This window comes from Oncorhynchus kisutch, linkage group LG24 (genome assembly GCF_002021735.2).
Source record: "Oncorhynchus kisutch isolate 150728-3 linkage group LG24, Okis_V2, whole genome shotgun sequence".
Classification (NCBI taxonomy): Eukaryota; Metazoa; Chordata; class Actinopteri; order Salmoniformes; family Salmonidae; genus Oncorhynchus; species Oncorhynchus kisutch.
Window position 1 is genome coordinate 671,124 of NC_034197.2, and position 60,948 is coordinate 732,071.

Here is a 60,948-nt window from a genome sequence, read left to right on the forward strand (position 1 = left end):
GTTTATTATCTCACTTCTTTTTGCCAATAATTATACTTTTTTTAAACTGGAGAAAATAATTGAAATTGCATGCATTGTTTTCGAAATTGCATTGGTATTCACTGCAACGTTGTAGTTCCCAAGGTATATCAATCCTGATTAGCCAATGGGCTTTCATGATTTTGCAGGAGTTTCATATTATTAGTTCAGCGCAAGACAACCCCCACCTCGCCTCTCCCGCCAAATTCAAAACCAAGGCAGCACTGAAGATGAGAGATTCATTTTCACATGGCTAACAGCTAGTAAGCCTTCTTTTGTTATTTAAAAAAGTTCAGATAGCAAAATGTCATCGGCAAAGAAAAATAAGGCAGGTGTCTGCTCATTTATTGCCTCTTGGACAAAGGAATATGGGTTTGTTTTGCTGAAGGACTGGTCTGTTTGCGCTCTGTACAACTCTGTTGTACAACTGTTGTTTGTCGGACATGAAATGACAGCATTATTTTGAAACGAGACATGAGAAAAACTTCAAGGATGAGGACAAGGGTGAAGGAATCAATAAGGCAGTGTCCAGGTATGATAAAAGCTGCAGAGGTTTTTATTTAAATTTATTTTATTTAACCTTTTTTTAACTAGGCAAGTGAGTTAAGAACAAATTCTTATTTACAATGACAGCCTACCCCGGACAAACCCTAACAACGCTGGGCCAATTGTGCGCCGCCCTATGGGACTCCCAATCACGGCCGATTGTGATACAGCTTGGAATTGAACCAGGGTCTGTAGTGACGCCTCTAGTACTGAGATGCAGTGCCGTAAACTGCTGCACCACTCAGGAGCCCACCCCTATAGGTGAGCTACAAAGTTGCACAGTGCATTGCTAAACATGGAAAACCATTTGCTGATGGTGTCACGCCTTGGTCATTGTATTTTGTGTTTTTGTTATATATTTGGTCAGGCCAGGGTGTGACAGGGGTTTATGTTATTGTATTTCGTATTGGGTTGTAGTATTTGGGATCGCGGCTGATTAGGGGTGTTGTATAGGCTTGGCTGCCTGAGGCGGTTCTCAATCAGCAGTCAGGTGATTCTCGTTGCCTCTGATTGGGAACCGTATTTAGGTAGCCTGAGTTTCGCTTTGTCTTTCGTGGGTGATTGTTCCTGTCTCTGTGTAGTTTCACCAGATAGGCTGTAATTAGGTTTCACGTTCCGTTTGTTGTTTTTGTATTTATTAGTTATTTCATGTATTGTCACCATTTCCTCATTAAAGATCATGATTAACCACCACGCTGCATTTCAGTCCGACAAACGAAGAACGCCGTTACAGATGGGGAATATATCAAGGGGGCTTTCCTCAGTAGTTTGCAGGCCTTATTAGATGGATGGCCTAACAGACACAATCATCTCAAAGATAAAAGACATGCCTGTGTCTGCCAGAACTGTTGAAAGGTGCGTTACCGAGATGGTTGAGAATGTGAAGGAGCAGCAAACTGTAGTCAATACACAGCAGCAGACAATGACCGCACTGAAGTCTAACAAAACAGCCCCCACAATCTTTTTATCATCAATTTCTCTCAGCCAATCATCAGTCATTTGTGTAAGTGCTGTGCTTGTTGAATGTCCTTCCCTATAAGCATGCTGAAAGTTTGTCAATTTGTTTACTGTAAAATAGCATTGTATCTGGTCAAACACAATTTTTTCCAAAACGTAACTACGGGTTGGTAAAAGGCTGATTGGTCGGCTATTTGAGACAGTGAAGGGGACAGTACTATTCTTAGGTAGTGGAATTACTTTTGCCTCCAGGCCTGAGGGCACACACTTTCTAGTAGCCTTAAATATATGTTATGACATATAGGAGTGGCAATATCGTCCGCTATTATCCTCAGTAATTTTCCATCCAAGTTGTCAGACCCAGGTGGCTTGTCATTGTTGATAGACAATGATTTCAAAATGACAATGCTTGTCTTTCATAATTTGGTCAGATATACTTGGATGTGTAGTGTCAGCATTTGTTGCTGGCATGCCTAAGTTTGCTAATCATGCCAATGAACAAAATAATTAAAGTAGCTGGCAATATCAGTTTGCCCATATATCAATTTAAATTTGCCCATATGTAAGTTCAAATTGGTTTGTATCCTTTTCAAAAAATTCACTAGAAATTTGCATTTAAAAGCTGTTTTTCAACAACATTAATCTGGATCCCTGTAGCAAAATGTCAGTCGCTCCTACACCCCTGACTGGAACTAAAGGGGACTTGGTACTAGGGTTGTAACCATATACCAGTATCGTGATACTCAGAAGTATCATATCAGGCAAACAAAACGCGAGGCAGACTTAATTTATTGAGAACAGTAGGCTAATGTTAAAAACAAACAGCCTTATGCTGTCAGCCTTATGGAGTCACATTTGTTTATTTTCCAAGCTGTACCACATTTGTTTATTTTCCAAGCTGTACCACATTTGTTTATTTTCCAAGCTGTACCACATTTGTTTATTTTCCAAGCTGTACCACATTTGTTTATTTTCCAAGCTGTACCACATTTGTTTATTTTCCAAGCTGTACCACATTTGTTTATTTTCCAAGCTGTACCACATTTGTTTATTTTCCAAGCTGTACCACATTTGACATAAAGCAGGTTTTCAAAGAGCCATGGAAAATTGAGTATGGTGACAACCATACAGTTAGTACTACTTAAAGGGGCAGTGCAATTAAAAGTAATTTTCTTATTAATTATTTTATTTGTTTTACACTATGAGGTCGAAATAACACTGAAATTGTGGAAATGATGGTAATGCCCTTTTTGTGTAAGAGCTGTTTTTTTAAATGCCTGGAATTTCAGCCTGTTAAAGTGGGATGGAACTTTTGGCCCACATCATGATTTTACAATATGATCTGATTAAAATAGACCAATAAATGACCATCTGGGTAAGAAGTTGTGCTCTAGACCATCCTATCAGCCAATCAGGGCTTTGTATGTAAATCTCCAGCATTTCAATGGCCAAAGTAGGCTCAGGGAAATAAATGATACAGAATATATTTTGGAGTTATTTTCATCATTTATTAGACATTGATGATTTTGAAAATGAAATGACAAACACTGCATGGGGGCTTTAGTTATTCAAGGGAACCCACGTGTATTCATTAAAAACTTCAAATGTAGGGTTCCCTAAATAGGGGACCTTGATATACATTTTTTTATTCATTGTCGCCAAAGTGAGAACAGTAGCCCCTATCCGTGAATACAGGGTGTTTCCTGAAAGCTGGGGATCTTAGATTTCTAGATAAACCATACAATCTTTTTTTATTTTTTATATTTTTTACCTTTATTTAACCAGGCAAGTCAGTTAAGAACAACATTCTTATTTTCAATGACGGCCTGGGAACAGTGGGTTAACTGCCTGTTCAGGGGCAGAACGACAGATTTGTACCTTTGGTGCGACTTAGTACCATATATGGGCATACAACCATAAAAGGGCAAGCCACACTCACGAGCGCATTTCAAGATGGCTGAGACTGATGGTCTGTTGGTGTGGAGAAGCTAAAACTATACAGCTAAAATTATACAAATCTTGAACAACGTTGGTATGTGGTGAAAGTGTAGACTCCACAGATGATAAGGATATGTTATCTGTTGGCCTGTGACTTATCATTATCGATTCACGGCCCACATTTTACAAGGTAAGTTTCAATTTGGTCTGTGTTTAAACTAGAGATACAAGAACACGAACAAAAGTAGCCTATTGTCAATGTTCTCCAATGATGTATGGCTGAATTAGAACATCATATGTCCACTCAGTGACTACATCTTTGCACATCAACAGTGTGTTGTTTTGTCATTTTTTTAAACCAGGTATACTGAGAAAGAGGCTTTGAAGGAAATTATTAGTGAGTCAGACACAGATGGCCTCTCGAGTGGCGCAGTGGTCTAAAACGCTGCATCTCAGTGCAAGAGGCGTCACCACAGTACCTGGTTAGAATCCAGGCTGCATCACATCCGGCTGTGATTGGGAGTCCCATAGTGTGGCGCACAATTGGCCCAGCGTCGTCCGGGTTTGGCCGGGGTAAACAGGCTACCTGTGGGCAATACCAAAATAAACGGTCTATTAATTCTGTATCCTCACAACAAAATCTGCAGAGCTTCAATGATTTTATGCCCCAAATATTCAACATTTTGTTGGTGGCAAGAATTCTATATAATCATTTTAGCTGAAAAGCACAAAGTCTTGAATCTTGCATTGTTTTATATATCAACTCATATATATATCAACTCATACACACTGTACCATGGAATCGGTACATCAAAAATCCAAAATATCATCCCAACTATTTTGCAATCTGTATGGCACAGTTGTCAACATCCTGGTCCTCAAATGAAACTGGTATACTTTCCTATTTATGCTATTTTTATTCCTCCGCCAGTTTTGATCCTTTATATTGGGCAGACAGACCAGTTCCCTACCTCCTCCTGCTGCCACCAGCCTTCACCATTTTTGGGGCAATGCTGTAATCAATTGGTTGTACTCTTGGAATGAGCAGACAATTCTGATAACTCAATGACGGACATAACTACCATTCCAATTTACAATATCATTGAAGAACAAAATACCCTTTTCAAACATCTTTCCCATAAATACAGGTATTTTATCAACCAGCGCATTTGAGTTCAGCCATAATATTTGTTGTAATATTTGTTCTATCTTTTCAGGGGGATGAAATTGAAATTGTAGCCAGCTCTGCAATGCTTGTTTGAAAAAGAGAGATACTTTGAAAAAATAATCATTTTCAATTAATCGAAAATGAGACATGACAATCTGCAAAAAGGCAAAAAGGCCATTTTTAAACAATGGATGAGCTTTTCTTATTAATCTACTTGAGAATCATTTAGGGTTCAAATAAAACTTTTGAATGAGTGAAGCTTTCAGAGAGAGGTTAGTGCTTTTATATTTAATCATCTCAACCCACCTAATTCATATTCATTATATAGATAGGCACATTTTATTTTGTCTGGTTTAGCGTCCCAGATAAAGCAAAATAGTTTTTGCTCATAAGGTTTGAAAAACAAATCATCAAGAGTAGGCAGTGCCATAAGTAAGTGTGTTATCTGCGATATGACTAAGGAGTTAATCAGGGCAATTTTTCCACAAATAGACAGGTATTTACCTCTCCATGGTTGCAAGATCTTGTCTATTTTTATAAGTTTTCTATTGAAATTCATTGTGGAGAGCTTATTTATATCTTTTGTGATATGAATACCGAGTATGTCTACTTCACCCTCAGCCCATTTTATAGGTAAACTGCAGGGTAATGTAAAAGTTGTATTTTTTAAGGATCCAATAGGATCCAATATGTATCATAATTAGGTTTTAGTCCAGAGAGTACAGAAAAGTTATCTAGCTCTTCAATGAGACATTGCAGGGATCTAGCTTGCAGACTTAATATAAAACTTGAGTCATCGGCATACATTTTTAGCCTTGGATTTCTAATCCTCTAATGTTGTTATTGGATCTGATTTTAATAGCTATCATTTTGATGGCCATAACGAATAGATATGGTGACAGTGGACACCCTTGTTTAACTCCTCTTGACAATTCAAAACTATGAGAAGTAGCTGTTATTTACAATTTTACACCTGGATGCTATACATTATTTTTACCCATTTAATAAGATAATTACCGAAATTGAAAAGAATACAGGCATTTATAAATAAAATCCAGTCTTACTTTATCAAATGCCTTTTCAAAATCTGTGATAAATACCATTCCTGGCTTCTTATATGTTTCATTATGTTCTATTATTTCTAGTAGTTGTTGTATATTATCTCCAATGTATTGTCCATGTAAAAAAAACTATCTGATCAGGATGAAAAATACCTGGTAAAAACCCTTTTAATTCTGAGTGCTATGCTAGTATTTTTGCATCACAACATTGAAGTGTAAGGGGCCTCCAGTTTTTTAGATAGACTGGGTCTTTATATTTGCCATCTGGGTCTTGTTTTAATAATAGAGAAATCAGACCTTCCTGCTGAGTACCTGACAGACGACCATTTCTATAGGAATAGTTAAAACAATCTAACAATTGAGCTTTTAGTATATCAAAAAATAATTGATATACCTCTACTGGTATGCCATCAAGCCGTGGGGTTTTTCCAGACTGAAAGGATTTAGTAGCCTCAAAAAGTTATTCCTCTGTAATTTGGCCTTCGCACGGATCTTTCTGTATATTTGTTAATTTTCCATGTTTTATATTATTTGGAAAGAATTCCTTACCATGATCTTCATTCAGTGGGAAAGGATGAGACGGAAAAGAGAACATCTGCCTAAAATAATTAGCTTCCTCTTTTAAAATATCATTCGGAGAATCATAGATGACTCCGTCTTCAGTAGCGAGTTTCTGCAAATGATTTTTGTTAGCGTTCCTGTGTTGGAGACTCAGGAAGAATGTGGTGCATTTTTCTCCATATTCCATCCAGTTTGTTTTGTTTTTTGTAATAGATTACATTAGATTGTTCTTGAATAAGTTCAAGTTCTTTTTGTTTTTCCTCTATCTTATTTTGTTTCTCTGTAGTATCGTTTTTATTGCTGTCTACCTGTACTATTAGTTCATGGATTTTCCTTGTTAGTCTTCTCTCTTTAGCCAGAAACTGCTTTTAAAAAATTTACTATTGATGACTATTGAATTGAATGACCCCTGAAGGTACATTTAAATGTATCCCAAACAATAAGGGGATTTGCTGAACCTATGTTATACTGGAAACCCTAACCCTAAACTATTTTGTCTTAGTTAAAAATAAGTTGTCCTCCAGTAAACTTTGATTAAATTTCCAATATCCCCGTCCAGGGGGAAATTCTAAGAGATATGTGAATGCCAATTAGATGATGATCCAATCCCATTCTGTCTCCTATTAAAACTTTTTAAACCTTTGATGCAAGAGAGAAAGAGGCAAGAAAGAGGTCACGGCAACTAGTTGATCCTAGGGCTGAATACTGCCCCCTTTGGAGGAAGTGCGTGCCCATAGTAAACTGAATTTTTTTTTTTACAAAATTGCTAATATATGCATATAATAATAATTATTGAATAGAAAACACTCTAAAGTTTCTAAAACCGTTTAAATTATGTCTGTATGTAAAGCAGAACTCCCAGGGCAGCCTTTCTTCCAAACACCCTCTTCTCAACAGAAAAGTTGGGACAACTTTGACGTCATCGCCCCCACCCTTCCCAACCAGCTACGGATCCAGGAACAGTTTCTATGTGTTCAGCGCGATGTCTGCTTTCAAATGACGCGTTCTTTGTTAGAATCTAGCGCGCCCCCGTCCTTTGGCGGGCGAAAACATTCGGGTCACGCGAAAATACAGGCACTCTATTGCGCTCGTCTGACACTTTTTCCATGAAGCACCAATTGACTTCGGTTTGTCTGTTAGCGCTGATCTTTGTTTTACACGATTAAATCATCCTAATAGTTGATTCTGCACTTAGTTTGACCAGTTTAGTCGACATATAATATGTAATTTTGAAGTTTTGATGCGCAAGAGTGCGGGACCAGAAGTCATTTTGGGTGCATTTCAGCTGAAGCTGTTAGCATATGCTAATACAGAGACACACAACTTGAAACCAAACGATGTATTGGGTAAGTATAACTCCTTCCACGTCTTCTGATCGAAGAACATCAAAGGTAAGGGAATATTTATGTGGTTCATTTTGGGTTTCTGTGCTCTCCAAACGTAGAGGAGACATACAGCTAATATCTGAGCGCCGCCTCATATTATAGCCTAGTGAACGAATTCTGTAACGTTAAAAATAAATGTAACTCAGCGGTTGCATTAAGAAGAAGTGTATCTTTGTAACTATATGTAGAACATGTATATTTAGTCATGTGTATTGCTTGTTATCTGACGTTATCTGTCGGAGCTATCATAATTTCTCCGGACATTTGAGTAGCATTTTTCAAAAATCTTGTCATTGTAAACAGAGATTTATGGATATAAATAGCATATTATTGATTTTTTTTATTTTATTGTATAACATGTCCTATTACTGTCATCTGATGAAGATTTTCAAAAGGTTAGTGAATGATTTATTTTTTAATCCTGCTTTTATAATTTAATATTTTCTGGGACAAAATGGCCGCCTCAGGTCTTTTGTTTCGGTGGTGGTCTAATATAAATGTGTGGTGTGTTTTCGCCGTAAAACATTTTAGAATTCTGACTTGCTGGGTAGATGAACAAGGTGTTTATCTTTCATTTGAGCTATTGGACTTGTATAGGTGTGGAGGTTAAATATTTCTAAGAATATTTTTTCGCATTTTGCGTTATGGAGCTGAGCCTGTAGTCACGCTCCCGGATCCGGTATCGGTATCCTCCACGTATATCTCACTAGGTCAAGGTTTTTTAGTCTCCAAATATCCACTATTTCTAATGTGTCCATAATATTTGTGATTTCCTTAAGGGCACGGTGATGATAGTTTGTAGAGTGATTACCTTTACGGTCCATTGAGGTACTTAACACTGTGTTATAGTCTCCTACCATAATGATTAGATCATTTGTTGCCTGTAAGTTCAAGAAATTGGTATAAATGTTTTCGAAGAAGTGTGGACCTCCTGATTTGGACCATATAGATTAATGAGCAAAATGTATTTTTCGTCCACTTTCATATTCAAAAGGATCCGGTGATACGATATGGATTACAATTATCATCATGAATATTAAGGCTATACGCACTACATGTTACACACATACACTCAACCATGCAAATTGGCATTTATTATTTATTTGGACATCTCACATTATAGCCTTACTCTTATAGCACTCTTATAGTATGTATAACAATAAGAGATTATCTACCTAAACATGTCATTCTTTCTTAGTGTAAAATCACGCCTTCAGGGCAACATTTAGTATGGCATAATGTTGTAGAATGTCAGATAGAAATATATTGTGTAGAAGAGACATGCCTCATGTCTATTCCAGAGGCAGTTGGTGCCATTTAGGGTGATTATGTTTTTTTATGAGCATGGCCTTATTTCTATTACAGCATATCGGATCACTGTCTTTTATATTCCATTCACCCAGTTCAATGTAACAGCGATAGGTTAAGCTACTGTAACAGTATAACTTTAGACCGTCCCCTCACCCATACCCGGGCGTGAACCAGGGACCCTCTGCACACATCATCAACAGTCACCCAAGAAGCATCGTTACCCATCGCTCCACAAAAGCCACGGCCCTTGCAGAGCAAGGGGAACCACTACTTCAAGGTCTCAGAGCAAGTGACGTCACCGATTGAAACTCTATTTAGCGCGCACCACCGCTAACTAGCTAGCTATTTCACATCCGTTACACTACTACATGATACTCAAATTTCCCTATATCCATCATGAGGTTGCTACAACCTAGGTTATGAATGAAAATGTACAACTTAGGCGCACACAAGTCGAGAGAACATTAAGGTGACAGACAGTGACACATGGACAGACAATGACTAGCTGATCTAGGGTGTAATCATTTGTCCAACAGTTGCAAACTAGAGTTTCTATTGGACAAATTCAGGTATGTTGATCCCCGTTTCGTTCAGTGGACTTCAATGCACAACACATCAGCTGTCTGTGACCAGGAAAAAAAAACTTTCCAAGCCAAACCATATCATAACCACTACACACAGCCTACATCGTTGTCACCATATTAGCTAAAGTAGCATTAGTCAACATAGATAATGGAAACAGCACATTTGTAAACCCGCAACAATCATGCAGTAACGTTACAGTGTACAGTCAGTAGGGAGTTTAGCACTTACGCCGGCGGGCCCCAGTGGCAATACATTTGTAAAACCAAAAGATTACCTTGACTTGGAAGAGATCCAGTGTTGGATAGTCATAGTCAGCTAGCTAACATAGCATCACTCTGTTTGAGCAGGGTGTTTGAATAGGCTAAACTAGCTAGCTGCATTTGCTAACTAAGTAAGTGAAACTGAAAGTTTAAAAAAATGACACTCTCCTCTCTCGAGCTTCCCCTTCATTTTGAAGTTCAAAACTGTTCAACTATTGTCTTTGAGTCAACTACTCACCTCGTTATGCACTGCAGTGCTACATATAGGCATCTGTAGCTTTAGCCTTATGTAGCTTATGCCTCACTACTCCATTTATTGTCTGATCCTTTGATTGGTTGGACAACATGTCAGTTCATGCTGCAAGAGCTCTGATAACTTCCGGAGGACATCCATCCGAACTATCATAATTACTGTGTAAGTCTATGGAAGGGCTGAGAACCATGAGCCTCCTATGTTTTGTATTGAAGTCAAGGTACGCAGAGGAAGCTAGCTGTCCTCCAGCTAAAACATGGTGCTACCCTACAGAGTTCTGTTGAGGCTACTGTAGACTTTCATTGTAAAAATGTGCAAAACAGTGCATTATAATCAACATATTTTAATCAATTATTTGGTGACGTGAATATATTTAGTATAGTTCTATCTAAAAAGGATAACTTTTTATGAAATTCACTGAGGAGGATGATCCTCCCCTTCCTCCTCTGAGTAGCTTCCACTGGTCTACTCTGACACTTCTATCTGCAATGTTTAGTACTTGTGATTGCGCCCTCCTGAACACAACACAGATGAAATAAGTGATTATCAAAGATTTGGTAGAGGCGATCTTGCCCCTCCAATTAATAATAATTCCCTTTTGTCTTTTTTTCTTCTTTGCATTTCTCTGCTTTCACAAATAACTGGTTCTCCAGGAGGCGCTGAAGGACTTGTTGAACATCGAGAACGTGTTCTTGGGCAGAACGGGGAAAAAACAGCATGTTATTGAGGTAGACAATGTCCCGGAGCACATCGTTTCCCAGGGCCTGGAAAACCGCGGGGGCGGTGGTGAGTCCAAACAGCATGACCAGGTACTCATAATGTCCACTGGCAGTGTTGAAGGCTGTCTTCCACTCATCCCCTTCCTGTATCCGAACCAGGTGGTTGTCATTCTGAAGGTCCAGCTTGGAGATGATGGCAGCCCCATGGAGAGGTTTGAAAGCTAAGGAGAGGAGTGGTAGGGGGTAACGAGTCTTGGTCATTATGTCATTTAGGCCCTGGTAGTCAATGCATGGATGCAGGGTCTCGTCCTTTTCCACAAAGAAAAACCCTGCGCCGGCAGGGGATGCAGAAGGACGGATGCCTCCAGCAGCCAGAGAGTCCTCAATGTACTCTTCCATGGCCTTGGTCTCTGGGCCGGATAGCGAATATAGCCAACCACGAGGCGGCGTGGTGCCTGGGAGAAGGTCAATGGCACAATCGTAGGGACGATGCGGGGGAAGAGAAGTAGACCGCGCCTTGCTGAAGACCTCCAGGAGGTCATGGTACTCTGTGGGGATGGCAGAGAAATCCAAGGCTTGACTTAAGCCCTAAGGAGGCCGTCTCGGGGAAGGCTGCGCTGCTTTGGGGCAATGGGAATGGCAGAACAGACTCCAACCCGGGAATGAACTCGTGGTCCAGTCAATAACGGGGTTGGGCTTTTGGAGCTAAGAAAAAACAGGAACATGGGGAAATTCAATGAGGAGAAGCTGTATAGTCTGTATAGCCTCACTGATTTCCTGAAACCTGCAGATTAACAGGAGCAGTGCTGTGGGTAACTCAACCAATAGAGCGGGCCGTCCAGTGCTCTAGCGTCCATGGGAACAGAGAGGAATTGCGATGGGATACCTAATTAAGAAACTAGGGTAGCGTCCGTAAAACTCTCATCCTCTCCAGAGTCAATGGGCACCCGGAGAGATTTAGACTGGTCTCCCCACAGCAGTATCATGAAAAAAGGGAGTGCGGTTGATGGGAATTAGAGGAATCCCAGTCTGGCTCACCAGAGTGCTTGTACCTACTAAAGAAAGAGGTCTCTTAACCAGGCAGGTGGCTATATAATGTCCCACAGCCCCACAGTACAGACAACTGTTGGAACGTAGCCTATGTGAATGTTCCCTAGGCGATAATCTAGCTCTGTCCAATGACATAGGTTCCGGTGTATCTGACTCACCATTCACTGATGATGGTGTCGTCGGGTCTTCTCGGAAATACAGCATTCAGGGACATCTGGATCATCGGAGATGAACGAGCAGCAGCGGATGAACGAGTGTGCCCAAGACCAGACCTCCTCTCACTCCTGCGTTCTCGTAGACGCTCATCAATCTTAAGAGTAAGGGCAAATAGGGAATCGATGTACAACGGTAACTCCTGGGCTGCTAGCTCGTATTTTATCTCATCTGGTGTTCTTAGGGTGATGAGGGGTGTTGAGTTTGTGCCAGACATAGTGTTTTCCTTGATGGCCCAAAAGCTCCATTTTAGTCTCATCTGACCAGAGTACCTTCTTCCATATGTTTGGGGAGTCTCCTACATGCCTTTTGGCAAACACCAAAAGTGTTTGCTTATTTTTTTCTTTAAGCAATGGTAATGGCAATGGCTGGCCAATGGCTGGAGTGTATCGCTTAAAGTGGTCCTATGGACAGATACTACAATCTCCGCTGTGGAGCTTTGCAGCTCCTTCAGGGTTATCTTTGGTCTCTTTGTTGCCTCTGATTAATGCCCTCCTTGCCTGGTATGTGAGTTTTGGTGAGTGGCCCTCTCTTGGCAGGTTTGTTATGGTGCCATATTCTTTCCATTTTTTAAATAATGGATTTAACTTCCGGCGCCGACAGAGATGGCCGCCTCGCTTCGCGATCCTAGGAAACTATGCAGTATTTTTTTTAATGTTTTATTTCTTTCCTTGGTACCCCAGGTAATCTTAGGTTTCATTACATACAGTCGGGAGGAACTACTGAATATAAGAGCAACGTCAACTCACCATCATTACGACCAGGAATATGACTTTCCCGAAGCGGATCCTGTGTTCTGCCTTCCACCCAGCCAGCATCGACTACAGCTCAGCATTTAACACCATAGTACCCTCCAAACTCATCACCAAGCTCGAGACCCTGGGTCTCGACCCCACTCTGTGCAACTGGGTCCTGGACTTCCTGACGGGCCGCCCCCAGGTGGTGAGGGTAGGTAACAACATCTCCACCCCGCTGATCCTCAACACTGGGGCCCCACAAGGGTGCGTTCTGAGCCCTCCCCTGTACTCCCTGTTCACCCACTACTGCGTGGCCATGTACACCTCCAACTCAATCATCAAGTTTGTGGACGACACTACAGTGGTAGGCTTGATTACAAACAACGATGAGACAGCCTACAGGGAGGAGGTAAGGGCACTCCGAGTGTGGTGTCAGGAAAATAACCTCACACTCAACGTCAACAAAACAAAGCAGATGATTGTGGACTTCAGGAAACAGCAGAGGGAGCACCCCCATATCCACATCGACGGGACAGTAGTGGATATGTTCTATGCCAGGCGAACTCGCGCCTCATTAGCTCATTGTTATGGATGTATCCAAATAATTGTCACTTGAAAACAGCTTAAACAAATGCAGCTGCTTTGGTGTTATTCTGGCTGCACTTTTTGACTTGACTCTAAGTTAGCCGTAGTTGGCTATCTAGCTAGCAAGGGATAAGAAGGTTGCCAGACAGTATGGCAACGGAACGTTTAGAAAGAACGACTGGGTTGCGTCCATAGATACAGAACGACTGGGTCGCGTCTCTTGCAACTGGACCGATAGAAGGAACGACCAGCCAGCTTGGCAACCCTAGATTTGGGTCGGGACTATATCTTGTGGAAGAATGAAATAGTATTAATAAATTCATCAAAATAAAATGTATAAAAATATGTCAATCATTATTTGAATATGTTGATAACCCGTTGTATAAAAGTGATAATGCCCTCGAAGACGGTGTTCAAACACCGGCTTCGAGGGCATTATCACTTAATTAGTTGTGATACAAACGTTGGGCTATGTTTTGATTTTTAATACATTCTAAGGCTGCATGATGGGACTCTAACGATGATTTGAAAAAAGGTCGCAAGCTGCACACACTTCTTCAGTCTCATTCACAATCTGACAATCTTGATAATATTGTTACCGGGCATTGAATTTCCCGGTGTCATCCCCCTTGTGTGGCCGTAATGCCCCCTAAAAAATCCATAACTTTTGCGCCAAAGTGGCCGTTGTGCCCTTGGGCTGAATATAATAGGCTAATTATAATTCCCTTCTCCCTGCTGCCGTGCTCGGTAGCACCTCTACCTCACATGGCTCAGACGTAGCCAATGTCTTCAAGTGATTGGGTCCTTCTCACAGGCATTTCAGCTAAGAAGTAGGCTACAAGTGAATGAAGACAGACACATCGGGGACGCAACTGTGCCGTCCCTCTTATTGAATTCCAAGGCGCATATTGGAGATGTAAGAACTGTCCACATTTAGCCTACTTTTTGTCATCCAATAAGATGAGTAGGCCTAACGAACAGCAAAAGCACTAGCTTATGTCATTCTCCCCATGGTACAAAAGTTGACCTATTCTAGGATAGATGAGGTGTGCGACTATGATTTGCATTGATGTCAGAGTGATTAGAGAGACAATAGAGTGCTGAGTACCAGGCAGTTGGCAGGTTGGTAGGCTACTAATGACTAGCAGCATCAGAGCTTGGAGAAGCCTAATTACTGTCATGACTAAACGGTCATGTGGAATTTGACTGCCGTCATGACTGTGACCACCTCTGTGGCGGTAATACGGTCACCGTAACAGCCCTAGACAGAGCAAAGTACAGAGAGATCCTTGATGAAAACCTGCTCCAGAGCACTCAGGACATCAGACTGGGGCGAAGGTTCACCTTCCAACAGGACAACGACCCTTTTATTTATTTTTTATTTTTTATTTCACCTTTATTTAACCAGGTAGGCTAGTTGAGAACAAGTTCTCATTTGCAACTGCGACCTGGCCAAAATAAAGCATAGCAGTGTGAACAGACAACACAGAGTTACACATGGAGTAAACAATTAACAAGTCAATAACACAGTAGAAAAAAAGGGGAGTCTATATACATTGTGTGCAAAAGGCATGAGGAGGTAGGCGAATAATTACAATTTTGCAGATTAACACTGGAGTGATAAATGATCAGATGGTCATGTACAGGTAGAGATATTGGTGTGCAAAAGAGCAGAAAAGTAAATAAATAAAAACAGTATGGGGATGAGGTAGGTAAAAATGGGTGGGCTATTTACCGATAGACTATGTACAGCTGCAGAGATCGGTTAGCTGCTCAGATAGCTGATGTTTGAAGTTGGTGAGGGAGATAAGTCTCCAACTTCAGCGATTTTTGCAATTCGAAAGGCGGCCGAATGAGGTGTTGGCTTTAGGGATGATCAGTGAGATACACCTGCTGGAGCGCGTGCTACGGATGGGTGTTGCCATCGTGACCAGTGAACTGAGATAAGGCGGAGCTTTACCTAGCATGGACTTGTAGATGACCTGGAGCCAGTGGATCTGGCGACGAATATGTAGCGAGGGCCAGCCGACTAGAGCATACAAGTCGCAGTGGTGGGTGGTATAAGGTGCTTTAGTGACAAAACGGATGGCACTGTGATAAACTGCATCCAGTTTGCTGAGTAGAGTATTGGAAGCAATTTTGTAGATGACATCGCCGAAGTCGAGGATCGGTAGGATAGTCAGTTTTACTAGGGTAAGTTTGGCGGCGTGAGTGAAGGAGGCTTTGTTGCGGAATAGAAAGCCGGCTCTTGATTTGATTTTCGATTGGAGATGTTTGATATGAGTCTGGAAGGAGAGTTTACAGTCTAGCCAGACACCTAGGTACTTATAGATGTCCACACATTCAAGGTCGGAACCATCCAGGGTGGTGATGCTGGTCAGGCGTGCGGGTGCAGGCAGCGAACGGTTGAAAAGCATGCATTTGGTTTTACTAGCGTTTAAGAGCAGTTGGAGGCCACGGAAGGAGTGTTGTATGGCATTGAAGCTCGTTTGGAGGTGAGATAGCACAGTGTCCAAGGACAGGCCGGAAGTATATAGAATGGTGTCGTCTGCGTAGAGGTGGATCAGGGAATTGCCCGCAGCAAGAGCAACATCATTGATATATACAGAGAAAAGAGTCGGCCCGAGGATTGTGAACCCTGTGGCACCCCCATAGAGACTGCCAGAGGACCGGACAGCATGCCCTCTGATTTGACACACTGAACTCTGTCTGCAAAGTAATTGGTGAACCAGGCAAGGCAGTCATCCGAAAAACCGAGGCTACTGAGTCTGCCGATAAGAATATGGTGATTGACAGAGTCGAAAGCCTTGGCAAGGTCGATGAAGACGGCTGCACAGTACTGTCTTTTATCGATGGCGGTTATGATATCGTTTAGTACCTTGAGCGTGGCTGAGGTGCACCCGTGACCGGCTCGGAAACCAGATTGCACAGCGGAGAAGGTACGGTGGGATTTGAGATGGTCAGTGACCTGTTTGTTGACTTGGCTTTCGAAGACCTTAGATAGGCAGGGCAGGATGGATATAGGTCTGTAACAGTTTGGGTCCAGGGTGTCTCCCCCTTTGAAGAGGGGGATGACTGCGGCAGCTTTCCAATCCTTGGGGATCTCAGACGATATGAAAGAGAGGTTGAACAGGCTGGTGATAGGGGTTGCGACAATGGCGGCAGATAGTTTCAGAAATAGAGGGTCCAGATTGTCAAGCCCAGCTGATTTGTACGGGTCCAGGTTTTGCAGCTCTTTCAGAACAAATACTTATTTTCCACCATAATTTGCAAATAAATTCATAAAAATCATACAATGTGATTTTCTGGATTTTTTTTCAAATTTTGTCTGTCATAGTTGAAGTGTACCTATGATGAAAATTACAGGCCTCTCATCTTTTTAAGTGGGAGAACTTTCACAATTGGTGGCTGACGAAATACTTTTTTGCCTCACTGTATATATATTTTAATACGGCTGTAACGTAACAAAAAGTGGAAAAAGTGAAGGGGTCTGAATACGTTCAGAATGCACTGCATGTGCCCAAGGCAAGATTTAATGATCATACAGAACAATGATCAAACTTTATATGGGCTGGTGGGTTTCATGGAAATACAAGCAGGGAATAAGCCACTTAGTTAATTCAGATCTTTGATTTTAGAGCCATGATTTAACCTTGGATTACATAGTACTGGATTATTGAGTCCTTGACTATAAAAAGATTGATCCTAGTCCTGGACTACAAATAATTCTCCATTGAGTTATCTTTTTAGTCCAGGACTAGGCTTAATCTGTGTCTGGGAAACTGCCCTATTTGTGTTTGTTGAAAGCAGACATTTGAAGCAGACATCTGGTATTGTATAGTCAGATTTTACAATACAAATCTAGTCAAAATAAACCTCAAATCTGTTCTACACATCAGAGTACACACTGTTTAGACATTAGAAGTATCTTTCGCCAATGCCTTGCCCGTCCAAAGCTTTTTCCAACAACCATCCACTCTCTCCCACGAAATGTTCCTAACAGCCCAGACAACAAGCCCAAGCTCCCCGTCTTCATAGCACAGTGTGGGGATATGTGACCCGACTCGTAGGGCAAATGTATTTTTAGGACACCCACACAACCTCTTTCGTATTCTGTTTACTCTGTAAATTGACTGGTATAAACAGTGGAAGCCTGTCAGAGTTTACCACACAATATCGACGTCTCTCCTATGAATAGTAGAGTACACAAACGGATACCTTCAACAGTTTTGCGTTGCTGGTGTTGGTCTGTCAATCTAGGATGTAAAAGGGGTCAGATGTCAGGAAGTGCTCATGTCAAGTCCTTTCCCTAGACAGTTCTTCTTGGACATCAACCAGACCTAAGCCTCATTACTCCTTACACCCCCACCCCAACATTTCAGCTATACTTCAATACATTTCCAATGTGTATTCCATAATTCACATGTAAATGTATAGGTTAGTTCAGCCTATTTGTGTAGTTCCTCAGTGCCTAGCTCTAAATAAAAACATTCTTGGAAGTTCATTATGATTTGAATGGAAATGATTGCCTTTTTATGAATTGATCATGTAAATGTGCTTTTTGGTGCAGCTCTATTTTACTTAGTAGTTGTTAGCCATGGCAGGTTTTCAACAATTATTTAGTATCCTCAACCAACAATGTATGTCAGTCGCAAGACATTGATGAACTGTCTTATCGCCTAATTAGAATAGATGTGGCATATGGACAATATTCATGTTTCTCAATGTGTCATGTATAATTAATTGTTTAACTTTTTTGTTAACTACTGCAGGTATTCTAATGGGTCAAGACATCCAACCATGTTATGTGTTAGGGTTACAAAATAATACTCATGTGTTTTTGGGGGGCTTGGTGGAGGCTTCTGGGGTCAATGTTAAAGACGTCCTCCAGCAATTCATTAAAAAAAACTTTTACTGTTAAAAAGCGATATCCCATGTACACACACAAAAGGGTACAAAAATAAGGTTAGAACAAAATAGTTTTTTTTTTGACACAACTGCAGACTTCAAGGATTAGGGCATTCAAGGAGTTGGTCTGTTGGGAATCCGTGAGCTCATTGGCCTCCCCCTTGCTTAATTAACAATTGAGGCACAATAGAGAACAAAAGAGGAAAAGTCCCACACCCCACTTGTGCCATGTCATGACTTACCTGGACCACCATTGAGATGTGCCTTTGCTAAGTAAATCAGATTTTAAATTAGGTGAAAATGAGACTGGAGTGTCACTTTAAAGCCTTTCTTTGTGTGGGACAACAGGGCCTGGCCATTAACAACAAGCTCTTCACACATCAACCAGTACTCAAACAGTGCCAGCAGGGCATTAACATGACAAAGGATTGGGGTAGTTTGGGGCTCTCGCGTTCAGGCTTCATCCGATGGCATTGAGGAGTTTACCACATTAGTCACCGGCTTCATTAATAAGTGCGTCGACGACGTCATCCCAACAATGACCGTATGTACATATCCCAGCCAGAAGCCATGGATTACAGGCAACATCCGCACTGATATACTGTAGGTAAGAGCTGCCACTTTCAAGGAGTGGGACACTAATCCGGACGCTTATAAGAAATCCTGCTACAACTTTCGAGACATCAAACAGGCAAAGTGCCAATACAGGACTAAGACTGAATTCTACTACGCCGGCTCTGACACTCAACGGATGTGGCAGGGCTTGCAAACAATCATGGATAACAAAAAGGGAAACCCATCCGCGAGCTGCCCAGTGACATGAGCCTATCAGACGAGCTAAATGGCAAGCAACACTGAACCATGCATGAGAGCTGTTCTGGATGACTGTATAATCACGTTCTCCGTAGCCGATATGAGTAAGACCTTTAAATAGGTTAACATTCACAAGGCCGCAGAGGGATTACCAGGATGCATACTGTGAGCATGCGCAGACCAGCTGGCAAGTGTCTTCACTGACATTTTCAGCCTCTCCCTGACCCAGTCTGTAATACCTAAATCTTTCAAGCAGACCACCATAATCCCAAGAATACCAAGGTGACCTGTTTAAATGACTATCACCCCGTAGCATTCAGATCTGTAGCCATGAAATGCTTTGAAAGGCCGGTCATATCAACGCCATCATCCCAGACACCCTGGACCCATTCCAATTCGTAAACCGCCCCAAAAAATGATGCAATCTCTATTGCACTCTACACTTCCATCTCCCACCTGGACAAAAGAGCAGTGGTAGCTTCAAGGTTAAGGAAGCAGGCCAGTATCCTGAGGGTTGCAGGTTCAAATCCCACTGCCGAAGGGGGCAAAAATCTTGGTGAATGTCCAGGGTGCCACCTACTGCCGATGTTCCCTTAAGCAAGGAACTTAACCCCTAATCGGCTCATTGGGAACTGCAGGTGCTCTCTGCTCCAGCCTCTCTAACCTAATGTGTGGCTATATTTGGGGGGGTTGGATTAAAAGCAGAAGCCAAATTTCTATCCTGTATCGACTAATAAACTACAGTGGGGCAAAAAAGTATTTAGTCAGTAATTTTCATCATAGGTACACTTCAACTATGACAAAATGAGAGAAAAAAAAATACAGAAAATCACATTGTAGGATTTTTTATGAATTTATTTGAAAACTATGGTGGAAAATAAGTATTTGGTCAATAAAAAGTTTCTCAATACTTTGTTAAATACCCTTTGTTAGCAATGACAGAGGTCAAACGTTTTCTGTAAGTCTTCACAGGGTTTTTACACGCTGTTGCTGGTATTTTGGCCCATAAGGAAGCATTTCACTGTTAGTCTACACCTGTTGTTTCTCTCTGCATTGTTGGGGAGGGTCTGTAAGAAAGCATTTCACTGTTAGTCTACACCTGTTGTTTCTCTCTGCATTGTTGGAGAGGGTCTGTAAGGAAGCAATTCACTGTTAGTCTACACCTGTTGTTTCTCTCTGCATTGTTGGGGAGGGTCTGTAAGAAAGCATTTCACTGTTAGTCTACACCTGTTGTTTCTCTCTGCATTGTTGGGGAGGGTCTGTAAGGAAGCATTTCACTGTTAGTCTACACCTGTTGTTTCTCTCTGCATTGTTGGGGAGGGTCTGTAAGGAAGCATTTCACTGTTAGTCTACACCTGTTGTTTCTCTCTACATTGTTGGAGAGGGTCTGTAAGGAAGCATTTCACTGTTAGTCTACACCTGTTGTTTCTCTCTACATTGTTGGAGAGGGTCTGTAAGGAAGCATTTCACTGTTAGTCTACACATGTTGTTTCTCTCTACATTGTTGGGGAGGGTCTGTAAGGAAGCATTTCACTGTTAGTCTACACCTGTTGTTTCTCTCTGCATTGTTGGAGAGGGTCTGTAAGGAAGCATTTCACTGTTAGTCTACACCTGTTGTTTCTCTCTGCATTGTTGGAGAGGGTCTGTAAGGAAGCATTTCACTGTTAGTCTACACCTGTTGTTTCTCTCTACATTGTTGGGGAGGGTCTGTAAGGAAGCATTTCACTGTTAGTCTACACCTGTTGTTTCTCTCTGCATTGTTGGAGAGGGTCTGTAAGGAAGCATTTCACTGTTAGTCTACACCTGTTCCTCTCTACATTGTTGGAGAGGGTCTGTAAGGAAGCATTTCACTGTTAGTCTACACCTGTTGTTTCTCTCTGCATTGTTGGGTAGAAATGCCTCTTGGTGCTGCTACAGACTAAAGATAAAACAATTGACATACACATCAGCCAAAAGAGATATAGAAAAGCTTGAATATGATAGAGATGTGCCTTAACGTACATTTGCTATTGAATAATACACTTTATTTGTAAAATGTCATACAGACCACAACTATTATTATAAATAGTTATAAGAATATATAAAATGACAAAGAAATGTCAAACAAAAGCAGCATAGAATGACAAAAATGAACACAAACACATAGGAATAAGACTGTCAAGGCTCAGGAGAAGACCCAGATGCAGACAGTTTCGAAGTAACAAAAGTGTATTACAAAAACAGGGGGGTAGGCAAACAACAGGTCAAAGGGCAGGCAGAGGTCAGCAATCCAGATCAGAGTCAAAAGGTACAGAACGGCAGGCAGGCTCAGGGCAGGCAGAGGTCAGCAATCCAGATCAGAGTCAAAAGGTACAGAACGGCAGGCAGGCTCAGGGCAGGCAGAGGTCAGCAATCCAGATCAGAGTCAAAAGGTACAGAACGGCAGGCAGGCTTAGGGTCAAGGCAGGTAGAATGGATAACGGGGAAGATGGGCGACAGCTGTAGAGGGGTGGAGACAAGCACAAACACGGGAGTGACAAAGATGTTAAAAAGAAAGACAAAAGCTAGCCAGACTAATTACAAGCCAAACTAAAAAGGTGAATCTTCACTTTGTGTGTAAAAAGGTCCCTGATATGGCGTGGTACGGCAAATGAGGACGATAAAGATGAGTTTGCGGAGGTACTGGATCAGTTTGATGCATATTGTTCACCTAAGAAGAACGAGACATATGAACGGTCTGTGTTTTGCTGTCGTATTCAACAGCAAGGTGAAAAGTTCGACGTCTTTCTTACTGATTTGAAAATGACCTATGCTTCGAGATCAGATTGTGTTTGGTATAAATGACTCCAGAGTTAGAGAAAGATGGCTGCGGGGAAAGGGAGTTACATTTGGACACTGCAGTAAAAATATGTCAGGCGAATGAGCTGGGATAACGGCATATTAGGCATATTTAGCTCCACACCAGCAAGTACTGATATGGAGGTGGAAAGAGCAGCAGTGGATTTTGTAGAGAAGGACACAAGGGGGTGCTATGAGCAAAGGAGCCCCAAGCAATATGACTTTCATCAAAGGATTCACAAGCAACATGATTGTATCAGGTGTGGCACCAGACCAGGAAGTGTACTGGTTTGGGAAATTTTGCTACAAGTGCAAGGGAAAAAATCATTTTGGAAAAATGTGTTTTGCAGAGGGCAAGTATTGGAGACAAAATGTTCACATCATTGAAATGGAGGAGAATGAACAAACTGATTTGTTTGTGTACACTGTGGATTGCATGGAGGACGGGCAAGAACCATCACAGGTCCATACTGTAGCTAGTGACCACTGGGTTGTACCACTAGTGGTCAATGGTACAACTTTGACCTTAAAGCTTGATACAGGAGCTAAAGCCAACCTAATGAATATGAGGGATTTTCATGAGTTAAAGCACAAATGGCCAAGCAACTGAGACTAAAGGTTTGTGTCGGCTAACTGTAAAGGGGAAACAAGAAGCCACACACTTATGTTTGTGATTGTACCAGAGGAGCATGATTCTCTTTTGGGGGATAAAGCATGTGGGTCGTTGGGACTGGCTAAGAGAGTGTACACCATTAATGACTGACTGGCTGCACAGGGTTCAACGGGTGACAAGTAATCAAAATGGTGAGGAGATTGCCCAAAGATATTCTGATGTGTTCACAGGATTCGGAGCCTCTCATTCACTCTATTACCCTCACAGAGAATAGCCAAGTCAGTGTTTCATGCACCACGCAGAGTACCGGTGCCACTACTGAAGGATCTAAAGAAGGAGTTGGTAAGAATGGTGAAACTCGATGTGCTCGTGAAAACAGAGGAGCCGACAGACTGGGTCAATTCAATGTTGTGTGTTCGGAAAAGGAATGGAGATCTGAGAGTCTGTATGGACCCCAAGGACCTTAATAAATGTATCAAAAGGGAGACTGTTCAGATTCCTAAGAGGGAAGGGATATTGTGGGAAATGGCTGGCGCATATTATTTCTCCAGTTTGGATGCTTCAAATGGATTCTGGCAGATGAGGTTGGATGCAGCACCAAGCCTTGTACAGTCAATAACCCCTTTGGAAGACATTCCTTTAAGAGGTCACCTTTTGGCATAATTTCTGCCCCTGAATTCACAAGGCCATGGATAGTGTCATTGAGGGGTTAGAGGGAGTGTATGTGGATGATTTTGGGGTCTGGGGGTCCACTATTCAGGAACACAATGAACGGTTGGAAAAGACTCTGCAGAAGCATGGTTTGAAGCTACATCGGGCTAAATGTCAGTTCTGTGTGAAGGAAAGCACAAAGGGTGTGCAGCCTGATCATGCAAAGGTCAAAGCGATGAAGGAGATGGCTAATCCCACACATAGGAAAGGCATTCAGCGTGTTTTGGGTATTGGTCAATTATTTGGGGAAGTTTGTACCAAATCTGTCAGCTAAAACAGTGAATTTAAGGACACTCCTCCAGGACAAGATATAGTTATTGTAGAACAGAGAACATGAGAGTGGAACAATATAAAGAACATTTTGGCTGAAGAGGCAGTACTAACTTTTTTTTAACCTGACAGGCCTACTAAGGTGTCCACGGACGCCTCTAAAGATGGCTTTGGAGCAGTGCTGCTTCAGGAGCATCAAGGTGTGTGGAAGCCTGTGGCTTACGAACCCGTTCTTTGACTGATGCTGCGAAGGAGGAGTCTATGGAGGAGGTTGCCTTGCATGTGGATATGGTCATAGAGTCACTTCCTGTTTCTGAGCAGCAACTAAGGAGAATAGCTGAGCGATCACAACAGATCCCATTCTTTGCAAGGTAATCCATAATCTGGAAAATGGCTGGCAAAAAGGCTCTTGTAAGCAATACTTCCCACTATGCGCAGAGCTGTCAGGGGTCAATGGTGTGCTGTTGAAGAATAACAGAATGGTGATACCTACTTCAATGCGTAGGGAGACGCTAGAGAGAGTCCCTTTACTGGCCAAATATAAATTATGACATTGAGCAAATGTTGGGAAATTGTGACATGCCTTAAATTTAATTATCGACAGCCCAATGAGCCCATGGTTATGGGAGAGGTACCCACCACAGCCTGGGAGAAGGTTGGAGTCGACTTGTTTCACTGCAATGGTAAGGACTGTTTGTTGACTATCGACTACTTGTCAAAGTACCCTGAAATTCCACTCTTGTCCAGCACAACAGCAAAGACTGTCATTTTGCACTTTTTGCATGGGATTCCCCTAGTGGTGGTTTCTGATAATGCACCTGATATTGCACCTAGGTTTAAGGTGTTTGCAGAGCATTATGAGTTCAGACATATAACCTGTAGTCTGCTATATCCTAAAAGTAATGGAAAGGCTGAAAAGGGTGTTTAAATCATGAAGAGAGACTTTAAAAAAGGCAGCACACAGTGGGACTGATCCATACTTGGCTTTGTCTTAAAGAGCAGCGCCCTTGGAATCTGGCCGGTCACCTGCTGAAGTCTTCAAAATGGGACGCAAGTTGCGTTCCAGGTTGCCTAGTTTCTACATGAATGACTGCCCTTTATGCTATGACAAAACTGCTAGAGTGTTGTTATCGTTGCAGCTCAGGATGTGGTTCGAATTCGGGGTCCAGATTCATGGGATAGAAAGGCTATGGTATTGGAGGTTGCACCTCGGTCATATACAGTCAGGGCAGAAGATGGGGCTGTGTATCGGCGCAGTAGACAAAATCTTTTGAGAACACAGGAGAGGTTTGAGGACACCAGCATACTGCCACTGGACACACAGGAAAAAGAAACGAGAACAAGTGGGGATGTGACAGAAGGTACTGGGACAGAAGCTTTGGACACAGTGCCTCAAACCCTGCGCAGGTCTGAGAGGGCCAGCAGGCCTCCAGAAAAGATTGAATATTTAGTGGTGATGTTTAATGGACCAAACACTGACTCATTGAGTTGTTGTGTTTTGTTTTGATATGTTCATGATTGACTATTTGAAAACAGAGATGAATTGATATTTGTGAATTGACATTGCTTGTTGATGAAATGTGTACATTTGTATAAAAAATAATATATATTAAAAAAAGGAAGATGTATTGATGGGGTTCTGAGTGATGGTTTACCACACTCTTTTATGACACCTGTGGTATATGTGTGGCAATGGCGGAATAACATTAAAACTCGTTAACTATGATCGATGGTGTTAGTTGTCCTTGCTCGCTATGACAAAGTAATTTACAAAGAATAAAATCAAACTATTTAAAATTAGGCCTATATAGAGGCTTCAGAAATCATTCATAGGCAATTGTTTATGGTATAAAAGGGTCACAAAAAGGCATGTGCCACTGTCATATTTGTCAAATCACCAGAAGGACATTTTATATCATTCATATGACTTTGCTTAGGCCTTATACATGATTTGTGAAAGACGTAGCATATGTAGTGCTTATGAAGACTATGTGAATGCTCTATAAACCCTTTATAAATTGTTGTTTGTTTGAAATGACAGGAGGCCCTACATTTGATACTACAAATAAGGTCTGTCCAAAGAAACTATTTAAAACATAAAAATCGATTGTCTGGCCCAGAATGAGAATTACTCAGCATATGTTCTAAGTAACTTTTACCTAAAGGACCAAACCTACCGTAATTAGAATTGAGTAAATAAATGCACATATAAATAGATAAAATGTTTCCCCACATAATTAAATAGATGAGCAAGGAAATAAACAAATACTGACTACAATGAATAAATTCTCTACATATCTGTATGTATTTAATTTAATCTGTATGTAGTTGATTTTCTTAATTTATATACTGATTAATTTATTTCCTCCAATATGATGAGGGGGTGTCAATCAAAAGTCTGTGGGTGGTATCTCGCACACCATTGGTTGATCAATATCACAGCATTTTGCGCGACTGATATGTCACCACCTATGTGTACCTGTGCACCCTGGTACCTTGCAACTCCTCTTTGCTTCCGCCATAATCATCCAGTGGGCTGTGGCATCCAGGCGCACATCAGGGACTGGCATTGGAGCAGCGGGCCCTTTTCTCCTCTTCTCCTCATACCAGCAATTGTGGAACTGGGGCGATCTTTCTTGCGCTCCAGACTCTTTCCACTTTTGCATAGGCCTTCAGCGATGTATGACTTGAAGGTAAGCATTTGTTCCTTCTTTATCATGCCAGTGCCTTCACAATCTCTTCGGTAGAGCAGCCAGGTGGTCACAATGATCCTATCCAGGAAGTGGAACAACAGCCGGTGGTGCCACTTCTTTGATCTGATTTTGTTCCGGTACAGTGCAATCAGTAAGTCAAGCAGATCCACCCCACCCATATACAGCAGGGCAGGGCACTTTGGTGATCAAATTTCGCTTGCGATTCCACCTGTCAACCTGACTGGGTGGGCTCCAGTGTAATCACTCAGAAGGGTCACTGAGCGGTTATCGTACCACTTCACAATGTGGAAGGTGGTTTCTTCAACCATGGCCATCTTCTGTTGAAAAGATCCACGTGCTGCTCTCTTCAGCTCAGCATCGTACATGAAGTTGACGCCTGGTAGTCTGTTGCCACGAACAGTACCAGTGCAGTGAATTCCCTGCTGAACCAGAGTGAACACAAGAGGGACACTCATAAACCAGTTGTTGAAGAAGAGGTTGTAGTTCTCTTGCTTGGGTATAGGCTGGGCCAGGGAGTACAACGTTGCCACTTGCTCCCACATCTGTTAGCTCAGGGGGTTGTACAACTCTCCCTGTGTAGTTTTCTAAGTTGTGCGGGACACCATCAGAGCCAGCCAAGATGAGTATCTTGTAGCCCCATTTCTTTGGTTTTGATGGCAGGTATTGCTTCAATCTATTTCTTCCCTTGAATGGGGCCATCCGCTCATCAACAGCCAGCTTCTCACCCATTGGGATTGATGTCAGTTTTGAGGTTAGATGAGTGACCAGTGGTCGGATCTTGTGGAGTGGATCCTCATTTTCCTCCTGTCTCTCTTCATTGTTACTGAAGAGCAGGGATTTTTTGATGGCCTCCCATCTATTCAGTATCATGGTGTCAGCTACTTGAGACACTCGGCAGGATATGTTCCAAAACATGCGGGTGCCTGGTAAACCACTCCTGGCCAACGTCTCTGTCCCGAAGCAAGAACCAACTAGCCTTTGCTAAGCCCATCTCCCGGCTAGCTGAAGAGGTCCATCAGCCACTCATTGGGCTACAATACCTATTTTGCATATTGGCCTGGATCCCCGCCGACCCATCACGACTGGACTACTGACATAATTCGCCCGAGGGGGTTTTTCAACTGGCTTCTCCGTCGCGATGTCTCCTGAATGCCCATCTGCTAGCCTGCTAGCCGTGGCCCGCTAGCTGTCTAGAGCATATCGGACTGTTAGCTTAAGAGGCCCATCAGACAAGTTCTTTGGCCACTATACCTATTTTGCCAATTGGCCTGGACCCTTTTACCACACGGAGCCCTGCTGATCCACGACGACTGGTATGCCGATGTAACAGCACGAGGGGGCTACAACAGACTTCTTCCGTCGCGACGTCCCTCTAAGGCCCTTCTGCTAGCATGCTAGCCCCGGCCCGCTAGCTGCCTGAATCGCCTCGTCTCCGGGCTGCCTGAGCCACTCACTGGACCCCTATGATCACTCGGCTACGCATGCCTCTCCCTAATGTCAATATGCCTTGTCCATTGCTGTTTTGGTTAGTAACTATTGCCTTATTTCACTGTAGAGCATCTAGCCCTGCTCAATACGCCTTAGTTAACCCTTTAGTTCCACCTCCCACACATGCGGTGACCTCGCCTCAGTCACACACTCCATGTGCATCTCCCAGCAATTAAATGGGTATTTAACAACGTTTCGGCATCACTGTGCCTTCCTCAGGGTAATGTCATGAATACTTGAACCAGGTTATGTAGACACACAGTGCAATTAGTGTAACCATTGACAGTAGTGAGGGGTGTGTCATAATGATTAACTTCTTAAGGTATAAGGGGCAGCATTCTCACTTTTGGATAAATAGCATGCCCAATTTCAACTTCCTGCTACTCATGCCAAGAATATAAGATATGCATATTATTAAAACCCCGAGGACTAACCATTCAGAATGATTTATTTTGAAGTTGCTGTCTGTTCAATGAGTTCTCATGGGGAGACGATATATCTTAGGCACTTGTTTGCAGTTCCTACCGCTTCCACTGGATGTCAACAGTCTTTGGAATTTGGTTGAGGTTATTCCTTTGTGCAATGAAGAAGTACGGCCATCCTGGAAAAGGGTAACGCTGTTGAGAGTTGGCCAAGACTTGAAAAGTAGCATTAGTTTCCTCTCATCCTCTATTGAAAACAGATAGACCCGTCTTCAATTTGATTAACGTTTAAAAATACCAAAAGTAGTATTACAAAAGTATTTTGAAATGTTTTGGCAAAGTTTACAGGTAACTTTTGTTTCTTTTTTAAATTAGTAATTTTATTTTTAAAAATTTTACCCCGTTTTCTCCCCAATTTCGTGGTATCCAATTGTTTAGTAGTTACTGTCTTGTCTCATCGCTACAACTCCCGTACGGGCTCGGGAGAGACGAAGGTTGAAAGTTATGCGTCCTCCGATACATAACCCAACCAAGCCGGACTGCTTTTTAACACAGCACGCATCCAACCCGGAAGCCGGCTGCACCAATGTGTCGGAGGAAAACCGTGCACCTGGCGACCTGGTTAGCGTGCACTGCGCCCGGCCCGCCACAGGAGTCGCTAGTGCACGATGAGACAAGGATATCCCTAAACAATTGGGGAGAAAAGGGGTAAAATTAAAAACAAAAAAAAACGTTTAAAAAACGTTATAATAACTGTTATCTTATGTTTCCCTGAGTCGTGGCTGAACGACAACATTAATAACATACAGCTGGCAGGTTATACACTATCGGCAGGATAGAACAGCAGCCTCTGGTAGGACACAGGGCGGGAGCCTATGCATATTTGTAAACAACAGCTGGTGCACGATATCTAAGGAAGTCTCAAGGTTTTGCTCGCCTGAGGTAGAGTATCTCATGATAAGCTGTATACCACACTATATACCTCAGAGAGTTTATCTGTATTTTTCGTAGCTGTCTACATACCAATGCTGGCACTAAAACAACACTCAATGACCTGTATACTGCTCTAAGCAAACAGGAATACGCTCATCCAGAGGTGGAGCTCCTAGTGGCCCGGGGGCTTTAATGCAGGGAAACTTAAATCAGTTTTATCTAATTTCTATCAGCATGTTAAATGTGCAACCAGAGGAAGAAAAATAACTCTAGACCACCTTTACTACACACACAGAGACGCATACAAAGCTCTCCCTCGCCCTCCATTTGGCAAATCTGACCATAAGTCTATCCTCCTGATTCCTGTTTACAACCAAAAATTAAAGCAGGAAGCACCAGTGACTCGGTCTCTAAAAACAAGTGGTCAGATGAAGCAGATGCTAACCTACGTGATTGTTTTTCACTCATGTCTGAGTCTGTAGCACAGACGGGAACATGTTCCGGAATTCTTCCGATGGCATTGAGGACACCACATCAGTCACTCAGTAAGTGGGACTAAACACTTCCCTCTGCAACTGGCTCCACCCCCAGGTGGTAAGGGTAGGTAACAACACATCTGCCACACTGATCCTCAACACGGGGCCCCTCAGGGGTGCGTGCTCAGTCCCCTCCAGTACTCCCTGTTCACTCATGACTGCACGGCCAGGCATGACTCCAACACCATCATTAAGTTTGTTGATGGCACATCAGTGCCGACAACGATGAGACAGCCTATAGGGAGGTCAGAAACCTGACCATGTGGTGCAAGGACAACAACCTCTCCCTCAACCTGATCAAGACAAAGGAATTGATTGTGCACTACTGGAAAAGGAGGACCGAGGACAACAGCCGGTGCACTATATCTAAGGAAGTCTCAACTTGAAGCTTTCAAGTGGAGCAGGTAGAGAGCTTCAAGTTCCTTGGCGTCCACATCACCAACAAACTAACATGGTCCAAGCACACCAAGACAGTCATGAAGAGAGCACGACAAAACCTATTCCTCCTCAGGAGACAGAAAAGATTTGGCATGGGTCCTCAGATCCTCAAAAGGTTCTACACCTGCACCATCGAGAGCATCCTGACTGCTTGCATCACTGCCTGGTATGGCAACTGCTTGGCCTCCAACCGCAAGGCACTTCAGAAGGTAGTATGTACGGCCCAGTACATCACTGGACCTCTATACCAGGCGGTGTCAGAGGAAGGCCCTAAAAATGGTCAAAGACTCCAGCCACCCTAGTCATAGACTGTTCTCTCTGCTACCGCACAGCAAGCGATACCGGAGCGCCAAGTCTACATCCAAGAGGCTTCTTAACAGCTTCTACCCCCAAGCCATAAGACTACTGAACATCTAAATGGCTACCCAGACTATTTGCATTGCCCCCCCCTCTACGTTGCTGCTACTCTCTGTTATTATCTATGCATAGTCACTTTAATAACTCTACATGCATGTACATATTACCTCGACACCAGTGCCCCCACACTTCGACTCTGTACTGGCACCCCCTGTATATAGCCCCACTATTGTTATTTATTTCTGCTCTTTAATTTGTTATTCTTATCTTTTTTTGAGGGGGAATGGGTATTTTCTTAACTGCATTGTTGGTTTAGGGCTAGTAAATAAGCATTTCATTGTAAGGTCTACACCGGTTGTATTTGATGCATGTGACAAATACAATTTGATTTGCTGTGATACACCAGCAATTTCTGCCTTCAAACATTTGAGTAGGCTAGACTCAGAATAGGCCTACTGTAATGCCATGTCAGATATGTGGGTTTATTGCACCTAGCTGAACTTTTTTAGCTTAAACTTTTCTTCATATTTCTATTTCTCATTTTAGCCATTAGGAAGACGCCCTTATCCAGAGCGATTTACAGTAGTGAATGCATACATTTTCATACTATTTTGTACTGGTGTCCCGTGGGATCCATGTTGCGGTGATACTTAAACCCTTACTTCTACCTAGTTTTAACATGTATCCTTTGTCCTGCACATTGTGTTTAAGCCACCATTTTTAGACAGGTGTACATTATTAAAAGATGCATTGTGATCTGACTGTGATCAGATCATATAGGTGTAAATGGACAAGATCAGGACGAAAGACACATGTTAGAGGCAATGTATACAGGGCCTAAATACATTTTTGTCACAATGTTTTGTGATGTGTTCTAATGTGGCTTTGCTTAGTGGCTCAAACATCCTGCAATAAATGTTGTTAAATTGGTAATAATAATGTTTTGCTTAAACTTTTAAAAAGTACTTAGTGGACGAAATGTGTCATTACACTGTGCATGTTGTAAAAATAAATGTGATGTGTTATAATGTGGCTCTACTTCGTGGCTCAAACATGTGTTTTACGGATGACGTAATCCAAAAGTAACTGAAAATAATCTGATTACATTACTGAGCAAAAAATTGCCCTCACTCAGTAACAGCCTGCTTACTGCCTGATTGTTAGCAGCAGCAGATCACAGTGAAAATATATACGCAATGGCGGCCGTGGTGCACTTTAGAAGTAGCCGAAAAACCAGCAACCCACTAGAATCGCCTGTGACAAATTTTCAAAGCAGACCAATTTCACTGAAAACCGAGGTCATGGCAACCTGGTGTAAGTGTGATTTCTCCCCTTCTCAGCTGTCTACATCTTCCTGGTTTCCACCAATCAGAATGCACGAATGCACATTTGGACACTGACCCCTCCCACTCCAGGTCAGAGTGGCTATCGTTTTCGGCAGATAAAGATGCAAGTTGTCTGTGTGATGAGTGTTTACTGGAGGAAACGGTGGAGTTTCCTCCACAAGCATTTCGCTACACTCGCATTAACATCTGCTAACCATGTGTATGTGACAAATAAAATTTGATTTGATTTGAGTATGTGTTAATATCAATGTGGATAGGGGAGTGCTCCTTCTGCTGTCTCCTGAAGTACGTGGTCAGCTCCTTCATTTTGTTGACGTTGAGGGAGAGGTTATTTTCCTGCCACCACCAGGGACCTCACCTCCTCCCTGTAGGCTGTCTTGTCATTGTTGGTAATCAGGTCTACTATTGTTGTGTCATCTGCAAACGTGGCCACGCAGTCATGGGTGAACAGGGAGTACAGGAGGGGGCTGAGCACGCACCCTTGTGGGGCCCCAATGTTGAGGATCAGCGTAGTGGAGGTATTGTTTCCTACCTTCACCACCTGGGGGCAGCTTGTCTGGAAGTCCAGGACCCAGTTGCACATGGTGAGGTTCAGACCCAGGGCCTCAAGCTTAATGATGAGTTTGGAGGGTACAGTTGTGTGGAAGGCTGAGCTGTGGTCAATGAACAGCATTCTTACATAGGTATTCCTCTTGTCCAGATGGGATAGGGCAGTGTGCAGTGCGATGGCATCGTCTGCGGATATATTGGGGCGATATGCAAATTGAAGTGGGTGTCGGTGGAGGCGATATGATCCTTAACTCGCCTCTCAAAGCACTTCATGATGACAGAAGTGAGTGCTACGGGGCGATAGCCATTTAGTTACCTTTGCTTTCTTGGGTACAGGAACAATGGTGGATATCTTGAAGGAAGTGGGGACAGCAGACTGGGATAGGGAGAGATTGAATATGTCTGTAAACACTCCAGCCAGCTGGTCTGCGTATGCTCTGAGGACGCGGCTAGGGATGCCGTCTGTGCTGGCAGCCTTGCGAGAGTTAACACGCTTAAATGTCTTACTCAAGTCGGCCACAGAGAACAAGAGCCCACAGTCCTTGGGAGCGGGCCGTGTCGGTGGCACTGTGTTAACCTCAAAGCGGGCGAAGGTATTTAGCTTGCCCGAGAGCAAGATGTCGGTGTCCGCGACGTGGCTGGTTTTCCCTTTGTAATCTGTGATTATCTGTAAACCCTGCCTGTCTCGTGTCTGAGCCGTTATACTGTCACTCCACTTTATCTCTGTACTGACATTGGCTTGTTTGATTGACTTACAGAGGGAATAACTACACTGTTGGTATTCAACCATATTCCCAGTCACCTTGCCATGGTTAATTGTGGTGGTTTGCACTTTCAGTTTTGCACAAATGATGCCATCTATCTATGGTTTGCGGTTTGGGTAGGTTGTAATAGTAACAGTGGGAACAACATCCCCTATACACTTCCTGATCAACTCAGTCACCGTGCCCGTGTATACGTCAATGTTATTCTCAGAGGCAACCCAGAACATATCCGGAACATATCCCAGTCCGCGTGATCAAAACAATCTTTTAGCATGAATTCCAATTGGTCACACCAGTATTGAATAGACCTTAGCATGGGTACTTTTTGTTTGAGTTTCTGCCTATAGGATGGAAGGAGTAGAATGGAGTCGTAGTCTGATTTGCCGAAAGGAGGGCCTTGTAGCCATCCCGGAAGGGGGAGTAACAATGGCCCAGAGTTTTTGAAGCTGAATACTACAGGCAATGTGTTGATAGAACTTCGGTAGCGTTTTTTCTCAAATTTGCTACAATAAAATGCGGCCTCAGGATATGTGGTTTCCAGTTTGCACAAAGTCCAGCGTAATTCCTTGATGGCTGTCGTGGTATCGGCTTGAGGAGGAATATACACAGCTGTGACTATAACCGAAGAGAATTCTCATGGGAGATAATACGGTTGGCATTTGATTGTGAAGTATTCTAGGTCGGGTGAACAAAAGGACTTGAGTTCCTGTTTATGTTATCACAATCACACCGTGAGTAGTTAATCATGAAACATACACCCTCTGCCATTCTTCTTCCTGGAGAGTTCTTTATTCCTGTCTGTGCGATGTACTGAGAACCCAGCTGGCTGTATGGAGAGAGCCATGACTCCGTGAAACAGAGTATGTTTCAGTCCCTGATGTCTATCTGGAAGGAGATCCGCCCCTGAGCTCGTCTACTTTATTGTCCAGGGACTGAACATTAGTGAGAATACTTTATACGCACTTTACCTCTGTGTTTTCATGGTTTGTGCTACTCTTAAACCATGGCGAGAGATTCTAGATGTTTAGCGCATGCGCAATAAGATTTATGACTGTGGCACCAGACATATCAGATCAGATAAGATATCCACCAGTCCTGAGAGAGAGGGATACAAAATATTGCCTGTAAGTAATTAGTTCTCTCTCGAGCGAGATGCTTATACATATACTGCTGTAAATGTGTATGCTGTTATTTGAAAATCCATTCATTCCTGTGTAGATATTCCTATTGCATCTATTTGTTCTTACCTGAAAGATTTCTGTGTGTGTGTGTTTGAATACTAAATCAAATTGTATTGGTCATATCCACGTGTTTAGCAGATGTTATTGCGGTGTAGCGAAATGCTTGTGTTTCTAGCGCCAACAGTGCAGTAATATCTAAAAATGTCCCAACATATACCCAAAACATACAAATCTAAGTAAGGAATGGAATTAAGAATATATACATTTATGGTCGCGCAATGTCAGAGCGGCATAGACTATAGTAGTATACTATAGTGTGTGGTGGTGATGAAAATAAGTCCTGGACTAAGAAGCATCTGTACTGTTCTTTCCGGACAGTCTATAGCGAGTCAGAACCAATTATATCACATTAAGTATTAGCGGGTGAAGGCATTCACAGCCGAACGCTCCAAACGGCTCTAGCTAGGCATTTTTACAACAGGTAAGGCTGTACCAGTGGAGGCTCCTCATAGGAGGAAGGGGCCATACTCAGTGAATTTCAGAAAAATCTAAATAGTGAAACAGAAAAACATATCCTTTTTAGATAAAACTATACTAAATATATTCACTTCACCAAATAATTGATTTAAATACCCACTTTGGCACTAAAGGTCTACAGCAACCTCAACAGCACTCTGTTGGTGTAGCCGGAGGACATCTTGCTTCCATCCTCCTCTGGGTACATTGACTTCAATACAAAACCTATGAGGCTCATGGTTCTCACCCCCTTCCATAGACTTACATAGTAATTATGACAACTTCCAGAGGACATCCTCCAACCTATCAGAGCTCTTGGTGCATGAAACAACATCTTTCCCACCTAATCAAAGGATCATAGAAAGAATCTAGAACTGAAACCATAAGCTACAGCTAGCTAGCACTGCATAAAATGTGGTGAGTATTTGACTCCAAGAAAGAGACAATAGCTGAAGGAGTAGCAAGTGTAGGAAGAGAGAGAGAGAGAGCTATAGTTAGTTTTTCCCCCTTCACTTACTTAGCTAGCGAATGCCGCTAGCTAGCTAGTTTAGCCTACTCAAACACCCGCCTCAAACAGAGAGGAGTGCTATGCTAGCTAGCAGGCTATGGCTACCCAACACTGGAACGCCTCCAAGTCAAGGTAAGCTTTTGGTATTGTATTTTTTTTGTACCACTGGGGCACTGTACTGCATGATTATAGCGGGTTTACTTGCCCGTTAGTTCTAGTAGCTATGTTGACTATGATGTCAACTAATTTGGTGACAACGATGTAGGCTGTGTGTAGAGGTTATGACATGAGGTTTGGCTTGGAAAGGTCTTTACAGCGAGAAAAGTGATGATGCTGTTTGTATGTGGTATGTGGCTGCTATGAAAGTGAACTGTGTTTGCGCGTGATCATGGGTGTATTTCTTCTGTCGATTCTGTTGAAAAACTTTTCTTAAAATGGAAGCAAAATGAAAGGAGATAAACATACCTGCATTTGTCCAATACAAACTGTCATTTGCAACTGTTGGACTCATGATTACACCCTATACTGTTTTTCTAGCACAGACTGGAATATGTTCCGGGGTTCATCAAATGGCATTGCGGAGTATACCACCTCAGTCATCGGTTTCATCAATAAGTGCATTGATGACGTCGTCCCCACGTGACCGTACGTACATATCCCAACCAGAAGCCATGGATTACAGGCAACATACTCATAGAGCTAAAGGCTAGAGCTGCCGCTTTCAAGGAGTGAAACACTAATCCGGACGCTTATAAGAAATCCCGGTATGCCCTCAGACGAACCATCAAACAAGCAAAGTGCCAACACAGGATTAAGATTGAATCCTACTACACGCTCGTCAGAGGTGGCAGGGCTTGAAAACTATTAAAGGACTACAAGTACAACATGAACCTGCACCTCCAGAGCTGGAGCAACCATCTGGGTCCTTGACTCCAAAAATTAGAGCAATCCCTTGAGCCTCAATCTGAAACACTGGAGCAACCACTTTCTTCTTCCACTCCAGAAAAAGTGAAAAGGGTATCAAAACGTTACAAGAAAATTCTCCAATTGGAAATGCAACTAAAATAATCACAACTGAAAAGCAACAAATTACGAAAGGGCATGCAATCCAAGTGAAAAATACGAGGGAAAAAGAAAATGTTTTTAGTGAGGAAAACACAGGTCATTGCATTTCTCAGTAGAGATGAAAATAGTCACCTTCTCTCAGGGAAGAAAGACACTGTCACGCAAAAGGTGGTTCAGAGGCACATGCTCATGAAATCTCTAAAATAACTCCATGCAGAGTACAATTCAGAGGTGGATGGGACAATCTCGCTGTCATACAGACCGTTTTTACGACTGCGGCCATTTTACATTACAGAGCCGAAGAAAAAATATTTGCTAAAAGAAAAATACAATTGCTGCTACTAATAATAGTTCATAGGATCATCATTGTTATTGCTGAAGAAATCAGATTTAACCAATATTTGTGGGCCGTAGTGATATGTCATTCAGGGTAACAAATATTGTCATACAGTAGAACACCAGTATTTTATTGTATTTTAATACAACTTTGTTTTGTTGACTCAGAGAGACAAAAACAAATCTCAAAGGATGAAGTGAACGATATTTTCATAGATTTTAGCATTTTATTCAGCGTAAGGCAGGAAGTTTTGTAAAAAAAAACATCAACAAATTTTGAGATGTAGCTGTGACACATCAAATATGTGGTATAGGTGATACCCCAATGAACATTAAAAAAAAGCCTTTTAGGTAATTGGAATTGCAGTTTAATTTTTTTTTGCTACTTTGAAAGTTTCTTCAAGTGCAGTCGCAAAATCCATCAAGCACTATGATAAAACTGGCTCTCATGAGGACCGCCACAGGAAAGGAAGACCCAGAGTTACCTCTGTTGCAGAGGATCAGTTCATTAGAGTTAACTGCACCTCAGATAGCAGCCCAAATAAATGCTTCAGAGTTCAAGTAACAGACACATCTCAACATCAACTTTTCAGAGGAGACTGCGTGAATCAGGTCTTCGTGGTCAAATTGCTGCAAAGAAACCACTACTAAAGGACACCAATAAGAAGAAGAGACTTGCTTGGGCCACGAGCAATGGACATTAGACCAGTGGAAATCTGTCCTTCGGTCTGATTAGTCCAAATTTGAGATTTTTGGTTGAGAGAATGCCAAGAGTGTGCAAAGCTGTCATGAAGGCAAAGGGAACTTTGAAGAATCTCAAATATAAAATATATTTTGATTTGTTTAACACTGTTTTGGTTACTGGGTCAAAGAAGTATAAGGTTTTCAAAGTTCTTGAAATTTTCCGCATTGACTGGCCTTCATGTCTCAAAGTAATGATGGACTGTCATTTCTCTTTGCTTATTTGAGCTGTTCTTGCCATAATATGGACTTGGTATTTTACCAAATAGGCCATCTTCTGTATACCCACCCCTACATTGTCACAACACAACTGATTGGCTCAAACGCACTAAGAAGGAAAGAAATTCCACAAATTAACTTTTAAAGAACACCTGTTAATTGAAATGCATTCCAGGAGACTACCTTCATGAAGCTGGTTGAGAGAATGCCAAGAGTGTGCAAAGCTGTCATCAAGGCAAAGGGTGGATACTTTGAAGAATCTCATAAAATATATTTTGACCGTACGTACATATCCCAACCAGAAGCCATGGATTACAGGCAACATACGCATAGAGCATTGTTTAACACTTTTTTGGTTACAAAATGATTCCATGTGTTATTTCATAGCTGTGATGTCTTCTCTATTATTCTACAATGTAGAAAATAGTAAAAATAAAGAAAACCCCTGGAATGAGTAGGTGTGTCCAAACATTTGATTGCTCCTGTTTGTAAATACAGTGTTATTCATTTTTTTATACATTTGCAAAAAAAAATAACCTGTTTTTGCTTTCTCATTATGGGATATTTATTGTGTAGATTGCTAGGTTTAAAAAAAAAAAATAGAGATTAAGGCCATTACGCTACAAAATGGGGAAAAGGTCAGGTCTGAATACTTTCTGAAGGCACTGTATACTGCAGCTATTAAAGTAATTCTAAGTGTATATTGTGTAATAAGCTGTTAGTAGCCCATGTGCCCCACCCTAATAATTTGGTCCCTTTTCCTCTCATAACTTAGCCTACTGTTCTGACTTGGTGGTGCACATGTAGCCTGTTCCAGAGAAAAATCATCATTGAATATTGTAAGAGCTTTTATTGTCTGTTTATATGCCCCCTTTATTTATCATACGGTTATGACTTGGTGTACAGGGAGAACACTGTAAGAATGGCCCATGTTCTGAATTATGTCGCTGTGCATTTCAAAAGTGCTGAACAAATAAATAATTATATTGACTACATCCGTCCAAGCATATGCTCATGAATGTCTTAATTGAAATGACAGATTGCCTCTTATCCTCTCTTCATCCATTTATTCCATAGTTTGTACTAATCAATTGTCAGTAGAAACCACATATGTTTAAGCAAGTCAGCCATATTAGCTATGTTTTTTAAAAGGCAGTAAATGAGGCTGAATTAACTGTTTTTCTGCCTGACAAGGCTCCGCTGATAGCCAGGTGTAGCAGTAATGGGCATGCGGTTGGGATTCTGCTGTTGGGACAGCTATATGTAGTAGAGGTCGACAGATTATGATTTTTCAACGCCGATACCGATTATTGGAGGACCAAAAAAGCCGATACCGATTAATCAGCTGATTTTTAAAAATATTTTTTATTTGTAATAATGACAATTACAACAATACTGAATTAACACTTATTTTAACTTAATATAAAAGATCAATAAAATCTATTTAGCCTCAAATAAATAATGAAACATGTTCAATTTGGTTTAAATAATGCTAAAACAAATTGTTGGAGAAGAAAGTAATATGTGCCATGTAAAAATATGTGCCATGTAAAAAAGCTAACGTTTAAGTTCCTTGCTCAGAACATGAGAACATATGAAAGTTGATGGTTCCTTTTAACATGAGACTTCAATATTCCAAGGTAAGTGTAATGGTTTTCTTCTGGGGAAAGAGAGGCGGACCAAAATGCAGCGTGGTTAGTTTTGTGCATCTTTAATAAAGATGAAAGTACAACAATCTACAAAACAAGAAACGTGAAAAAAACAAAACAGTCCTATCTGGTGCCACAAACACAAAGACAGGAACAATCACCCACAAAACCCAACACAAAACAGGCTACCTAAATATGGTTCCCAATCAGAGACAATGACTAACACCTGCCTCTGATTGAGAACCATATCAGGCCAAACATAGAAATAGACAAACCAGACACACAACATAGAATGCCCACCCAGCTCACGTCCTGACCAACACTAAAACAAGGAAAACACACACGAACGATGGTCAGAACGTGACAGTGAGAGGTTTCAGGTTGTAGTTAATATAGTATTTATAGGACTATTTCTCTCTATACCATTTGTATTTCATATACCTTTGACTATTGGATGTTCTTATAGGCACTATAGTATTGCCAGTGTAACAGTATAGCTTCTGTCCCCCTCCTCGCCCCTACCTGGGCTCGAACCAGGAACACATCGACAACAGCCACACTCGAAGCATCGATACCCATCGCTCCACAAAAGCCGCAGCCCTTGCAGCGCAAGGGGAATAACTACTCCAAATCTAAAAGCGAGTGACGTTTGAAACAATATTAGCGCACACCCAGCTAACTAGCTAGCCATTTCACAATGGTTACATCGATAGGCTTAAAGTCATAAACAGCGCTGTGCTTGCGAAGAGCTGCTGGCAAAACGCACGAAAGTGCTGTTTGAATGAAAGATTACGGGCCTCCTGCTGCTCAGTCAGACTGTTCTATCAAATCACTTCATTATAACATAATAACACACAGAAATACGAGCCTTTGGTCATTAATATGATCGAATCCGGAAACTATCATTTCGAAAACAAAACGTTTATTATTTCAGGGAAATACGGAACCGTTCTGTATTTTATCTAACGGGTGGCATCCCTAAGTCTAAATATTATTGTTACATTGCACAACCTTCAATGTATGTTCCCAAGAAAGCTAAGGTAACTGAGCTAAACGACTACCGCCCCCGTAGCACTCACTTCCGTCATCATGAAGTGCTTTGAGAGACTAGTCAAGGACCATATCACCTCCACCCTACCTGACACCCTAGACCCACTCCAATTTGCTTACCGCCCAAATAGGTCCACAGACGATGCAATCTCAACCACACTGCACACTGCCCTAACCCATCTGGACAAGAGGAATACCTATGTGAGAATGCTGTTCATCGACTACAGCTCGGCATTTAACACCATAGTACCCTCCAAGCTCGTCATCAAGCTCGAGACCCTGGGTCTCGACCCCGCCCTGTGCAACTGGGTACTGGACTTCCTGACGGGCCGCCCCCAGGTGGTGAGGGTAGGCAACAACATCTCCACCCCGCTGATCCTCAACACTGGGGCCCCACAAGGGTGCGTTCTGAGCCCTCTCCTGTACTCCCTGTTCACCCACGACTGCGTGGCCACGCACGCCTCCAACTCAATCATCAAGTTTGCGGACGACACAACAGTGGTAGGCTTGATTACCAACAACGACGAGACGGCCTACAGGGAGGAGGTGAGGGCCCTCGGAGTGTGGTGTCAGGAAAATAACCTCACACTCAACGTCAACAAGACTAAGGAGATGATTGTGGACTTCAGGAAACAGCAGAGGGAACACCTCCCTATCCACATCGATGGAACAGTAGTGGAGAGGGTAGCAGGTTTTAAGTTCCTCGGCATACACATCACAGACAAACTGAATTGGTCCACCCACACAGACAGCATCGTGAAGAAGGCGCAGCAGCGCCTCTTCAACCTCAGGAGGCTGAAGAAATTCGGCTTGTCACCAAAAGCACTCACAAACTTCTACAGATGCACAATCGAGAGCATCCTGGCGAGCTGTATCACCGCCTGGTACGGCAACTGCTCCGCCCACAACCGTAAGGCTCTCCAGAGGGTAGTGAGGTCTGCACAACGCATCACCGGGGACAAACTACCTGCCCTCCAGGACACCTACACCACCCGATGTTACAGGAAGGCCATAAAGATCATCAAGGACAACAACCACCCGAGCCACTGCCTGTTCACCCCGCTATCATCCAGAAGGCGAGGTCAGTACAGGTGCATCAAAGCTGGGACCGAGAGACTGAAAAACAGCTTCTACCTCAAGGCCATCAGACTGTTAAACAGCCACCACTAACATTGAGTGGCTGCTGCCGCCAACACACTGACACAACTCCAGCCACTTTAATAATGGGAATTGATGGGAAATGATGTAAAATATATCACTAGACACTTTAAACAATGCTACCTAATATAATGTTTACATACCCTACATTATTCATCTCATATGTATACGTATATACTGTACTCTATATCATCTTTATGTAATACATGTATCACTAGCCACTTTAACTATGCCACTTTGTTTACATACTCATCTCATATGTATATACTGTACTCGATACCATCTACTGTATCTTGCCAATGCCGCTTTGTACCATCACTCATTCATATCTGTATGTACATATTCTTTATCCCCTTATACACACACAAGTGTAAGACAGTAGTTTTGGAATTGTTAGTTAGATTACTTGTTGGTTATTACTGCATTGTCGGAACTAGAAGCAGAAGCATTTCGCTACACTCGCATTAACATCTGCTAACCATGTGTATGTGACAAATAAGATTTGATTTGATTTATTTACGTAAAATTCTGGCAAATTAGTTCGCAATGAGCCAGGCAGCCCAAACTTGCATATACCCTGACTCTGCGTGCAATGAACACAAGAGAAATGACACAATTTCACCTGGTTAATATTGCCTGCTAAACTGGATTAGTAGTTATAACTAGTGATTATGATTGATTGATTTTTATAAGATAAGTTTAATGCTAGCTAGCAATTTACCTTGGCTTCTACTGCATTCGCGTAACAGGCAGGCTACTCGTGGAGTGCAATGGTTAGAGCGTTGGACTAGTTAACTCTGCGGTTGCAAGATTGGAATCCCCGAGCTGACAAGGTGAAAATCTGTCGTTCTGCCCCTGAACAAGGCAGTTAACCCACAGTTCTTAGGCTGTCATTGAAAATAAGAATTAACTGACTTGCCCCTAGTTAAATAAAGGGTATAAAACAAATATTAAAAAATTTAAAAACTGTTAAAATGATATGGGGTTAGGCTGTACATTACAATATGAATGTTCAATATGCACAAGTCTGAATAGTGAGGTGAGTCAAAGTCATGCAATATGAGCTATGACGCTAATGTGTAAACTCTTCACAGCTGTGTTCTGTGGGTGTCACTGCAAAGGCCGATACCCCATTTCATTGATCCACAATCCATAGGTAAGGCTGTACCATGATAAAGTTGATAAAAATGCCTTTAACTAGCCAGCTATCTTGAAACAGCTGGGGCAAGCTAGCTAACGTTGTTTTACCAACAGAGTTTACTTTAGCTAACTAAGTGGACTCTCGTTACATTTCTAGAAAATAACTGGCTATATAATTGGTAGCTACTAGTAGTTACTGGCAATTTGAACAGTTTTTGTCACACTACTTTGTTCCCCTGCTGGGTTTATTCATGCTTTTGTGACTGAAAGTTGACAAGAAAATGGCAAGAAAATGGCCCAAAAGTGACTGCAAATAGGCTGTTTTCATATAATTTCACTGATTAGGGGGCTTGTGCACATTGACATTAGTGTTTCATTAACTAAGTTACTAAGCTAATTCTTACTTATGTTTTTGTTGCATGTCAAGTATGGTGGCATTGCTGACAGGCTAGCATGCTGATAGTCCAGGGCCCCATATTCCCCTGATATTAGGATACATTATGCCTTCACTGAGATGCTTTGTGAATATGGTCCCTGGAAGAACACTGTTACACAGCAGTCCTTACACCACAGGTCCCTAGTGCAGGGGTAGGCAACCCTCTTCCCAAAATATTATTGTATGATATTGAACAGATATTAATTTGCTCCGTTTGTGGGGGTGTGGCTTGAAGCAATGAGTTATGTATTTAAGGTCCCTTTTGAACCCACAACCCAACCCCTCCCCGTTTCTCAACTAGTTGTTCAGTACAGCACCGTTTCAGTTCCATTTAGCGTTCTAGTACGTTTTCATGTACTGAAAGCAGCCCTGACCAACTGGGCTAATTGATCAGTTCAGTGACAGTCCTTGGACTGTTCTGTCTCTGTAGCTCCTGAATAGAGATGGATAGAGGTAGTGAGTGCAATAAAGAGAGAGAACCCAGGGCCTCTAGCCTAGTATCATGCAATATAAAACAATAATATCATAACTTACTGACAGAGTGCTCTATGTTCCTGCTGGTAGCAAGCCTCAACTTGGATGCAGCGAAATGTCCAGCCTTGTAGTATGGTTGCATCCATCTCCACCAGGCTCAAAGAAATCAGATGACAAACCTGCAGAGATTAACAAGAAAATGGCTTTAGGATTTATGTATCAGTATGTCAAATTCACATTCCTGTCTGTAAATAACAATAGATCTAGGTAAAAGTATGCATGCCATTGTGTTGATAACAGCTATGACAAATTACAGTACATGGCATACATGTGAATTTATAACTTGCTAAGATATTATTTATTTTATGACGCCATGTCTCATCCCACTAACAATTGCTAAACCAAACAGTAAATTCCACTATTGTGGTTATCCGTATTGTGGCTAGCTTCACATAGGTGATTTATTCCATCATGACAACATGCTCCTCCTTACTTGACTGCAGTTTAGTTCATTATCTAGCTAGCTAGCGAAGTGTAAAACTGAGGTAGATTACCATGCTTTTATGGACAACTGGACATTCCTCTCCCCCATCCCGGTAGACTCCTTCTTGCCTTCTCTCGTATCTTGGTCTTCTTCTAGGTTGAAAACTATACGACTGTAGTCCTGTGCCTTATTGTCAAAGGCAACCCACGTGTAACACAGACCTGGTACAGTGATCCAAAACTGTTCACCTGTTTCTACGTCAAGCAAGGAAAATGTGCCGTGAGTTTTTATTGTGCACGTGCAGCAAAGCAACAAAATGTTAATTAATTATATATTATTGTGAAACATGACCAAAAAGCTTTGGACACTTTGTCATACCGAACGCAGCCCAGGCAAATGCAATTGATCAACGCGCTGTGGAATTGATCAACCAATGGTGTGTTAGACACCACCCACATACCTTTGCTTGACACCCCCTCATTATCATATTGGAGGAAGAAATACACAAGTCGGGAGTTGATATATATGAATAAAATAAAAGTGGGATTCATTATTTAAATATTAATATATTTGTATGCAATCATTCATCCGGCTATGCATTTATGTATACATTTATATGGATGTATTAATGTATGTATCTATTTGTGTGAATTTATTAATGAATTTAATTCTAATTACGGCAGTTCTGGTCCTCCATAATCTAGGTGTACTGTACAATGTAACAAAATGGGTTAGCTAGCTACAATGTGTCGTGATCGTCTGTGTGGCTCTGTCGTGTGGTCGGTATTGGTTTTCGACATTTCTCTTCGACCAATTTTCACGGAGTATTTTTTTTAAATAACTGACAACCAATATAACCAATAGTAACGAAAATGATTCGTGATGGTTATGGAGAGGAGAGAATTCGACCAATTATATTACAGAGTGGGAGGGACTATGGATAGGGATATTCCTTTGCGTTGTTTGTCATTCCTCCCAGTTCGATCGGCAACGGGAGCGGAGAGGAAAGTTGAGAGCCCGAAGGCAGCAGCCCCTACCACCGCCGGCCCAGGTTACCATCTAGAACCGGGAAACACACTAGAGAGCCACCGCCGGCAAAAGCCATAACCAACCAGAAAACATGAGCAGCGAGGCCGAGACACAACCGCCGGAGCCTGCTGTCGTCGACGCGGAGAGCCCATCCAGCCCGGCGGCAGCCGCCGTTTCCGCGGGGGATAAGAAGGTCATCGGTAAGCAAGCTGGCCAGGTGATCCATTCAATGCAAATGTGGGTTTATTGGCACGGTAACGTTACTCACAAAACGCTTACTAATTTACCTACAATTGGATTAGCTATTAGCTATAAACTATGTTCGTTAGCTAGTTCACATCGTCAGCTGATTACTAAAACGGGTAACATTAGTTACCTAACTAGCTGCCTAAATCTAGGTAATATTATTGGCTAACTAGTTAGATAGCAAACGCTAAATGGTGTTCCGTTTCCTTAGTTTCTAGCATGATGGCTAGTTTGAAACAGTTTAACGTTAGATATCGTTGAAAGTTCGTCTCAACTGTAACGGTACATTGGCAAATTTCAAATGTCAGTAGGTCTACAACAGTTTTCTACCTTTTTTTATTTATTTCACCTTTACCTAGCCTCACTGGTAACGCATCCTCAGTCTGACCACACACCTGACCTGTGAGACAAGGTTAGAGCTTTGCAAACGTTAATTAATACTGAAATGCATGTGGTTTGGCACATGTTGTAATTGTAACCGTTAGACGGACCTTGTCCGCAGTCTCCTGCATCTAGCAGTGATTTAGCCAGCAGCTAACCTTAATTAATACTGAAATGCATGTGGTTTGGCACATGTTGTAATTGTAACCAACGTTAAACCGACCTTGTCCGCAGTCTCCTGCATCTAGCAGTGATTTAGCCAGCAGCTAACGTTAGCCTGTCAAAACAGTAGAAGTGGATATTGGCCTTGGTCGTGACCGGTTCCCCGTTCCGTAACGCACTGGTTACACATAAAGAACACTGTTTTCAATACATTGGTAGTGTATACGACAGTTTTGCTTGCATTTTATGTTCTAAAGTTATAATAGGGACGGACTTGTAACAAACAATTCATTGATGCCCATGACTGACTGCAGAGGCTCGATTGCGTTCGTATCCCTTTGTTCGCAGCTATGGCACATACTGATTAACTTGCTTGCTAACGATCATGCTAAATAGCTCGCTAATACATTGCTAACGTTCGATAACTATATAAACAAGTGTATGATGAAAAAGCATAGCCCCCAAATTATTATTTCGTGTAAAATTGCAGATGGCTAAGCTAGTCAGCTAGCTAGCTTTCCGTTCGGTCGAGGTGATAGCTATAGGGACCCCCAAAATGTCCGCCTTGATATTCGGATTCTACGAATTTCTTTTGTCCCGCTTTGACAGACAATTGTACTTTTATTAAGCATGAAACCGTACCCAACACTCTATTTCTACCTCTGTGCACATGATTATTAATTTGACGTTATGAACGACATCCTGGCTCATGTCCAACCACACGGTTGAGACCAAATATAATATGCTAACGTTAGCTAGCAAAATAGCAAGCTATCATCATGGGGCGCGACGCCACGTGCGAAGATTCAAGACTTGCTCTTTTGAACTGGGTAAATGGTTGTCTAGCTAGTTACCTAGTATTCATAAATGATGCCCAGACAGTTCCGCTCGGAAAATAATTAGCAGTCCAACTTACACACGACATTAGCTAGCTACGCTACCTCCAGGGCAGGCACTCGTTCTGATCAGTTTGGTGGAATGCTGGTAGGCCACATAGAATGTCTAGGCTAGTACTGTTATGTTCTGGTCTCGTAACACGTAGGATGGGTGTTTTTGGAGCTAATGATGCAGAGGTGCAACTTTGGTTTTAGCCATCCACCTGCACGCCTGACCCCCACCAGTCTAGTCAATAACACAACTCTCCTATCAATTTCCTTCCCATCTTAAAAAATAAAATAATAAATCTATTCCTAAGAGTAATGTTTGGAAACAAGTAATAAAAACTAAAAAGAACATACATTTACACACAAACAGCACATCCTCCATATAATTGATCTCTAATAGTACACTGTAGAGGCATTTTTACTTGCACGTTGTAGAGCTGGGTCGTCCTGTCCCAAGGGTTCCACCACCATGCAGCGCCCCCCACAATATATCCTTAATCTTGTAATCAAATATAGTGACACCTAAATTGACATTGTTGAAGGATAACAAACCTTCCAATTAATGCTTATAGTTTCTTGTGATAAGTCTCCAGTGTCAACATTTCCAAGCAAACAAAAACTGGGAGAATGGAGAATCTGTAGACATGCTGAGATAAAAGAACTTACTCTTTGCCAGAATTCGGCCAGTCTTCACAAGACCATAACATATGCAAATGGTTCCCCTTTTGTTAATTTACCTCCAGCAGAAGACTGACTTTTGATTCCATGTTATTGATTTGCTGGCATATGACTTTCTATGGGTGGTTTTACACAGCAGCAATTTGTCGGAGATTATATGAACATGACTTGGCATTCAAACATGTGTCAATTCATCAACCGCTTCTACCAGGTTTTCCCCCCTTGAAGCTATTTTAATCTTTGATGCATCTTGCTTGTCCAGTTTACTGCACAGAGAGAATAGTGTTTTATCTGCAAGAACTTACCTCCGCTCTGTCAGACTGTTTTTCCTGGATGCTTGACCCTGCTGAAACCCTGTCACCATCTGATCCTCTTAAGATGAGGGATGACAAAGAATGACCTTTGTGTCCATTTATACATTATATTAACCAAGAATACAATCAATTGTTCAATAATTGCAATTACCGTTATTCCCGGATCCCAGACTGTTTCTTTAAACTGCTGTCCTGTAGCTACTGTAGGTCTACCCATCAACTCAAGATGGAACTTTGTATCATTCACCGATATGAATATACTGCAAGATTCACCTGAGCTCTGTAGACTGGTCTTTCCTGGCTGTCTGACCCTGCTGGGACACCTGTCACCATCTGATCCTGTTAACTTGATGAGCATAATGTTGTGTACTGACTGTACGATGACAGTAAAGCCCGTAGAGCTGTTTATTACTGTCAGTGTGAAAAGTAGGGAATTAGTTAGGGAAACTGACTTTCACGTTACAATGCTATACCGACTAATTATAATTCACATTGCACTGAAAACATCAAACCATTGACCTTCAATCGTTTAGCTGCTGATTTCATCGTTTGATTCAGGTCTGGTGTGAATTTCAGGTCTGGTGTGAATGAAGCAAAACAAATCGGTAACGCTAGCCAACTCGAATGGTACATCAACTGGCGAAAGCTAGCCAAGTTAATTTACTTCTGTTGAAATGGGACAAAACAAAGGTAACGCTAGCCAACTCGAATGGTACATCAACTGGCGAAAGCTAGCCAAGTTAATTTACTTCTGTTGAAATGGGACAAAACAAAGGTAACGCTAGCCAACTCGAATGGTACATCAACTGGCGAAAGCTAGCCAAGTTAATTTACTTCTGTTGAAATGGGACAAAACAAAGGTAACGCTAGCCAACTCGAATGGTACATCAACTGGCGAAAGCTAGCCAAGTTAATTTACTTCTGTTGAAATGGGACAAAACAAAGGTAACGCTAGCCAACTCGAATGGTACATCAACTGGCGAAAGCTAGCCAAGTTAATTTACTTCTGTTGAAATGGGACAAAACAAAGGTAACGCTAGCCAACTCGAATGGTACATCAACTGGCGAAAGCTAGCCAAGTTAATTTACTTCTGTTGAAATGGGACAAAACAAAGGTAACGCTAGCCAACTCGAATGGTACATCAACTGGCGAAAGCTAGCCAAGTTAATTTACTTCTGTTGAAATGGGACAAAACAAAGGTAACGCTAGCCAACTCGAATGGTACATCAACTGGCGAAAGCTAGCCAAGTTAATTTACTTCTGTTGAAATGGGACAAAACAAAGGTAACAAAACATTTCATACAAAAAGCTGTTGGATATCGATATGCAGTGGCTATTATTACCATCTGACCAATAGCTAGAGCTGGTTGTGGAAGCTACTAGCTGGCTAATTCATCCACCCCAGTCGAGATGAAACATTAGTTAATGTTACGTCTGTTACACTACCAGTTCAGCACTGGGAATAAACACTTTTTTTCTTCTGTTTAGTTAAACAGCAGTTACCTTGCCAGCTACATCAGTCAACTAAAGAGTAGCCAGTTTCTGCTCTGCTTTTACAATTCAGCGAAAGATTGCAACACATACACTGATAGCAACTGCCTCTGGCCTGCACCAAAGGCTTGAACAGTCTTTCATAAGCTTTGCCTTCAAACAGCCTGTTAGCCCACTCGGACAGGTCCTAAATCCAGCCGGCTAACCTCCCAACAGCCTACCCGACCGCTCTGAGGTGTCCGCATGGTCCTCAAGCACACTGCTGCCGTTTTAATCACAGTGCAATGATAAAACGGGGAGGGACAAAATGAAATTTCAGAATGGGGGTCATGACCACCCTGTCCCCAGTGACAGTTGCGCCACTAATGTTGATATGCATTGGACCATGCCATGCCAGGTGGAAGCAAACACCAAGGGTTTAGCATCAGAATCTATAAAAAGCCCAACAGTTAGGGGATAATTATAGCTTGCTTCCCTAGTATCTTCTCTGGTCCTTGTCTGTGGTCTTAATCAGTCTTGCCATTAGATTACCCACTTGAAGTGCACGTCACAATATCCCCCCCCTTTGATGTGCAATATGTCAATGAGAAACTGCTAATGTGCATGTCATTTTTTGGGTGTATGCCCAGTTATTAATTTGAATGCAAAAAAATATAGGGGATAAAAACAAGTGAATCACACCTAAATTGTGTGGACTTATTTCTCTTTTTCAGCAACTAAGGTCTTGGGTACAGTCAAATGGTTCAACGTCAGAAATGGCTACGGTTTCATCAACAGGCAAGTTGCCCCACTCCCCGGCATGTCCTAAAGACACTAATATGATGAGGGTGTTTGAGGGAACATTCCCAATCCTAATATGGCTTGGATTTGCTTACAAAGCTGGGAAGTGTATTTTGCTGGCCACGGCATGCTCTTGTTGTGTAAAGACTCAATGAATGCATAATTAAGCCAGTTCTGTTCAAATCTGTTAGCCTCAATGTCACAATAGACACTTTTAATCCAATGGGTTTTATTGTCCGATATTTAACTACACCTTTTCCTCCCTTCACCCACAAGGAATGACACAAAAGATGACGTCTTTGTCCACCAGGTAAAAACTCCCCAGTTCTCCAATGGTCAAGTCATTTATTGCCCAACATGGAACCTTATCACGATTGGATTGTAGTTGGCACCACAAAGACATGTTTTATACATTTTCAAAAATAACTTTTTGAATATATTTTTTTCTAGACTGCCATAAAGAAAAACAACCCAAGGAAATACCTTCGCAGTGTTGGAGATGGAGAAATTGTGGAGTTTGATGTGGTTGAAGGGGAGAAGGTAGTTACAGCTTTTATTTACACAACAGAGAGCTTTATTATTAACTGTCATTGGCACCACTCTTGCAGGCTCACAAATATTTAAGACAACCAAATCTAGACTTTAACTTCCCGTACCTCAAAGTTATGATTATCGGTGATTCTAATGTGCCCAAATTTGGATTTGACCAGTCAACACAATATCATGCAACGATACACAGCTAAAACAACTTCATACTCTAGAAGGGTAGTGTGCACCCCAGTGGTTATGTATGTATCTCTTCCCAGGGAGCAGAGGCAGCCAATGTCACCGGCCCAGCGGGTGTCCCAGTCCAGGGGAGCAAGTATGCCGCTGACCGGAACCGCTATAGGCGGTACCCCCGCAGGAGGGGCCCAGCCCGTGACGGCGAATACCCAGACAACTACCAGAGCGACGGTGAGGGCGAAGGAGATCGGCCCCCCCGCAAGAGCCGTGAGGGTGCCGAGAGCGCCCCAGAGGGAGAGATGCAGACCCAGCAGCGCAGGCCCTCCTTCCCTGGAAGACGGCGCTACCCCCCATACTTTGTACGTAGACGCTATGGCCGTCGGCCCCCGTACACCAACGCACCTCGCGGAGAGATGACTGAGGTACGCTGTCACAGGCACTCCTGAAGCAGTCCGGCCCCGTTCCAGTGATGTCATACACACTCTCGTCAAACATTCGTGCCACAATTGGTTATGGCCGGACAAATCAAAACCTCACGTGTATTTGTCAACAGACCAATACAGATTGACCAAAATAGGTCTATATATTGACAGTACTTAAAGTTGGCTCCAAACCACTGGTCAACAGACTAAAATCAAACCTCAGTTTGACCAAAATAGGTGAATCAAACTTTCACACAAACCCAAGATGTTACACCTACTGCTGATTGCCACCCGTGCAGTGCTTCAATCTATTTATAGCTATGTTTTCCACAATCACATGGAGTAGCCAGCCAAATTGAAAAAGAAGCCAGCTAGGCTCTCCTGGTCTGGGGTCTGGAGTGGCTTGTCCCCCAGGGTTAAGCCATTTTTGCAGGTAAATGTTGAACTGGAATGCAAAAATGCGCTGAAAAGTTACCGACAAGATCCACTGGGCTGGCACATGTTTTTACTCTTCCTGGGCCATCTTTAATGTCGAACCCTGCATGCGAAAGGATATGTATGTGCCAGAAAACTATAGGCTAATTGGATTTCGACTCATCGTTACCACATATGGGATGTGCAAATTCATGCTTTCACCCTCCGTGTAAAGAAATGTGGCTGTAACCACAGCGCACACAACACACCCAGGTAATGAGAGGTGGGACGGACTGTCAAACCAGCATTGTTTTCCCTGTCATCGCTGATTTTGTGACTGACAGGCGCCTGTCCTATCAATAGATCGCTAGAAGATGAATAATGTTCATTCTAACGAGGACTCAGCAGAATTATTTAATGACTAGCTAATTAGTAGCTTTGATCATTTAAGTGGGAATAGTGTCCAGCTGAAAAATGAGTAGTTGGTGCTAGTGGAAAACACGTAGGTTCATATAATATACTGACAGCACCTGAAGTTGGCTGCAAACAGAGAAATACTGATTTTGAAGAAACCAGTCACTGATTTCCTCACTGAATCAGTGGCTGGTAATTACTGTAGGTGCTGGAGGCTAAATGGAAAACGGGAAAACGTATCTGCACACCTGCGCATTTATTTTAATTTGAATAGTAACTAAACTTTCAGTCAGTTGACCTTCATCTTTTCCTGTTTTTCAAGACTCGTTCTATCCAAAAGGTGAGTTTCAGACCTGGATCTAGGGTATTGAGTCAGTGATTGAATGTGTGTGACTAACTCTTGTTTGTTTTTAGGGTGGAGAAGGCGACGAGAACCAGGGCGGTCCAGACCAGGGCAACAAACCAATGAGGCAGAACTACTACAGAGGCTTCCGACCAAGGTTCAGACCAAGGTTTGCGTGTTGAGTTCATTGACACAAGGCTGCAAAAAGGGGTTATATAACAGCAGAAAACCAATTCTAATTTGTCTGTCAACTAAATGTTAGGTGAATTTGTCACACAGGTACGTGATTCGGAATCTATTTATCTGCGACGTTACCATTGGGCAGTTTGCTGACTGCATGTTCCCCTTATTGCAGCCTAACATTGAATGGCAACTGCTTTCCGAAAGTATATTTGACTTTGCATTTAAATGTACTCTATGGGTACTCCTTCAGAAATGACAATGACTTCATGTCTCTTTAGTCCTGATTTGTTTTTATTAGTGGAAGTATTATGAAATGTGTGAACATGGCAAATTGGCCAAACTATCTATGGACTATTATCTTGAATAATTCCTGAACTAAATGATCTATGAATATCAATGCTGTTGAAGTGATGAGTTTAATGTCTCTTCTCTGACAATAATAATGGCGAGAGCATAAATACCTCTGATCTCAGCATATACATAGTTAACCTCTACTCTCATTACCCCCTCAACCACCCTGTATATGGCCCATTACTTTCTCAGGTTATTCCGTTTCCTATTTTGGCTGTGTTATGGCCCATCAAACCTGTGGTTGTTATGGCACTGCTTTTACTCTCTTCTGGTAGGCACCGGTGAGCTTGTATGGGGGGGGCATGGTATTTAAATTGGTACTTGATCAGAAGTAGTTGAGGGCACAGACACAGGTTCATACACATGACAGGAGTGAGCGCCCCCACACTGTTAGGCCACGGTCAGTTCTTAGCTTGTTTGAGTATATGGCAGAATTGATTGAAGCCCATTCATGAAATATAAGGACAAGGCAGCACATTGCATACTGTACATGGCACATATTACACACACACATGGTGCACAAGATGCTTGGGCCATGTGTCCTTTCAGCCATGTGATGCACAACCACCCCTAAGCCCATTAGAAGGCTGGGTGGATCAAATCCCCATAATTGCTTTTGGACACCTCCAATTCCATTGACTCTGCAAACCCTGGGGCTTGGGTCAATTCCATTTCAAGTTAGGTTATCTGGAATTTGACTCGATGTTTCTGAGTTGGGATTTCAGTCAGATTTTTAAAAATGGAATTCACTGTCATAATTTGAAGTTGTATCGGTGCCAGGGGCTGTTTTTAAGATTACTTGGGTGTTAAAGTGTGTCCCGTCCTACAGCAGAGGTGGTGGTCCACCCCGTCCCAGACCGGTACGGGACGGCGAGGGGGAAAACAAGGAAAACCAGGTTGGTGACGGCGAGAACCAGGAGCCCCGCCAGCGCCGCTACCGCCGAAATTTCAACTACCGCCGCAGACGCCCACAGACCGGTGGCAAGCCCCAGGATGGCAAGGAGGCCAAGGCCGACGGCGAACCATCCCTTGAGAAAACGTCCGCTCCCGCAGCCGAGCAGGGCGGGGCTGAGTAGAAACTACCGGCATAACATCTCTACCATCGTCCGGGTGGGTCCCCAACACACACAAATATTGCTATTTGGTGCTCTAATCAAATCTGCGTACCTGATTTCTGGGATATGGGTAAACAATGATTTCTTTCCTTGTTAGAAAACATGCTGGATTGTATTTCATAGAGTCAAGCTTAGTTTTTGTTCATACTGGACTGTGCTGGCTTATTCATGATTAATGTAAAAAAATATATATATATCTCAAATACAACTTGGAATTTGGCCAAATGATAACTTATCCCAGAAACCTGGTTAAATAGGGTTTGGTTGAGTCCTCAGTATGCATTGTATGTTCAGTTGATTAGCTGTAGTCATTCACAGCACTTCTCAATATACAATATACATTTTCTACCACGGGACGCATTAAATCTGCTTGCAGGACGCATCTGGCCCGCATGCCCCCAGTTTGAGACCCCCAATTTACAACATATCACTGACTGACTACAGGCCTCCTGCCATTGTCTGTGCCATGCCTGTTGGTCCTCCTGCCTGTCTTGATGCTGCTGAACCGTCTGAGTTGACTGGTCAAATCCTTCTACTGTATCTTCTAACAATCTCTTTTCCTCTCTACAGTAATGTCATCAAGAAGAAACATCAAAGATCTGAGCAATAAGAAACAGATTTGACTTGACGATCGTCTTAAGCTTGTACCATGCATTTGACCGGATTACCACCGATTTGCCTGCAGAATCTATGCAGACCTGTTTTGTTCCATTATTTTTACGTGACAGCTATAAAAAAAAGTTGAGGAAATGGAAGATGTTTTTTTTCTAAATCGGTCCTAAGTTTTTACACAATGGTTTTTAAAAGAAAATAAATTTGATATCTGGTCAGTTTGACATTTTAAAAAAACTTTTTATGTGTTCAAACATGAATTTGAACCAAATGCAAGCTCAAATAAAAGTCCAAGAAGAACTGGCGACTCAACTGTTTGTTTTTTTTGCCTGCTAAATTTCATCAACGTGGTATTGACATAAATTGGCTGATGTATTACAATGTGTTCTTTCACCCCAAGACCCCACTAATAGTTTCTTCATTCCAGATACATGGCAATAAACTGTCCAAATAACTACAGAAATACTATTCCTTCACTGATTTACAGAGGGACTTATTGGTTTAGTATAAAATTGTAGTTAAGTTTGAATATTCATTTATTTGTCACTCGCATGATCCAATTGGCCCATAACTTAAGTGTTGATGGGGAAGGCATAACTGACATGAGAATTTGCTATAGAAATTCAAATAATATTAACATTGGGGTTCCATCTGGGTTCCAGAAAGAACTCATCTCAACTATATGTACACAACTTTTGAAATGCTCATTCTGAGCATTGTTAACATGCTGTGTGAAATATTATGTTTATCAGATCCAGGTGTGCTGCAGTTCAGAAAAGCTTGGAAACTGAGATATTATGATTATGTGATCGAAATAGCCAAAAGATGGACAATTATCATGCTTCACTGCAATCAAGGTAGATTGCATCTAATAGTCCCAGACCTTCCAACATGCACGCATTTTGCATACTAACTACGCAATTCTCTGTCCATGTACGAGATCTGAGTTAAAAATATGCAGGAATGATTAGGGCCTGATTTAAGTTTTATTTCTACATTATAATAAAACATAAATCCACTGAGTGAAACATCCCGATTCTCGAGCTGCAACACAGACCTGTACAGAGTTTGTGTCCACAGACATGGAGATTAATACATTGTTATTCGACGTAGCTACCTGGAACGCCGTTTGGGGTCTTAAAGCATGTAGTATTAAGATTGTGTTTTGACCACGTGTGTAAAAGTCAACAGATGCAGGTGTTAAATTAACATCACATGCTAAATTAACTGCTGTAAGCAGTACTGCGCACATCAAATTAATGCCCCACAGCTGCTAAATATACGTATACACACTAAACACGTTCTTTAATATGCTAATTTTCTCATTTTAGCTCATTAAATCTGTGTACAGTCAGTTTGATTCAACAACATCACAATTGAAGATGGCGATTACTATTATACTATTATTACTTAATCATAAAGTTGATCTGCTAGGTAACACAGAGGACTGGTCTGTGATTGGCTATGCAGCTATGTTGGAGGCTCAGACAGAGACCGCAGTGCAAGTAACTTAGGCCTATGTGTCGCTAATGTTGTAAGTCTGATTAGGCCAAGGGAGTTTTTTATATTCAGCTAGTATATATGTAGAATATATATATATATATATATTGTAACGAATGCTGGTATGTAAATGGCTGGATTGCTAAATTAGTTACTAGTTTGCTTGGTAACGCTCCGTAGCCGCACACCCTGGCCATAGCCACAGTGAACGGCGCCGTCTTGTTTCCAGTTGTTCTTGGGAGTAATGCTATAAACTACACACTTTAGATGCATGGTTTCCAGTTGTTCTTGGGAGTAATGCTATAAACTACACACTTTAGATGCATGGTTTCCAGTTGTTCTTGGGAGTAATGCTGTAAACTACAGACTTTAGATGCATGGTTTCCAGTTGTTCTTGGGAGTAATGCTGTAAACTACACACTTTAGATGCATGGTTTCCAGTTATTCTTGGGAGTAATGTTATAAACTACACACTTTAGATGCATGGTTTCCAGTTATTCTTGGGAGTAATGCTATAAACTACAGACTTTAGATGCATGGTTTCCAGTTGTTCTTGGGAGTAATGCTATAAACTACAGACTTTAGATGCATGGTTTCCAGTTGTTCTTGGGAGTAATGCTATAAACTACAGACTTTAGATGCATGGTTTCCAGTTGTTCTTGGGAGTAATGCTGTAAACTACACACTTTAGATGCATGGTTTCCAGTTATTCTTGGGAGTAATGCTATAAACTACAGACTTTAGATGCATGGTTTCCAGTTGTTCTTGGGAGTAATGCTATAAACTACACACTTTAGATGCATGGTTTCCAGTTGTTCTTGGGAGTAATGCTGTAAACTACAGACTTTAGATGCATGGTTTCCAGTTGTTCTTGGGAGTAATGCGGTAAACTACACACTTTAGATGCATGGTTTCCAGTTATTCTTGGGAGTAATGCTGTAAACTACACACTTTAGATGCATGGTTTCCAGTTATTCTTGGGAGTAATGCTATAAACTACAGACTTTAGATGCATGGTTTCCAGTTGTTCTTGGGAGTAATGCTATAAACTACACACTTTAGATGCATGGTTTCCAGTTATTCTTGGGAGTAATGCTATAAACTACAGACTTTAGATGCATGGTTTCCAGTTGTTCTTGGGAGTAATGCTATAAACTACAGACTTTAGATGCATGGTTTCCAGTTGTTCTTGGGAGTAATGCTGTAAACTACACACTTTAGATGCATGGTTTCCAGTTATTCTTGGGAGTAATGCTATAAACTACAGACTTTAGATGCATGGTTTCCAGTTGTTCTTGGGAGTAATGCTATAAACTACACACTTTAGATGCATGGTTTCCAGTTGTTCTTGGGAGTAATGCTGTAAACTACAGACTTTAGATGCATGGTTTCCAGTTGTTCTTGGGAGTAATGCGGTAAACTACACACTTTAGATGCATGGTTTCCAGTTATTCTTGGGAGTAATGCTGTAAACTACACACTTTAGATGCATGGTTTCCAGTTATTCTTGGGAGTAATGCTATAAACTACAGACTTTAGATGCATGGTTTCCAGTTGTTCTTGGGAGTAATGCTATAAACTACACACTTTAGATGCATGGTTTCCAGTTGTTCTTGGGAGTAATGCTGTAAACTACAGACTTTAGATGCATGGTTTCCAGTTGTTCTTGGGAGTAATGTTATAAACTACAGACTTTAGATGCATGGTTTCCAGTTGTTCTTGGGAGTAATGCTATAAACTACAGACTTTAGATGCATGGTTTCCAGTTGTTCTTGGGAGTAATGCGGTAAACTACACACTTTAGATGCATGGTTTCCAGTTGTTCTTGGGAGTAATGCTATAAACTACACACTTTAGATGCATGGTTTCCAGTTGTTCTTGGGAGTAATGCTATAAACTACAGACTTTAGATGCATGGTTTCCAGTTATTCTTGGGAGTAATGCTGTAAACTACACACTTTAGATGCATGGTTTCCAGTTATTCTTGGGAGTAATGCTATAAACTACAGACTTTAGATGCATGGTTTCCAGTTGTTCTTGGGAGTAATGCTGTAAACTACAGACTTTAGATGCATGGTTTCCAGTTGTTCTTGGGAGTAATGCTGTAAACTACACACTTTAGATGCATGGTTTCCAGTTGTTCTTGGGAGTAATGCTGTAAACTACACACTTTAGATGCATGGTTTCCAGTTGTTCTTGGGAGTAATGCTATAAACTACACACTTTAGATGCATGGTTTCCAGTTGTTCTTGGGAGTAATGCTATAAACTACAGACTTTAGATGCATGGTTTCCAGTTGTTCTTGGGAGTAATGTTATAAACTACAGACTTTAGATGCATGGTTTCCAGTTGTTCTCGGGAGTAATGCTATAAACTACAGACTTTAGATGCATGGTTTCCAGTTGTTCTTGGGAGTAATGCTATAAACTACAGACTTTAGATGCATGGTTTCCAGTTGTTCTTGGGAGTAATGCTGTAAACTACAGACTTTAGATGCATGGTTTCCAGTTATTCTTGGGAGTAATGCTGTAAACTAAAGACTTTAGATGCATGGTTTCCAGTTGTTCTTGGGAGTAATGCAGTAAACTACAGACTTTAGATGCATGGTTTCCAGTTGTTCTTGGGAGTAATGCTGTAAACTACACACTTTAGATGCATGGTTTCCAGTTGTTCTTGGGAGTAATGCTATAAACTACAGACTTTAGATGCATGGTTTCCAGTTGTTCTTGGGAGTAATGCTGTAAACGACACACTTTAGATGCATGGTTTCCAGTTGTTCTCGGGAGTAATGCTATAAACTACAGACTTTAGATGCATGGTTTCCAGTTGTTCTTGGGAGTAATGCTGTAAACTACACACTTTAGATGCATGGTTTCCAGTTGTTCTCGGGAGTAATGCTATAAACTACAGACTTTAGATGCATGGTTTCCAGTTGTTATTGGGAGTAATGCTGTAAACTACAGACTTTAGATGCATGGTTTCCAGTTGTTCTTGGGAGTAATGCTGTAAACTACACACTTTAGATGCATGGTTTCCAGTTGTTCTCGGGAGTAATGCTATAAACTACAGACTTTAGATGCATGGTTTCCAGTTGTTATTGGGAGTAATGCTGTAAACTACAGACTTTAGATGCATGGTTTCCAGTTTCTCATCTTTCAAACAATTTAGAATGACGACAATCAAGACAGGACTTTAAAAAGACTATGATGATATGCATGACCTCATCCCTGTCCATTGGTACTTTTTTTCCCAGACACTTCAATCTGTCACATGACCCGTTATATTCTGACATGTCAGACTTGGCTCTGGATGAAAAGATTAAGGACTTGGTGGCTGGGAACGACAAACATGGACCGGCGGCTGTTTGATCACCATTAAGGGCTCTGGGTGCAGAGATGCAGAGTGAGGGACAGCATGCTTCGTGTTAACCCGACGGTGACTGCCCTCAGAGCCATGTCGCAGAGGCTGCATAGAAGGTCATACCGTGTTGCTGGACCAAACTCGTAATGGCACCTTGATGGAAACCACAAACTGATAAGGTAGATGTATCTTTGTAATAGACACAATTATCTACATCACTGGTGAGAAGTTGTACATTGTAACATCTCAAATTGTTCATCAACAACTTGTTCACCAACAACTAACAGTTCAGTAAGCAATGGGCGGCAGGGTAGCCTAGTGGTTAGAGCGTTGGACTAGTAACCGAAAGGTTGCAAGTTCGAATCCCCAAGCTGACAAGGTACAAATCTGTCGTTCTGCCCCTGAACAGGCAGTTAACCCACTGTTCCTAGACTGTCATTGAAAATAAGAATTTATTCTTAACTGACTTGCCTAGTAAAATAAAGGTAAAAAAAATAAATGGCCCTTGATACCACAAGTCACTCATGTGGATAATATTTGGTTCATTGTGTTTCTGCTACTTCTGTGATTGACAGAATATCTGCATCGTGAAATTAACAAACATGCTTATATTGAGGACCCACAGAGGCAAAAACAAAGTATTTGTGCCTAAGTGTGAACAACAGGATAGTCTGTCCTCTTGACTCACCAAGATAAACGTGGTTATTTTTCCAATTGAAGTAGATATTGTAATCACACATCTTCCACTGCAGGAAACAGTCTAGAACAAACCCTTGTGGTAGCCTTTAGAGGGCTAACGGAAGAACTTATAGTTGTGATCCGCTGTAGACTGTTCATAAACATTTGTTCCACATTTTGGATGTTAATTTAATATTTGGTCTGCTGCTTTGTTATATAATGCAGGAACCTGATGCAGCATCTAAGTGGTAAAGGAGGATGGTGATGTTTGTATATTTCATGTGTCTTCAGCTTTTGTATCAACCAGTGCTGTTTTCTGATTTAGGTGGAGGATAGTCATACATGGTGGCATTGATGGGTACAGCCGCCTGGTTGTATTTCTCTGTGCTTCCAGCAACAATCGCAGCAGTACTGTAATGAATTGCTTCATGATTGCTGTCTCAGAAATGGCGTTCCCTCCAGAGTTAGGACGGACCGTGGAGGAGAAAACAACACTGTCTGCTTGTTGAATGTAATACATAATGAAAATATAGAGCTACGTGCATCCTTAAAATGTCTTCTTAACCTACACATTGATTACATTATATTGTGAGTGATGCATGAGACATTTATTTTTCTGTAAATCATTTTCAGAACGCAATCATTTTGACAGCTTTATTGCTTTCTCCATGTTTTTGAAATGTATAAGCCTTTAAATAACCTTTTACAGAGTACTTCTACAAATAAGGCTACACTTGTGGCAGCACCTATTCCTGTGGCCCCCCCATCTTCTGCACTACCTTGTGGCCCCCCTCCACCTATACCACTTCCTGTGGCCCCCCCATCTTCTGCACCACTTCTTGTGGCCCCTGTCAAATCAAATTTATTTATATAGCCCTTCGTAC

General features: G+C 41.9%; 1 protein-coding gene and 1 long non-coding RNA gene across 6 annotated transcripts; one reads left to right on the forward strand and one right to left on the reverse strand.

Annotated features, from left to right (window-relative positions):
- Positions 1–21,401: 21,401 nt before the first annotated feature.
- On the reverse strand, positions 21,402–46,816 carry LOC109883412 (uncharacterized). 2 transcript variants are annotated; one of them, XR_004205295.1, is made up of 4 exons: positions 46,718–46,816; positions 44,054–44,237; positions 43,560–43,678; positions 21,402–21,546 (listed from the first exon to the last, which is right to left on the reverse strand). It is a non-coding gene; the product is annotated as an uncharacterized LOC109883412 (long non-coding RNA). The 2 variants fall into 2 exon arrangements; XR_002254167.2 differs by having other exon boundaries at positions 46,656–46,760.
- On the forward strand, positions 44,925–54,831 carry LOC109883411 (Y-box-binding protein 1-like). Of its 4 annotated transcripts, none has more exons than XM_020475452.2 (8): positions 44,925–45,212; positions 49,883–49,946; positions 50,226–50,259; positions 50,400–50,489; positions 50,756–51,031; positions 52,337–52,422; positions 53,629–53,909; positions 54,485–54,831. In XM_020475452.2, exons 1-7 carry the CDS (start codon positions 45,104–45,106, stop codon positions 53,873–53,875), a joined length of 906 nt encoding a protein of 301 aa, XP_020331041.1. In that variant the 5' UTR covers positions 44,925–45,103; the 3' UTR covers positions 53,876–53,909; positions 54,485–54,831. The 4 variants fall into 4 exon arrangements, with proteins under 4 accessions (XP_020331041.1, XP_020331040.1, XP_020331038.1 ...); XM_020475451.2 differs by having other exon boundaries at positions 44,932–45,212; positions 52,337–52,434; XM_020475449.2 differs by having other exon boundaries at positions 44,941–45,212; positions 50,756–51,094; positions 52,337–52,434.
- Positions 54,832–60,948: the final 6,117 nt, after the last annotated feature.

Excerpts from the sequence above, each read along its gene's own strand:
- LOC109883411 (XM_020475449.2), top strand. The coding sequence starts at position 45,104 with ATGAGCAGCGAGGCCGAGACACAACCGCCGGAGCCTGCTGTCGTCGAC. Across the intron at positions 49,947-50,225 it reads GGCTACGGTTTCATCAACAG|GAATGACACAAAAGATGACG; the intron begins GCAAGTTGCCCC and ends TTCACCCACAAG. Across the intron at positions 50,260-50,399 it reads ATGACGTCTTTGTCCACCAG|ACTGCCATAAAGAAAAACAA; the intron begins GTAAAAACTCCC and ends ATTTTTTTCTAG.